This window comes from Lycium ferocissimum, chromosome 12, assembly GCF_029784015.1.
Source record: "Lycium ferocissimum isolate CSIRO_LF1 chromosome 12, AGI_CSIRO_Lferr_CH_V1, whole genome shotgun sequence".
Classification (NCBI taxonomy): Eukaryota; Viridiplantae; Streptophyta; class Magnoliopsida; order Solanales; family Solanaceae; genus Lycium; species Lycium ferocissimum.
This window is the reverse complement of record NC_081353.1, coordinates 15688637-15760725: the sequence shown is the minus strand read 5'-3', so window position 1 is coordinate 15760725 and position 72089 is coordinate 15688637.

Here is a 72089-nt window from a genome sequence, read left to right as displayed (position 1 = left end):
ACTTCTAAGCCAAGCACATTTAAATACTCGAACAAAACAGAACAATCCTTGAATTAACCTTTAAGCCAAGCATACTTCTAAATAGGACAGACAAGAATTTAAGCCAAGCATATTACTTAATGAACTTGTAACCTTTAGGCCAACCTTTAAGCCAAGCATACTATTAAGTAGAACCAACAAGAATTAAGCCAAACATCCTCCTTAGTAAACCTGTAACCTTTAGACCATCCTTTAAGCCAAGTATACTATTAAATGAAACAAACAGAATCAAACCAAGCATAATGCACAATGGACCCTTAATAATAATTCAAAGCACAAAAATTATTTTTCACACATCAAATAAACATACAAGTACTAAGCTATATTCTAAACTACACATAGAACACTTAATCACATCAAACTATCACTAATATGGACAGGATTTTAAATGAAAGCAATAATTTAATAAGTGGTTACCTTTTTTAAGTGCAACCGGGGGCAAGAAATGGACTTGGATGCCTTCTTGCTTCCAACACCAAACTCAGCCACCAAATACCAAGCGACAAAATAAAAAAAAATAGAAATTTTTAGAACTAGGGAAAACTTAAAATTTTCAGTTAAAAGCTTTAATAACAAGTGATGAAAACTTAAATCTCGAGTAAAACACTCAAAGTTCAAGGTTCTAAGGTGTTCTCTCTCTTTTTCTCAGTGAAGATAAATGGAACCCCAGAACTTATCTCAAAGCTAAAAGTAACGATGTGGGACTTGTGGATTTCCACAAGTCTTCACTTGAAACCATCATTACACGGCCCAGATTAAAAGAAAAAACAAAATCAATGGTTCATTTCACTCTTATACCACTGTAATCGACGGAAATCATAAAAAAATGCAAGTTTGTACCTTAAGGGGTCGTTTCACTGGATTTCATGGAGAAAAGGATGAAGCCTTTAATGCTTCGTCCTGTCCTCTGATTATCCCATGTTACACGCTTCAAATAGTGATGGAACACGATGAGAACAGGCGGGGATGAGGTGTAGCAGTGGAGGCGACCCTCGACTGAGGACATTTATCCTCGACCCTCCATACATATATATACACACCATGTATATACATTGTGTATATACATGGTGTGTATATATATGTGTATATGTCAAAGGCCCACACATTTTTTTTAAAAGAGGACCAGGCCTAGTCTATAATTGACTAGACCGGTCCAAAACATGCTTAAAAAGGGGGTGGGGGGGAATACATATATCCCCTCCCCCCCGTTATTTTCGGACCCTAAGGGGTCTCGTAAAAAAGAGGGAAAAGGGGAGACCTCTTTGTATACGGTCCCTTTTATATATATATATATATATATATATATATATATATATACATAATAAAAAAATGTATATATACACACCATATATATACACACCATGTATAAACACAATGTATATATATATATATATATATGTAGGAGGGTCGAGGATAAATGTCCTCAATTAAAAAAACCAATTATTAACCCATTAGGACTCAATTAATTTAAAACACGACTTTTTAAAATCATTTTGCAGATATGGCCCCCCTTATAATTTACCAAATTAATTACCAAGATAATTTATTAATCAAACAACTATGCAAACACACAGAATCAGAGTTTGAGGGGTAAAATGGTCATTTCTTTTAATTACTCAAGTTAACTTGGACAATAAATAGAATAAATTACTCATTAACCTGATTTTCCTTAATTTAATCAACTAAGTAAATAATTATTCAAAATTGTTTTGCTTTTGATTAATTTCTAATAAAATATTCCCTAAATGTCATTGAAACCCAATTAATTTCCACAAAATTCATAATATCCTGAAAATATCTTCATCAATTCAAAGGGGTGAAATATTGTCTTGAATAATATTTATAAAAAATAATTTAGACCCTTCAGGGTGCACAACTTATTTTATTTACTGTCCAAGGACTCCGGGTACTTAAAATAAATTATGGGAGGTCAAAAATTAGGTGTCAACAACTGCCCCTTCCGTGTTCGGGGATGGCGGGACCATCCCTGAGCAACGAAATTTGACTAACCCTAATTTTTGACGGACCCGACTCATTTTACCCTTCAATTTCAAGTAATTCACATATGTGGCCGGACCACGCTTTTGGGTTTCCTACATATCTCGAGCTGTACGAGAATTCAGGCCACTTGTATTTCTACTCGATTCAAGACTTTTAAGTGATTTAGAGGGAAAGTCCAGAGATTCCCGGTGTTGTAAGCAGGGTTTCCCTGGACGGTGGTTAGAGTGTGGCTGACTCTATGGTTTTGAACCTTCCTACATATCCCTGGTCTCTGGGAATCAGGCCACATGTAGTTTGACTCGCTGGAGAAGAGTATGCCTCTTTTGCGGGAATACCTTCGGATTTCCCCGGTGTGTATCCGGTCGGTCGCGATTTTTAGTAAAATAGATAGATTGTGGCTAAGTCTGAGATTGGATGGCTTCTGTTATAGCCCGTACTTTATACGTTTGAAAATTTCAAAGTCGTCGTGGAAAGTTAAGGGCGAGACCATTTTCAAAAATTATTTTAAATAGACGAGTTGTTATAGGTATTATTTATGACTATTATTAGTACGAAAAAAAGACTAAGGGTAAAAAGAGAAACTCGCAAAATGGGCCGTGGAAATAGTGTGGAAGGCAAGGGGCAACATGGTAATATTAAAGAAAGTCGAGGGGCAAAACGGTAATTTCACAAGGTGTTCAAGAAGGTTCTTGAAGGGCCAAAGTGCTAAAAAAAAAAAAAAATTCATGAAGGGGGAGGGCCATGTGGCCGTGCAATGTGTGTGTGTGTGTGGCTATGTGGGCCCTACTCTTTATGGCCATATGATAAAATATGAGGACCAAGCTTACAAAGGAAGAAACTTGGTCATCCTTATTAAATTTCAAGAAAATTCTAGAGAAATGAAGAGGGGGGATTATGTGTCCATATTCTTACCTTGAGGGACTTAATTATAAATAAGGAAAAGTTGTGGAAGACATGTATATATAGGTGGAGTCATCATTTTAATTGAGGGAAGCTAGAAAGAAAGAAGGAAAGAAAACAAAGAAGAGAGGGAGAAAGGTTAAGGGCCATTCGGCCAAGGGTTCCAAAAATTGAGCCCATGGAATTGGTCAAGAAAAATTATTTTCTTCATGTATTTCCACTAATTTGGAGGCCCTCTTCAACATGGTATAATTGTTAGAAGAAGAAAATCACTCTTTGTTGCAAGCTCACAACCTTAGCCAAGCGGGGAGTAAAGGAAAAAGGTAAGAATTCATCCTCTTTTATATGTTATGGATGTTTGTGTATGTCGAAGTATGGAGAAGTGAATGAAATTCATGTGTTGGAGAGGTGAAGATGTGTGGTCGTGTACATGCATGGTTGAGTCGTGTGTGTATGTGTCGTGTTGTGTGGAAGATTGAGTTCATTTCATGTAATGTGTTGCTTGTTGTGGTAATGTATAGAAAACATGGAAAAAATTCATGGAAAATATGGATGTTGTAGTATGGCCGAATGTAGTAGTATAGAAGTGAGGAATTAATTTCATTTAGTGGTTTGGTTGCTATTGTAATGTATAGAAATGAATGAAAATTCATGAAAATCTATGTGAGAAGTGTTGTGGCCGAATGGTAGAGGATGTGGTAAATTGATGTAAATTGATATTCTAGTTGTTGTCATTGTGAATTATGTGGTGTTGATTGAAGGGTGTTGTTGAAGTTAACGTATATGAATGATGATGACATGTATGGTTGTTGTGGAATTGAAAGGTTTCGGGTAAAGTAAAATGTTGATTGAGTTGTTGAAAAATTATGTGAATTAAATTGAATTGAATTGAATTGAATATGAATGGAATGTTGTTAGTAAGATTGTTGGCATTGTTGTTGGTTTGGCGGAGTTGAATTCTCGGATTGTTGTTAATGGATGGATTGGGCCGAGCCATATTCTCGGGACGGTGTAATTACAGGGGAGATCTTTGCCGAAATTTCGGCATTATAAGTAAATGTAGTTGAAGGGTTAAGAGAGGCATATGATAATGAACCTAACAATTGCGTTAATCGTCTTGAATGTAGACTAGCGGCAACAAGTTTGGACGAATAAGCGTAGCTAGTAAGGCGCGGCACAGGTATGTTAAGGCTCGTCCCTTTTCTTTCTATGGCATGATTCGCATGTAAGACTTTATAAATGCTTCCATAACGTTCTTATTTCCAAAAGTTAGAAGTAATGGTTCCAAGGTATAATTTCCTTCTTAAAAGTTTATAAATGTTTCCCAAAATATTCATTTTTCTCCACAATCCAAGTTTTACGATTTTTGAAATTTTTTATGATTAAAGCAACGACTATGATTTTATGATGACAATGATGATGCCAGATATGAGAAAACGTCTATGATGAATATGTCGAGGATATGTTCTTACCATAAATACGACGATATGAAATGTTAAACTATTTTTGGATAATGACTATTTTAAAGGTTTCGAAGTATGTGAAATGATAGGTTATGATCCTATTTTATGTTTTCCCGTGATATTATCCTTGATTGATGGTCTCGCCTTATAATCGTTCCTTCAAGGTGAGACAAAGTCATGATGACTATTCCATAATGTAATCGGAGGTTTCCGACCTTACGTCACTCCGATAAAGTTATAGCTTTTGATTGGGCTCCAATGCATGCTTATGATGGAGGTTACAACGGCCTAGAGGGCCGGGCATGACCACCACTACGGTAAGCGTAGTGGGCGGCACATGACTACACCGGTCCTAGAGACGGCCGGAGCACGACCACCACTACGGTAAGCGTAGTGGGCGGCATATGATTACACTTTGGCCTATTTGGCGGCACGATCCCCACTAGTGGCGCGCAAGAGATGATTACCCACGCGGGAGGCCGGACGCGGGCTAATGATGTTATGTGATTCGACATAAAGTATGGATGCGTACAAGAGTAACGGTAAGCATGCATGACTCCGCCTTAAGAGGCACTCGGATGTACGGCTACTTTTACCTGATATGTTCTACGACCGGTGATGACTCATGAGTACGGTTGTTACTATGTTGCTACTCATAACTATATCTCCTATTATGTTACTATTCATGCCTTACATACTCGGTACAATGCTCGTGCGGCCCCTCTTCTTCGGGGGGCTGTCAGTTCGTGCGCGCGGTACACCTAGATGATCATAAGCCATTATAGAAGATTTTCCGGCGGAGTTGGCATCTCCATTTGCCCGGAGTTCTTGGGTCAAGAGTCGGACGCTATGATGTCATGTTCGATTGAAGTTAGAGATTTGCGGTACGAGTCGTGGGTATAGTGTGTCGTATGAAAATGGTTCGGACGGCGATGTGTTTTTATTATACATTATGTTTCTGTTATGTTTTATGTTTCAAAAAAAAAATGACAAAGGATTATCTGAAAATTTTCTGGTTTTACTTGTTGATTTAAGAACCTTTTGAAGAGATTTGATATGTAATAAGAGATAGGCGGGTTCGCTCGGCTCCGAATGCGGGGTCGGGTGCCCATCACACCCTAGTAAAGTCGGGGTGTGACAAAGTGGTATCGAGCGGTCGGTCTAAGGGATGTACGCAAAGTCGTGTCCGGTAGAGTCACATTTATGGGTGTGAAGCCGGCCACATTTATAAACGGGGGAGGTTGCGGGGCATTTAGGAATTGTTGACCTTCTTTCGTCTTGTAGATCGTGCGATAGAGCCAAGTCATAGGAAATAAGATTCCTTATGCTAATCGTTGATTTTGGCAAGCGAGGTGCCCGTTATCGGCTCTGAAAAAAAATAAAAGGCGAGGGATGATATGGAAGTCAATAAGTAGGAATGATAAAGGAGGTTGGATATGTACGTTAAGTTACGTGGAAAGGAAATAGCCGGATAGGAGATGCGAGTCTCATTATGGATTTGGGCGGAAGGTGAACATCGGGAAACGAAAAGGGTAGTCATACACGAGGTGAACATTGGGAAAAGGAAGAACGTATTACAAAAGAAAGGACGTCTCGGAATGTTTGACTGTAAGACTTCAACTTGGCTCTAGATCAGGTAGTAAAAGGTATACGAGGAAGGAGACGTGAAAATATCAGCGTTAAGGCATCAAATTTCAGCAAAGTTTCGAGGTTAAGCGTGCTCAGGTGGGAGTAATTCTAGGATGGGTGACCCCCTGGGAAGTTTATAAGAAATTCTACATATTTGGACATAAGAGACAAATAAGAGGTTAGAATAACCTAAGGAAAACCGAGTGTATGGGATGGTTGAAAACCTTAAGAGACGCGTAAGACGAGGAGGAATTAGCTCGGTAAAGAGATACGAAAGCGTGTATAACACGACCACTATATATATAGGATAGGCTTGAATAGTGTATGGAAGTGCATTGTGGACTAGTGGATAGTATATATATATATATATATATATATATATATATATATATATATATATATATATATATATAGATGAGAATGCGTACGATATTCGGAAAGGAAAGTGAGTGAGTAAACGGAAAATGAAGAGATCAAGGTGACTGAAGAAAGAGAAAGGTAAGAAACCTCAGTAAGTGAAGCTCCCGAGAAAAACTACCGGCAAAACACGAGGCTATTGGGGAAAGGAGTCGAGATGAGTATGTGAAAAGGGGATAGAGTGTGGTAAAAGAAGGTAGGAGAGAAATATATGGAATTCGGGAACTAATTGCAATAAGCGAGGCTAAAGGAATAGTAACCGCGACAAGGAAATGTGAAGTAAGAGAAGAAGTAACTAAGTTTAGTGACGATGTTATAAGACTTCGGTATGAAAAAGTATATAAAGGTAATGGGTCGACATTGTCGGGTGGAAGTTAGAGGTGTGGAATGAGAATTCATGTGAAGTCGGGAAGGATTGCAATCTTAGGCTAAAGGGATAAATGGAGGGAACATGTATAAGAGAAAGCTCGGTTATTAGCGATGCAATAAGTATAGTTAAAGTAATGAATAAAGGATAAATAGAGTAAAGATTGTAAGGATTTTGTGCTAAAGGCAAGACAGCATGAATGCAACGTGAAGATGGAGTTGAGGAAAATTTCGAGTAAGTGAGTGAGGCAAGGGAGGGACGACAAGGACAGAAAGTAAAAGAAAAACTTGGGATAAGGAGGATTGTCGGCATATAAGGAGCCCCTAAAGGGGGAGAGATCATATTATATTAGACTATTAAGTATCAAAAAAAAAAAAAAAAAGGGGAAATCTATTAGTTTGGGATCAGAGTTTAAAATATGTCGGCGTGTCGCAAGAACACTTGGGAGAAGAGTAGAAGCGAGATAGCAATGAGCACACTAAGAGATAGATCTGAGGATAGGGGAATAGCCCACAGCCACATTGGAGTGCTAAGCAAAGATTGCGTATTAAGACATGGCTACCGTTAAGGTGCGGTGACGAGACAATAATAGAAAAGAAAGGACCCGGAAAGAACAAGGATAATGAGGTGACACAGCGAGTTAGAAAAACCTATGACATGGAGCAAGGACTCATGAAAAGGGTCGAGGAGTTCGACTATGAGGAAAATAGGGTAAAGAATAAGGAATGGGCATAAAGAGAAGAACGCCTAAGGAAGGGACCCTCCCAAAGCATTGCGATACCCCATAAGATTAGTCGAACATTCGAGGACGAATGTTCTAAAGGGGGGAGGATGTTATAGCCCGTACTTTATACGTTTGAAAATTTCAAAGTCGTCGTGGAAAGTTAAGGGCGAGACCATTTTCAAAAATTATTTTAAATGGACGAGTTGTTATAGGTATTATTTATGACTATTATTAGTACGAAAAAAAGACTAAGGGTAAAAAGAGAAACTCGCAAAATGGGCCGTGGAAATAGTGTGGAAGGCAAGGGGCAACATGGTAATATTAAAGAAAGTCGAGGGGCAAAACGGTAATTTCACAAGGTGTTCAAGAAAGGTTCTTGAAGGGCCAAAGTGCTCAAAAAAAAAAATTCATGAAGGGGAGGGCCATGTGGCCGTGCAATGTGTGTGTGTGTGTGGCTATGTGGGCCCTACTCTTTATGGCCATATGATAAAATATGAGGACCAAGCTTACAAAGGAAGAAACTTGGTCATCTTATTAAATTTCAAGAAAATTCTAGAGAAATGAAGAGGGGGATTATGTGTCCATATTCTTACCTTGAGGGACTTAATTATAAATAAGGAAAAGTTGTGGAAGACATGTATATATCGGTGGAGTCATCATTTTAATTGAGGGAAGCTAGAAAGAAAGAAGGAAAGAAAACAAAGAAGAGAGGGAGAAAGGTTAAGGGCCGTTCGGCCAAGGGTTCCAAAAATTGAGCCCATGGAATTGGTCAAGAAAAATTATTTTCTTCATGTATTTCCACTAATTTGGAGGCCTCTTCAACATGGTATGATTGTTGGAAGAAGAAAATCACTCTTTGTTGTAAGCTCACAACCTTGCCAGCGGGGAGTAAAGGAAAAAGGTAAGAATTCATCCTCTTTTATATGTTATGGATGTTTGTGTATGTCGAAGTATGGAGAAGTGAATGAAATTCATGTGTTGGAGAGGTGAAGATGTGTGGTCGTGTACATGCATGGTTGCGTCGTGTGTGTATGTGTCGTGTTGTGTGGAAGATTGAGTTCATTTCATGTAATGTGTTGCTTGTTGTGGTAATGTATAGAAAACATGGAAAAAATTCATGGAAAATATGGATGTTGTAGTATGGCCGAATGTAGTAGTATAGAAGTGAGGAATTAATTTCATTTAGTGGTTTGGTTGCTATTGTAATGTATAGAAATGAATGAAAATTCATGAAAATCTATGTGAGAAGTGTTGTGGCCGAATGGTAGAGGATGTGGTAAGTTGTGGTAAATTGATGTAAATTGATATTCTAGTTGTTGTCATTGTGAATTATGTGGTGTTGATTGAAGGGTGTTGTTGAAGTTAACGTATATGAATGATGATGACGTGTATGGTTGTTGTGGAATTGAAAGGTTTCGGATAAAGTAAAATGTTGATTGAGTTGTTGAAAAATTATGTGAATTAAATTGAATTGAATTGAATTGAATATGAATGGAATGTTGTTAGTAAGATTGTTGGCATTGTTGTTGGTTTGGCCGAGTTGAATTCTCGGATTGTTGTTAATGGATGGATTGGGCCGAGCCATATTCTCGGGACGGTGTAATTACAGGGGAGATGCTGCCGAAATTTCGGCAGATTATAAGTAAATGTATTTGAAGGGTTAAGAGAGGCATATGATAATGAACCTAACAATTGCGTTAATCGTCTTGAATGTAGACTAGCGGCAACAAGTTTGGACGAATAAGCGTAGCTAGTAAGGCGCGGCGCTGGTATGTTTAGGCTCGTCCCTTTTCTTTCTATGGCATGATTCGTATGTAAGATTTTATAAATGCTTCCATAACGTTCTCATTTCCAAAAGTTAGAAGTAATGGTTCCAAAAGTATAATTTCCTTTTTAAAAGTTTATAAATGTTTCCCAAAATATTCATTTTTTTCTCCACAATCAAGTTTTACGATTTTTGAAAGTTTTTATGATTAAAGCAACGACTATGATTTTATGATTTTATGATGATGCCAGATATGAGAAAACGTCTATGATGAATATGTCGAGGATATGTTCTTACCATAAATACGACGATATAAAATGTTAAACTATTTTTGGATAATGACTAATTTAAAGGTTTCGAAGTATGTGAAATGATAGGTTATGATCCTGTTTTATGTTTTCCCGTTATATTATCCTTGATTGATGGTCTCGCCTTATAATCGTTCCTTCAAGGTGAGACAAATTCATGATGACTATTCCATAATGTAATCGGAGGTTTCCGACCTTAAGTCACTCCGATAAAGTTATAGCTTTTGATTAGGCTCCAATGCATTCTTATGATGGAGGTTACACTGGCCTAGAGGGCCGGGCATGACCACCACTACGGTAGCGTAGTGGGCGACACGTGTTCTGGCAACGGCCTGAGAGGGCGGGCACGACCGCCTTACGGTAAGCGTAGTGGGCGGCATATGATTACCTTTGGCCTATTTGGCCGGGCACGATCCCCACGAGTGGCGGCCATTTTTGCCAGAGATGATTACCCCGGACGCGGGAGGCCCGGACGCGGGCTAATGATGTTGTGTGATTTCGACAGGCTATGGATGCATACAAGAGTAACAGTAAGCATGCATGACTCCGCCTTAAGAGGCACTCAGATGTACAGGCTACTTTTACAGCACATGATATGTTCTACAGTTCCAGTCTGTTATTACTCATGAGTACAGTTGTTATATGTTGCTACTCATAGCTATGTCTCCTATTATGTTACTATTCATGCCTTACATACTCAGTACAATGCTCGTACTGACCCCTCTTCTTCGGGGGCTGCGTTCATGCCGCGCAGGTACACCCAGATGGTCAGAAGCCAGGATAGAAGACGTTCCCGTGAGTTGCGAGACTTGTTCTTGGAGTCTTCTTGCAGTCGAGCTTATATGCTAGGATCTGCGGATTGAAGTTAGAACTGCGGACGGAGTCATGAGTGTAGTATATCGGTTCGGACGGCGGCCATCGACCAACGCGTCCTGTTGTTTTATGTTTCAAAAAAAAATCATGCGGAAGCTTATCTCGTTTTCTATTACTTGTTGACGTAAAATTTTTTTGGAAGATTTGATATGTAACGAGAGTCAGCGGGTTCGCTCGGCTCCAAACGTGGGGTCGGGTGCCCATCACACCCTAGTAAAGTCGGGGTGTGACAGCTTCCAAGTCCTGGCCAGAGAGCTTGACTCTCATGGGCACCCTATCTTGGCTGGTTGCGTAAGAAAAAGTTTCACGTTTGCTCTGCAATTCATCTAGATTTGGCTCAGCAAGCTGGCTTTTTTTTGGAGGTTGTGCACCTGCTTTCGAAATTCAACAATATTGCAGATATTTTTATGATATTTGTATGAATGGACCTCTCGACAGTTTGCATAAATGGCCCTCTCGGCAGCAGAAAATAAACGTGCAGTGGCCTTCTTGGCAGTTTGTATGAATGGCCCTCTCGGTAGTTTGTATGAATGGCCCTCTTAGCAGTTTGTATGAATGGCCCTCTTGGAAGTTTGTATGAATGGCCCTCTCGGAAGTTTGATATGAATGGCCCTTTTGGCAGTTTGATATGAATGGGCCTCTTAGAAGTTTGATATGAATGGCCCTCTCGGCAACAGAAAAATAAACGTGCAATGGCCCTCTTGGCAGTTTGTATGAATGGCCCTCTCGGCAGTTTGATATGAATGGCCCTCTCTGTAGTTTCATATGAATGGCCCTCTCGGCAGCAGGAAAATAAGTATACAATGGCCTTCTTGTAGTTTGATATGAATGGCCCTCTTGGCAGTTTGATATGAATGGCCCTCTCGGCAGTTTGATATGAATGGCCCTCTCGGCAGTTTGATACGAATGGCCCTCCCAGTAGCAGGAAAATAAACTTGCAATGGCCCTCTTGGTAACAGGAAAGTAAAAATATGATGGGGGTGATAGACATAGCCCTTTTGGCTAGATAATCTTTCTTTTATCCGTAGCGTGGGCTGTGACCCTCGTGGTCGAATATGCCCTTTTGTCTTTGTCATGACCCCTTTTGGTCATATATCTCTTTATGCTCATTCATTGCGACCCTCTTGGTCTGATATATCCTCGTTATTCACTCTTTGCGTGACCCTTTTGGTCGGATTTGTTTTTACGCTCATTTGCTTCATGACCCTTGTGGCCAGATGTGTCTTTATTACCCATTTTTGTTGTGACCCTTTTGGTCATTCTCTGCTGGGCTGAGTTTGGCCCCTTCGGCTTTGCTGTGAGTAAACTAGTTGGTGGCGCGCCTGCTATCCTGTTACAAACCTGCATCCACAGAAAAATCGTGAGTTTCCTAAAAGGCCAATTAGTGTCCTTGTACTCCAGTCTGGCAGCTCTTCTTGATGCTCTTTTGAACTCTCTTGGGTTTGGTATTTTGAAAGAAGGTTTAGAGCGTACTCATACTAATAGGTATATTTTGAAAATCTAAAGTAAAATTTATAAAGTGCGTGTCATTTAAAAGAAAAAAAAAACTTCTGTCATGACATACGTCTTTGAACGAGGTCTTCCAACTCCCCTGAGAGGTATGATTGCTGATTCTCTAAACATAGCCTGATTTTTGTGAGATCTTTTCGAAAATTCAACCCCAATGAGCAACCCTTGCTATGTCTTGTTATGTAGGAATTTTTTTGAGTTCCAAAAAATTCACCTTTGATGTATGGCTTGGTTTCGCCGTTTTCTTTATTGATTGTTTAAAATAGGAATTTTTTGGCTCTCTTAAAAAGTGTACGCCCAAAGGTAGGGTTAATATTTGGTCGACTCTTGTCTTAGGTCCTTATGGCTTGATTTCGTTTAGTCCTCCTACTTTATCATCTATGAGGTTTCCCTAAGGGTTTCTTGGGTTTTTCTGTTATGACGACCGAGCTTGAAAGCGCCTACGTATCCTGTCATAGCAGGAATTCAGGTAGAACGTAGTTCGGAAACAAAGTAACTGAGTTTTGGTTTTTACTAATAAGGTGACCGGGTTCGATATGGACTGCTGACGTATCCCATTGTGCGGAAGTTAGGTCATTGCGTAGTTCATTAGAGTGCGGATTTGTTTTTCCTGTTCTATTACAAGATACGATTACAAGCAAAGGATATGAATACATGGAAATAATGTTGCGATTACAAGCAAATGGAATCCTAAACGTAGTATCTGCGAGAGCGTCCGCGTTGATGGCTTTGGGCTATTCTTGTCTGTCCATTTCAGCTAGGACTACGCTCTTCCTGTTAGAACCTTTCTGACTATGTATGGTCCTTGCCAGTTTGGTGCAAATTTTTCGTTGTATTCTTTTTGGTGAGGGAATACTCGCTTAAGTACGAGTTGTCTAATCTGAAAGAGTCGGGCTCTGACCCGCTTGTTGACGGCTCGAGACATTCTTTGTCTGTACAGCTGACCATGGCATACTGCCACCATTCTCTTTTCGTCTATCATGGCCAATTGCTCATAGCGGTTTCTGACCTATTCCGCACTGTTTAACTCCGCCTCTTAGATGATTTTGAGCGAAGGGATCTCTACCTCTGCGTGTATGACTGCCTGTGTACCATAGACAAGGAGGTACGGGGTTGCCCCGGTGGAAGTTCGGGTTGTCGTTCTATACCCCAACAGAGCATAAAGCAGCTGCTCTTGCTAATTCCTGTAGTTGTCGATCATTTTCCTCATGATCCTCTTGATGTTTTTGTTGGCGGCCACTACAGCTCCATTCATCTGCGGCCGGTAGGCGGTAGAGTTTCTGTGGGTTACCTTGAATTGTTCGCAGATGTCCTTCAGCAAATGGCTGTTCAGATTGGCATCGTTATCTGTGATAATGGACTCCGGGACACCAAAGCGACATATCGTCTTGATACACTCAAATTACACCTTTTAATAGCGTAAAGCGGACGATGTCAAATATAGTAACCCAACAAGGTTGGGGTTGAATCCCAAAGAGAATATGGTGTGAAAAGTTTACTAAATAAGTATTATACTAATCTTACGGTCCTAGTGTATTCCAGAAAAAAGGGTTTTGTAGGAGTTTTGGTTTGTGGACTAATTTAAAGTGACTAGTAATTTAAAGTTGTAAATATATGGGTAAAAAGAACCAAGGTTGTGTCCCCATCAGATAAAGTGTATGATCATGGCTTTTGATCTTGATATACTTCTAATGGATCATTTGTATGGATGCACTTAACCTCTATGTGAATCTAGACTATTTCCCAATAAGAAAAGATTATTTCTTTCTATGCTTTTTCCAAAGATAAGAAAGTATGCATGAAGAACGGTTAATTATGCCAAGTAAATTCCTCTTATTCCTAAGTGAATTTATTAAACAAGGTTTAAAGCCTTGAGTTCTTGTTATTTGTTCTTACCAAACCCTAGTTATTTTCCCAAATAAACCAAAGTTTATGGCGTTAGCTAATGTTTGCAACCACTAACTATATGATGAAAACGAAGAACAAATAAACCCTAACAATCCATTATGCGTATATCAATCACAAAACACCCATCCTTGGGTTCACAACCTTAGTAAAGAAATTTAGCTACTCATAGAAGAAGAAGAACAATAATAAATAATTGAGATCATAATGCTTACGAATGATTGATTGGAATTGAAGAGAACTAATTGCAATTGTTTGTAATCCCAAAAGACTTCAAAAACTATGAGTATTCAATGCTAATGAAATAAAACTGAAATCTGGTGAATTGTAGCCTACAAGAAACCTACATCAGGTATTTATAAGAGTCTAAGTCGTGAAAAACACGTTTGACAAAATTGCCCCCGACGGATCAATGTACGGACCGTAAATATTATACGGTCCGTAGAATCTACAAATACTATCCGTAAAATCTTCTTCTGTCGCCCAGATATACGCTCCCTTTTTATGGACCGTAAATATTTTACGGTCCGTATAACTGGTCCGTACATTCTTCTTCCAGTTGAAATCTTGTTGTAACCGATCTACGGTGGGATTTATGGACCATAAATAATGTAGGGTCCGTACTTTCTGCCGTGAATTCCTTCTTCAGGTATGAACCTCTCTGTCACTGATCTACGGTTGAATTGACAGACCGTAAATATTATACGGTCCATCTTTTGCTTCGTAAAATCCCAACTTCAGTTATTTTTCTTTCTTGCACATCTCTTTAATCCATTTTCATGAATTGCTCCCAAAATACATTAAATACCTGCAACATAACACAAACACATCAAAAAGACCAAGACTTGCTCAAAAACAAGTAAAACTTATAGCCAAAAAGCATCGAATGTGCCATAATTTCACGGCACATCAACACCCCCAACTTAAAGTCTTTGCTTGTCCTCAAGCAAGTCGTACAACACAACGACTCAATCTAATACCTAGATATCACAGAGTAATAATGTCTACATTGGTTTTGACTCTGAACTATCATGCATATCCAAGGACCACCTCATTTTTCTATTTTCAAACAATATGCACAACTCAAGAATGCTACGACTAATTTTCAATGCATGACATTACATTATCGAACATATTATGATGCGCACAAACGCTACTTTAGGCGGTCACTTCATTTTGATCAATTCTCATCCTTATGCCCTTACATAGACCAAAGAATGTCCCAACACACATATATACAACAACCATGGGACGAAGACGAAAGAGAAGAAAAAAACACTCACACTCACAAAGAAGTTCATATCTACACATGCAAATACCATAAGCTTGCCCTTATTTTCTATGCTTTCATCCTAGGTTCGTTCAGTCGTGATCACATTAGGACTTGTTTCTGGCTTGTAATGTAGGCTTAGGGACGGGTAGGATGCTTTTTTGGATATTAGTGACTACCCTCCTTAACACTACAACATCTTTCACCTTAATTCATCTCTTATTTAACCCTTTTATTTTCCTTCAAGTTTTCAACCTCGATGTGGTTTTATTCCTAAACAACTTACAATTTTTTTGTGCCGCATTTTTTGATTTTTTTTTTTTATATATATATATATATATATATATATATATATATATATATCATATATATATATATATATATCGATTCTCAACTAGCAAACTTATACCACCACCCCCAACTTATGTTTAAACATCTACTTTCACATTTATTTCACCCCCAACTTAGGCTTTTGCCTCATCTATCTAGTAGCAAGGAACGGGTGCAAGATGGATTGATTTCAAAAGGGTAAGGTTTCATTATTGGCTAGCCAAGAAAAAGGTCAAAAGGCTCAAAAAGGGAAAACTAGGGATATTTACAAAAAAAAAATTATATGGTCTATTTAGGCAAAGTGACTATTTACACAAAGAAAGCCTAAGATCATCTCACAACCAAACTAACTTTCAGATTTAAACAAGACCAACCAGGCAAGTTCTAAATTATACATGCATAAATAGAACAAAACTAACAACTCACACACATATTGGCATAAGGACGATCATATACAATTGTGACCTCCTAAGTATTCATTCATTGCACACAATACCCCAATAATAATAATGTCATACAAAGATTCAAATCATGTCAATCAATAGTTGTTTCTAAGTATGCATTTTTCAAATTTTTTAGGGGTCCAAAATTTTCAACACACCACAAACAACATGCCAACAGTTACAGAACAATACCAAATAAGTCAAAACTACTCTACTCAACCTAAGCAACAACCTAAACATGGAAGTTTCAACAAAATAAAACCCCTCAGGAAAAGAACTCTGGCAAAGAAAAGCCGAGGGAGTTCCTAAACACATATTTACACTACAATAACATCAAGTAGTCCCACCCCTAACTAGAAAATCATGCACTACCCTCAGTGCATCAACATAAGCATAGAAAAGACAAGGGTTAGGACTACCTGAGGCGCACTAGGCGCGATGCTCATCCTGCTGTGCTCCCACCGCATCAGTATCGGCGGGTGCTGGATCAATAGTGCTGCTAGGAGGCTCGGACTGACTCTGTAGGAGTGGGTCCTCTCGTGGGACAAATGGTCCCGCCCTCCTCGTGTACCACAATGCTTGGGTACCGTCTGCTCAACAGGGGGATCTATGCTGCTCGATGCCCCCGTGAAGTGGTAGTCAACAAGAGACAGCGTGTGGCTCTCTTCATCTGGCGCTCCTCTAACTCAACTGGGTCTAGCCCCTCACTATCTTCCCCAGATCTCGGCCTTTTGCCTCTATCTTGGGCTGAGGGCTCCTCTCTCGACAGTCACACCACTGGCACCAAAGAAGCCAAATCAATCGGCATTGCTGGTTGAAGGGGATCTGCAAACACTCCCCCCTCCTTCACCTGAAGCACAAGGACATCGTCCTTCAACTGTGTAATATCCTTCTTCACTGTTTTCATCTCAGCTGCTGATGACACCTTTTCCAACTCAAGGACTCTCCTCTCAATACCATCAATTCTGGAGTGAATTTGACGGTGTGATTGGGTGAGGGACTCCTGTAGCGGCTCCATCTCCTTCTGGACTGCTCGCGCTATAACCCCTTCCAACTCCTCTAACAAGCTAGCAATCTGTCGATCAGCTCTGTCTGCCTTTACATAGGAGTCATGGAAGTTTTGCCTGTTAAATGGAATCATTACACCCCCAGGAAGTGAAATGGATGTGGGGGTGACTCTAGGAACAGGTGGGGCAGTCGTGGTGACCGGCTCAGTAGTAGTCTCAGGGGCTGCTGAAGAGGTGGGACCCGAAGATGACTCGGGGACCACTGTGGGAGCTGGTGCTGTCATGGTGGCGGTCTCAAGACCCTCTTGGGTCTCCTCTAATGTCGTGCCCTCTTCCTCATTTTGGTCAGAATCATATTGCACAAATTCTGGTGCCGCCACACCACCTCGGGTTGTCAACAACGCAGCCTTAACATCCTTATCTTTGCTCTTGATTAAGCTATAGACATGCTTCGCCTCAAATCTGTGGTCCCAATAGGGAAACTTATGGACCTCAGCCTTCAAACAAAGGGCCGTAATCAAGCACGGGAAAACCAAAGAAAGCCCAGGCTGGGTTGCCCATATACGAACCTCATCTGCTATCAATTTCTTTATGTCAACTGCATACTGGGACACGATGGAAGCCACTAGAATTTCCCGGTCAATAGTAAGTTGATTATCTGCTTGAGTTGTGTATATTCTGTGTAGCAGGACCTCCACTAGAATTTGGCTTCAACTAAGAGATATTTCTTTTCAATCTGCATACTAGAGTTGGTACGCCAGGCTGGGTTCTCTTTTGCAATCACCGAAGCTACCCACGGTAATTCTTTCAACATATCAGTTCTGTTCCGTACCATTCTGTAGTCTAACTCATCAGTGTTTGCTGGCGGCTCATAGTCGTCCCCGAAGTAAAATCGGTTGATGGCTTTGCTGGAGAAATCAATCCTCAATCCCCTAATAGTTACCTTCTAGATACGTATGACTGTCTTTGCTTGTTGGGCTAGCCTATACCAGTTGTTTATCTCCGCAACATAATTGGCATAAAACTCTCTCACAATAGAGGGTATATATATGTCGGGTGGTTGGCTAAGGAAACCCCATCCATGGTGATCAATGACAGCCTGTATGTTGGGGAAATGTTCCAACCCCTCGAAACTGATCCGCCTTTCCTCATAGATGCTCCGGCGGAAACCATGTCCTCCTTCCTTGGGCTCCACCCTTTTATCGTATATTTCTTTCGAACCTTGGACCGAGAACCGAATAGCATGTTCAGACCTTTCCTTCATTCTGTTCTCATTTCGGTATGCCACTTCCTCAGTATCAGACTCCTCTGGCATGTTACTCGCCTCCTCACAAATGGGCAGATTAGGAGAGCTTGATGAGTTCTCTCCATCACTGCCGGAGCCGGTGTTCTTTGATGAGGACCCCTCATCAGACGGGGGGTTTTCCGGAGTTTGGGCTGCTCTACACGGCCTCGTGAGTCATGCGATAGGAGCCTGGTCTTCTTCACTCAAGTGGTCCTGATCACGGAGCCTGGTTCTGATTTGATTCTGACCTCGTCCTCGGCCATGTCCTATGGCCTAAGCACGACCCCTTCTGACAGTGCTCTTCGGAGCCATACCTGTGGACTACATATTAGTATTTACAATAATGAAGGCGTAAACAAGGATAATAATGTATGATTTTTTAATTTATTTTTTGTACGGACTGTAAAAGATATACAATCCGTAAAAGTGACCGTAAGTTAGTAACAGAGATGCAATGGTGTACTTAGGATATTATACGGTGGAGTTCTATGGACCATAAAAATTCTACGGTCCGTAAAAGCTACCGTAGATTGGGGACAGTAAGTTTGGGAATTGAAGAAACTGTTTTACGATACAAGTTACGGTCCGTAAAATTTTTACGGTCCGTAAGTTGTATCGTAAAACAGGAACAGTGTTATAACTGTTATATAGTAGAGTATTTTACGACACAGATTTACGGTCCGTAAATCTACTCGTAAAATGCCCTCTATATAACAGTTATAACACATTCCCAACTGACCTCCCTTTAATACACAACATTCACCAATGAAATTTTGTACATGAAACCACATTATTATACTCATTATCATGACGGGGTTACTCAGACTTCACCCAAATTCACACTTTTCCTCATTCAAGCATTTTATCGAACAGTTGATGGGCATAACGAATTGTTATATCAATTAAGACATTGACACTCGAAATGCCCACCGACTCAGCGGGGGTTTTGAATACTCGTTCCCCATGAGTCCAATGTTCAAGCACAACACAACCAAATCCCCGCCCCAACTAATTTCATGATTCTATCCCCCATACAATAAAAATTCAAGAATTTACACATCAAGGTCATTGAAGGACGAACACATATTCGTCCATCTCGCTATTATGCACATTAGATCATAACTAGAGTATGAGAGCATCAACAAACCTTGTAGAGACGCGGATGATCAAATAAACACGACAAGTGTAATTTTTTTTTCAACTTTTGCTTCTTGCTTCAACTGAATCGGGTGAAGAGGGAATGTGGTTTTGTGGTGAGGAGTGGTGATGATGTATAGGATTGGAGTGTGTAACATATGATTGTGAGGAGTGAAAAGTGGAGGGATTTTAGGGATGTGATTAATGTAGTGGAGGGATTTTAGGGATGTGATTAATGTAGTGGAGGGATTTTAAGGATGTGTAGTGCTTAAGTTGGAAGAGGAGAGGGGCGGTTAGTCTTTGAATTTGAAGTTGAAGCAAAGAATCCGCTAAGTATTAATTTAATACCCTAGTCGCCTTTACATGATACGTACCTGGGCATTTTACACAGATGATTCACGCCCATAAAAATTCTACGGGACAGATTTACGGCACTTACCTGGCATTTTTAATGACGTGGCTCTATCTCGATCTACACTTCTATTTACGGTCCGTATAATTTATACGGATAGTAAATTATGGCGTAGATCTTGCAACGGTGATTTAATATGACGATCTTTGATTTACGCTTCCATTTACGAGCCATAACAAATGTACGATCCGTAAGTGTTGGCGTAAATCAAGAACAGAAAGATCTTTTACCTGGATCATAATTTACACTTCCGTCTACGGTCCACAAAAAATTTACGGGCCGTAGATTCTGGCGTAATCATAAACAGTGTAACCATCCTTTAGGTACTCATTCTACGCTTCCATCTATGGTCCGTAAATAATATATGGGTCGTAGATTCTGGCGTAAATTGACTCCAGTTCTTCACTTCAGCTTTTCTGCACTTTTCATCCTGCACCAAAACAAATGTTACCCTATACACGCTGTATCTAAGTTACAAAAATTAAACTTGGGTTGCCTCCCAAGAAGCGCTTGATTTAACGTTGCGGCACGACGGTGGTACCCATTTTTACTTTGGGTCAGGAGTGTAGCCATGTTTTAGCCTATGTCGATCCACAATTCTATCACCATCAATGAAACCATGGTAATGCTTCGCCCTCTGCCCATTCACCTTAAATGTCCGAGTTCCTTCTTTGGACTTTAACTCAATCGCACCATGGGGTGAAACACTAACCACTTCGAATAGAATGGACCACTTAGATTTCAACTTACCAGGCAACAACTTCAGTCTCGAATTATACAGCAGCACCAGATCCCCTTTTTGAAAGTCTCTCTTGAGGATCTTCTTATCATGGTAATGTTTCATCCTCTCTTTATACAGTGCTGCACTTTCGTAGGCCTAGTATCGGAACTCATCCATCTCATTGAGTTGAAACAACCTGAGTTTGGTCGCTTCTTCCCAATTCATGTTCAATTTCTTCAAGGCCCACATGGCCTTATGTTCAAGTTCAACTGGCAGGTGACATGCTTTACCAAAAACTAGCTTGAAAGGCGAAGTCCCAATCGGAGTCTTGAAAGCAGTCCGGTAAGCCCATAGAGCATCATCGAGCTTGCGGGCCCAATCAGTTCTATTTGCATTCACCGTTTTAGCTAAAATACTTTTGATCTTTCGATTGGAGACTTCAACTTGCCCACTTGTCTGAGGATGATAAGGTGTTTCCACCCTATGTTTGACGCCATACTTCTCCATCAATCCCGCGAAGGCTCTATTGCAGAAGTGAGAACCACCATCACTGATTATAGCCCTCGGGGTACCAAATCGAGTAAATATGTTCTTCTTTAGGAATCCCATGACACTCTTGGCTTCGTTATTAGGTAAAGCCACCGCTTCTACCCATTTAGACACATGGTCAACAGTCACCAAGATATATTTCATACCACAGGAGCTTACAAAGGGCCTCATAAAATCTATCCCCCAGATATCAAACACCTCGACTTCCATTACAAAGTTCATAGGCATCTCTTGCCTCCTACCAATACTCCCCTGCCGTTGGCACTAATCACAAGACCGCACCATTAAATTAGCATCATGAAAGAGAGTAGGCCAATAGTAACCACATTCGAGAACCTTTGCAGCAGTCCTCGTACCACTATGATGTCCCCCAACTGGAGAGTCGTGGCAAGCCTTTAAAATCTCCAACACCTCACTCTCTGGAACACAACGCCGAATAATGTTATCAGCGCAAGTTCTGAATAAGTATGGTTCATCCCAATAGTACTGACGAGAATCGCGCAAAAACTTCTTTTTCTGGTAAGATTTGATCTCGTCAGGAATGATACCAGTCACCAAGTAATTAGCCAAATCTGCATACCAAGGTGCCACTTGCATAGACACCGCCAAAACTTGCTCATCCAGAAATGCATCATCAATATCAAGTTCCTCTGCTGGCACCCCAGTTTCTTCAAGCCTAGAGAGATGGTCAGCAACCTGATTTTCGGACCCTTTTCGATCTTTCACTTCAAAATCGAACTCTTGCAACAAAAGGACCCAACGAATCAGTCGCGGCTTAGCTTCTTTCTTTGCCATAAGATACCTCAACGTAGCATGATCAGTGTACACCACAACCTTGGACCCCAACAAATAGGACCTAAACTTCTCAAAAGCATATACTATAGCAAGCAACTCTTGCTCAGTCACCGTGTAGTTCATCTGCGCCGCATTAAGAGTCCTACTAGCATAGTAGATCGGGTGCATAATTTTATTATGCCTCTGGCCAAGCACAACACCAATCGCGAAACCACTCGCATCACACATCAACTCAAAAGGCAGGGACCAATCAGGAGTAACAATAACAGGAGCAGAAGTGAGACGCTCCTTCAATTCATCAAATGCCTTTCGGCACTTGTCATCAAACACAAACTTAGCCTCTTTTTCAAGAAGCTTGCACATCGAGTTAGCAATCTTGGAGAAATCTTTGATGAAGCGCCTATGGAACCCAGTATGTCCCAAGAAAGTCCTGACTCCTTTGACTGAGATGGGTGGAGGAAGTTTTGCAATCACATCTATCTTCGCTTGATCGACCTCAATTCTCTTTTTAGAGATTTTATGACCGAGGACAATCCCTTCCTTCACCATAAAGTGGCACTTCTCCCAATTTAGCACAAGATTTGTCTCTTCACATCTTTTCAGCACTTGACCCAGATGGTCAAGACAATCATCAAACGAATCGCCCACAACAGAAAAATCATCCATAAATACCTCCAAGAAGTCTTCTACCATGTCAAAAAAGATCGACATCATGCACCTCTGAAAAGTTGCTGGTGCATTACACAACCCAAAGGGCATTCGGCTGAACGCAAACGTCCCATAAGGACAAGTGAAAGTCATCTTCTCTTGATCTTCTAAGGCAATGTTGATCTGATTATAGCCAAAGTATCCATCTAAGAAGCAATACTAAGACCTCCCAGCTAGCCTATCAAGCCTCTGATTAATGAACGGCATGGGAAAGTGGTCTTTACAAGTGGCTGAGTTTAACTTCTTATAGTCTATGCAAACACACCATCCAGTAAATGTACGAGTGGGAATCAGCTCATTCTTTGCATTAGGCACCACAGTGATACCTCCTTTCTTTGGAACACATTGAACAGGACTCACCCACTTGCTGTCTGCAATCGGATACACTACCCCAACATCTAACCACTTTATGATCTCCTTTTTCACGACCTCTTGCATGTTTTGGTTCAATCTCCGTTGATGTTCAACACTCGTCTTGCTGTCCTGCTCTAGATGAATTTTATGCTCATAAAGACTAGAAGGAATACCCCGAATGTCTGTTATGGTCCAACTAATAGCACGCTTATACTCGCACAAAATATCCAATAATCGCTCAATTGTTCCTCGCCCGCAATGCCGAAACAATCACTCGGCAATGTCTTGTTCGACCAAGGAACTCATACCTCAAGTGTGATGGGAGCTTAAGCTCAAGCTTTGTGGCTCAACAATAAAGGCTTTAGGGCGGTGGAGTGTTTTGTATTTACAAGGTCAAGATCAAGCTTTCTTCAGTGATAAGTTTAAGAACCTAGACCCTCAAGCGCATTTATAGTTTCCACGTAGCCCTCCATATCATCAGCATCAAAGTTCACCAGAATAGCAACAAGAGCTTCTCCCAAACTTTCTTCTTCCATTTTATGTTCGACAGCATCATCAATCCCATCAAACGAATCAATAACCGAGATATTCTCATAAGCACTTGGCAACTTCATCCCCTTACTTTTTTGGAAAGTCACCTCTTCATCATTCACTCAGAACTTGATTTCATTCTTTTCAGAGTCCATAAGCGCTCTGCCCGTAGCAAGGAAGGGTCTTCTCAAAATGATGGGAATATCTTTATCAACTGCACAATCCATAATAACGAAATCAGCAGGCAACATGAACTTACCCACTTGTACCAACACATCATCTACAACCCCAACTGGCTTCTTGATGGATCTGTCCGCCATTTGTAATCGCATAGAAGTCGGTCTAGGCTTCCCAATCCATATTTCTTGAAAATAGCAAGGGACATTAAATTGATACTCGCCCCATTATCACACAGAGCACGAGCGAATGCATGAAGCCCAATATTACACGGAATGGTAAACGCCCCTGGATCTCCCTTCTTCTGAACCGTGGTGGAAGCAATAATCGAACTCACGCGATGAGTTAAATTCACTGTCTCATGTTGAACAAACCTCTTCTTCGTAAGCAGGTCTTTCACAAACTTAGCAAATCCGGGCATCTCTTTCAGAACATCTAAGAATGAAAAATTCACCATTAACTACTTCAACTAATCATAGAATTTTTGACACTTAGCATCATCATTCTTCTTTGCCAACCTCTGGGGAAAGGAAGGTTTTTCTTTGTACATCTGATTCAAAGGGAGAAGAGCCCCTTTTATCGTCTGTTTCCTAGTATTGGCAGCAACATCTGGAATATCAGCAGCTTTCTCTTCAATATGGACCTCCTCATCTACTATAGGCACATCAGACTCCACCTCTTCTTCCTCAATAACCGGATCTAGATCAACCGCCTTCTTGTCAGCACTTTAAAGTATTTTACCGCTTCTCGTTCTAATAGCAAAAGTACGCTCCACACCACCACTTCCATTCTTAGGGTTTGGAATAGTATCACTAGGAAGTCTTCCCTTTCTAGCAGGATGCTACTCTCTAGAAAGATCACGCATCTGCTGTTCAAGGTTTTGAATAGCCGTCAAGTGAGAAACCACTGTCTCTGATAGCCCAGATAATGTCTTTTCAGTATTTTTCTGACTTGCCAACACTTTTTCAAGCATTGACTCCAACCTCGAACTACCTTGATCATTAGACTGCCCTTTTGGTGGAATGTAGGGGTTGGAACTTCTGTTTCCGAAAGTTACCATTGTTGTTGTTGTATCTACCTTGGTTCGTTCCACCATAGTTGTTATTGTAGTTCCCTTGGTTGTTGTTGTAGTTGTTGTATGCACCCTGCCCTTGTTGAGGTCTCCAGTATCTCTGAATTGGCCCAGGAATATCCCCTTTCGCTATGTAGTCTGCATATTGAACATTCTCAACTGGCGGAGGGGGACCCTCTTGATATGGACCCTCTTGGACTTGGTACATTCCAGGCGGCATGCCTGAGATATCTTCACAAACGTTCACCTTCTTCGCCTCTCTATCATCCAATCTCTTCGTCAGTAAAGAGATATTAGTGGCCAGTTGTGCCAATGTCTGCTGCGTCTCCTGGCTATCCTTCATAATATTTTGGATCAATGGTGTCCCAAGTGATAAACCATTAAAACTACTCGAATGCAATGCTTGACTATGCATAGTCAATCGATCAAGTATATCAGTAATATTAGCATAGGACTTATTCATGAAACACCTGCTAGCAGCATTATTGGCTATTGCTTAGGTCATAGGATCCAACCCTCTTTAGAACTTCTCTTTCAGAATATGATCTGGGAAACCATGGTTCGGACTCCTATCCAAATATTCTTTGTACCTCTCCCAAGCTTTAAAAAGTTGTTCCCCATGACGTTATTTGAACTCGTAAATCTGATCACGAATTTCAGCTCTTTTACTCAGGGGATACCACTTCCTGAGAAACACTTTGACCATCTCTTTTGTTGTAGCAATAGAGTTTCGGGGTAGCTTTGTGAACCATTTTCTCACATCTACGGCTAATGAATATTTGAAGATTTTCACCAACCGCTTTCGAGTCACACCCCCTTTGGATATGATAAGAGCATACCTCCAGAAAGTTTGTTATATGTAGGTGAGGGTCATCATCTACTGCATTCCGAAAGTATCCCTCTTGTTTGAGCTAGAGGGAATTATCAAACTTAATAGTAGTGGCAGTCACCCTCGGATGAATTATCGCAGATGCAAAGTCTTCCTCTGCTTCTGACTCATCAGCAAAAACATTATCGACTGGAAGTTCGTTGTTAGCCATGATCACCTGGTTTACAAGGTAGCAAACAAGGTGTGTTGGAATATGACAAAGACTTTAAGAAGAGTAAATACTATTTAGTAATTTCAAAACCGTATTCCCCGGGAACGGCGCCAAAATTTGATACGCTTAAATTACGCCTTTTAATAGCGTAAAACAGACAATGTCAAATATAGTAACCCGACAAGGTTGAGGTCGAATCCCACAAAAAATATGGTGTGAAAAGTTTACTAAATAAGTATTATCCTAATCTTGGGATCCTAGTGTATTCCAGAAAAAAGGGTTTTGTAGGAGTTTTGGTTTGTGGACTAATTTAAAGTGACTAGTAATTTAAAGTTGTAAATATATGAGTAAAAAGAACCAAGGTTGTGTCCCCGTCAGATAAAGTGTATGATCATGGGTTTTGATCTTGATATACTTCTAATGGATCGTTTGTATGGATGCACTTAACCTCTATGTGAATCTAGACTATTTCCCAATAAGAAAAGATTATTTCTTTCTATGCTTTTTCCAAAGATAAGAAAGTATGCATGAAGAACGGTTAATTATGCCAAGTAAATTCCTCTTATTTCTAAGTGAATTTATTAAACAAGGTTTAAAGCCTTGAGTTCTTGTTATTTGTTCTTACCAAACCCTAGTTATTTTCCCAAATAAACCAAAGTTTATGGCATTAGCTAATGTTTGCAACCACTAACTAATTGATTAAAACGAAGAACAAATAAACCCTAACAATCCATTATGCGTATATCAATCACAAAACACCCATCCTTGGGTTCACAACCTTAGTAAAGAAATTTAGCTACTCATAGAAGAAGAAGAACAATAATAAATAATTGAGATCATAATGCTTACGAATGATTGATTGGAATTGAAGAGAAAATAATTGCAATTGTTTGTAATCCCAAAAGACTTAAAAAACTATGAGTATTCAATGCTAATGAAATAAAACTGAAATCTGGTGAATTGTAGCGTACAAGAAACCTACATGAGGTATTTATAAGAGTCTAATTCATGAAAATCAAGTTGACAAAATTGCCCCTGATGGATCAACATATGGACCGTAAATGTTAGATGGTCCGTAAATCTAAGCAATCACTCGTCCGTAAAATCTCCTTCTGCTTCCCAGATCTACAGTTGAATTTTTACGGACCGTAAATATTTTACGGTCCGTATAACTGGTCCGTATATTCTTCTTCCAATTGAAATCTTGATGTAACTGATCTACGGTGGGATTTACGGACCGTAAATAATGTACGGCCCGTACTTTCTGCCGTAAGTTCCTTCTTCAGGTATGAACCTCTCTGTCACTAATCTACGGTTGAATTGACGGACCGTAAATATTATACGGTCCGTTCTTTGCTCCGTAAAATCCCAGCTTCAGTTATTTTTCTTTCTTGCACATCTCTTTAAGCCATTTTCACGAATTGCGCCCAAAATATGTTAAGTACCTGCAACATAACACAAACACATCAAAAAGGACTAAGACTTGCTCAAAAACAAGTAAAACTTATAGCAATATTTCTTTGTTCAGGAAGAAACCATTAGCCAACCTGCTGGTCTTCTTCTCATTTGCTGAACTCTCTGGGGAGTCTTCTCCCTTCTCCAGGTATGTCTTGATGTCGGCATACTATGGTCGGCCGTCTGGCTCGGCCTTGACGTGGGCGCAGTGAGTTGTTCTTCTCTTAACGTGATCTCTAGAGGGCCAATGTGGGCACTCTCGGGATGCTGGATCATGGAGGCTATCGTAGCCAACACGTCTGCAAACTCATTTTGAGCCCTCGGAGTATGTCTGAAATTGATATCCTTGAATCTCCCGCATAATATTTGCACTAGATTTACATATGGGAATATTTTATCGCTTTTGGTTGCCTAATTTCCTTTTACTTGATTTATGAGTAAATCGGAGTCCCCGATTACCAACAACTCTTGTATGTTCATGTCCAATGCCATCCTGAGGCCGAGGACACATGCTTCATACTCTGCCATGTTATTGGTACACCTGAAGATGAGCTTTGCGGCCATTAGATAGTGTTGTCCTGCTTACGATATTAACACTGCCCCGATGCTGGACCCTTTGTAATTGACTGCCCCATCAAAGTACAATCTCCAACCTGAGTATTGTTCTGTCACCTCTTCTTCCATGCCCATTACTTCCTCATCTGGGAAGAAAGTCTGTAAAGGTTCAAGTTCATCATCGACGGGGCTTTTTTCCAGTAAGTCAGCCAGGGCTTGTCCTTTGATTGCCTTTTGCACTACTTATATGATGTCGAATTCACTTAGTAGCATCTACCATTTAGCCAACTTTCCTATGAGCATTGGTTTTCTGAAAATGTATCTCAATAGATCCATTCGGGACATGAGGTGGGTCGTGAACACTGATAGGTAGTGCCTTAGCTTTTAAGCGGACTAAGTCAGAGCACAACAGGTCTTCTTTACGAGCGTATACCGCACCTTGTAGGATGTGAACTTTTTGCTCAAACAGTAAATGGCATGTTCCTTCTTGCCTTCTTCATCATGCTGGGAGAGCATACATCCGAAAGCATTTTCCGATACTGACAGGTACAATAAGAGAGGACTCTCTTGCTTAGGCGGCACCAAAACGGGAGGATTGGAAAGTTATCTTTTGATTTTGTCAAATGTCTCTTGTCATTCCTCTGTCCAATTTATGGGAGCGTCTTTCTTAAGAAATTTGAGGATTGGCTCCATGATCACAGTTGGATCAAGCTATGAACCACCCAATGTAATTCAACCTTCCCAAGAAACTCATGACTTCTTTCTTGGTCTTGGGCGGTGGCAATTCCTGAATTGCTTTAATTTTGGTAGGATCTAGTTTAATGCCCCTGCGGCTGACTATGAATCCTAACAACTTTCCGGTAGGCACTCCAAATGCGCACATAGTAGGGTTCAGCCTCAGATTGAACTTGCTCAGCCTGTCAAAGAACTTGCTCAAGTGCACGGTATGTTCTGAGCTTTCCTTTGATTTTATGATGACATCGTCCACATAGACTTCAATCTCTCGATGCATCATATCATGGTACAGGGCAGTCATAGCTCTCATGTTTGTAGCGCCGGCATTTTTTAGGTTGAACGGCATTACCCTGTAATGGTAGACTCTCCAAGGGGTGATAAAGGCCGTCTTCTCAGCGTCATCTTCGCTCATGAGGATTTGATAGTACCCGGCGAAACAATCCATGAACGACTGCAGCTCGTGCTTGGCACAGTTGTCTATTAGGGTGTGGATGTTTGGGAGAGGGAAGTTATCCTTCGTACTGGCTCAGTTGAGATCTTGGTAGTCCACACAGATTCGAATCTTTCCGTCCTTCTTGGGCACTGGTACTATGTTGGCTACCCAAGTAGGGTAGGATGTTACTTCCACTATTCTAGACTTGATCTGCTTCTCTACCTCATCTTTTATACTCATGTCTGGCTTAAATGTTCGTGTTTTTATTCGATCGGGACAAAACCCTCCTTGATGGGCAATATATGGGCCACTATTTCAGTGCTTAACCCAGGCATGTCTGTGTACCACCAGGCAAAGACGTCCACATATTCCTTTAACAAAGCTATGAGCTCTTCCCTTTGTGGAGCTCCCAAGTGAGCATTGATCCATGTTTATTTGACATCCTCTTCGCTTCGAGGTTGATCACCTCGATTTCGTCCATATTTGGCTTTTTCTTCTCTTCTAATTCTTCCAATTCCTCTACCAACCCTTCTGGCATCATCGTCGCTCCGTCGTACTCCTCGTACTCCAGCTGCCTATTTTCCTCATTCGTTTCGTGACACGTCATGACATTTTTGGTTGTTTTATTATGATTACTACTGAAAAGACGAGGCAAAGTAAATTTAGGCCTATTCATCGGTCGTTATTACGTGATTAGTAAGAAAATTTTTGTTTTATTATCCAGTAAGAATAGCAGTTTTGCATAGACCGAGGCTTTTTATTAATTCAAAAGAAAATGAGTTACAAACTGTGTTCTTGGCTTGGAACAAGACCGAACCATTTCTATATTAAAACATCACGAGGTAGTTTTAGAAAAGGCAATCGCTCGAGTCTCAGCCGATGCCGATGCTTTTTAGCAAAAGATTCTTTTTCAAGAAAAATCTATCTCTCTACCGAGGAGCCAAGAGGGGAGTAGATGTCCCATTGTTCACGCGATCTCCTGGTCTCAGACTGCGTACGGTGGGCACCTCCTGGCTTTTTTCAACGATCATGTAGCACCCTTCTTCTTTAAACAGCAAGTCGAGCCCCCCATCAACTTCTTTTCCGTTCGGCATTGGCGTGTTGTTGGGAAATGACTGGTACAACCCCGAAATTGGCTGTGATAGGTTCCCTGTTCTGAATTCTTTCTTGGTAGCCTTCACGCCCTCACTAAGAGCATATCCTAGACCGAAGCGATAATTTTCTTTCGGGATTGGTACGGGCTCAGTTATCCCTTTAAGGTCCCTTCCTAGGCCCTTTCCCGTTTCAAAACCATTTCTTAGCATTGTGGAGGCGATCATTCTGTAGACTGCCGGTATTGGTCTGTCGACCTTCCCTTTTGAATAGGTGGCCCCGACGTATTCCACCACGTGGAAATTTGTTCCGTTGGGACTCCCTTCGATTGCTGGTATAATGTTGTAAGGATGCTTCTGGACATCCTTCTCAGCTTTGACCACGATTTCCTGGCCCTGCCATTCGAATTTCATGGCCTGGTGTAGACTTGATGGCACCACTCCGGCGGAGTGGATCCAGGGTCTTCCTAAGAGCATGTTGTAATTGGCAGTGATTTCTATGACCTGGAACTCTGCCGTGAAGGAGGCAGGCCTGACCTGGATCTGCAGGTCGATCTCCCCCAAGAAATCGCTTAGGGATCCGTCAAATCCCCTGACATTCGTCCCACTCTGGCAAATTTTGCCTCTGTCACAGCCAAGCTGTGTTAAGGTTGTTACGGGGCAAATTTATGAGGCCTGATATGCTCAAATTACACCTTTTAATGGCATAACGTGGACGTTGTCAAATATAGTAACCCAACAATATTGGGGTCGAATCCCACAAAGAACAATATGTAGACGTTTAAGCAGATTAAGAATTATCACCAACAACATCTAGGCCGAACGCGTCAATGGTGGTTTTTAAATATGGTTTTGATAAAATACGAAAATATAAAATCTAATCTAGAAAACAAGTAAATTGATCAATGGCCACAAGAATGGAATAAAGGAAACTATTTCTCAAGTAACGATCCAATATATTTCATGAATTACAAATAATGGTACTATTATGTTAATTAGCCTCTGATAATGACTCTAAATTAACTTCTCCTGAAGATTAACTAGGCTACCTAATTGAATATCCCTAAAGCAATTAGGAGCATTAAGAACACCCGACGATGGCTATAAGTGGTATCGCCTATTCCGAGGTCAATTTCTATTAGATGAGAGTTAACGCCCCAAATTCATGTTACTTATTCTATCCCACCCCCGTTCTTCCTCTTCTGAGCTTCAAACAAAGTAAATGGGCGAGTCCTAGGGTTAGCTACTCCCTTGAGAAACGTTGAAGAACAAGAATAATTAAAATAACAATAACTTACTTGATTAAAAATAATGTCGATCAATAAATAAGCACAATAAGAGTTTCAATCTCAATTGTCACCAAGAAATTCCCATAAACAAGGTTTGAATAAAAGAAAGAAAATATACGTAGGAACCCTAGCCTCCAAACTTGTGTTTTATGCCAAATATGTCCAAAATATTGTGTCTTATGGAATATTTATAGGTGTAGGAAAAAGCTCAAATAAAATAACTGATTCCAAAAAGAATTGGGAAAGTTTTTAGTCCGAAACTAGTTCACCCGCGACCAACTGATGCCTTAATTCGCTGTTGTGTAATGTTTCATGTTTGAAGTCACTTCTTTTCAAATGTTTCTCCTTTTGCTGTCTTTAATTCTTTAACCAATGATTGGCTCATCATGATCCATGCAATGTTTCCTCCTTCCATTCTTCAACGTCAATTCTTTTCTTTCTTTTTTCAATTTCACACTTTTTGTCAATTTTTGTCCAAATTTCTTTATCTTCGCATCGCTTTATTCCTGCATAATAAAAATACAATACTAAACACAAATAACTATAATTAATACTCAAAAGACAATTAAAAGTACTAGAATATGAGGCAACAATGACTAAATATAAGCATTTTTGGCCGAACATCACCACCCACACTTAAACTCTTGCTCGTCCTCGAGTAAGCATTAAAACCACTCTCAATAAATCAAGCCTAGAAACATCACCACTTTGGTTGATACCCACAATTAGGCCTTATGGCAATTCAAACCATCAAATATATACTTCCTGATCATCATGTAAGATATACAAGTCAACAAATAAACAACAAACTTCTAACCTCCTAACCCCCGAGATGGACTCTAATTCATCAAATTTAAGCTCACTCGCCTACTCTGTCAAAGAAATCTAATAATATCACCTATCTATCATGAAACAAGTACCCTCACAAGAAGAAATAGTCCACACTCAAATTAAAGAATCGAATATAATTTAAGGAGTTAGCATCAGAGCACACCTCTCACACTCACAAAAGAATTCACATGTATGCACAAAGAACCATAGGCTTGCCCATTATGTACATCTCCACTAATTAAGCGTGCTCGAATAGAACCAAATAGGACTTTAGCGGGTTGTAATGTTGGCTAGGGAACGGGTAGGAGAACTATATAATAGTGACTTATACTTTCCTAAGCACTTTGCACTTTTAGATTCAACACCCATTACTTTCTCCTCTTTATTTTATTTTTCAGCCCTCTCTTCATCAATTACTTTCACTAGTAATTCTCATCATATCAAGAACGCTTCAATCATTTTTTTTTCAAGCAATTTTTTTTTTGTTCATTTTTTTTTTTCTTTTTTCATGTCACATTCTTTCTAAGAGGGCCTTTTCATCACTTTGCAGCTATCATTGGTCACGATTTTTTCATTTGACCATCCCTTTTTCCTTCGCATTTATCAATTAATATCACAAATGCCATGCTACAAGGTTTCGCTCAAGGAAGTAGGGTGCAAAAATCAGGGATTCAACAAAAAGGATCAAGGCAAAAATACGGCTAACAAATGAAAGGCTACAGGCTCAAAGGGCTAACTAGTAGTATAATTTCTGAAAAGGCTAAATTTTACAAGACATATCAAAGAAAGCCAATAATTATCTTCTAAACAGAGCAATACTTTTTATTTCACTTCAATAACATGCAGGGCAAGTTTTAAACTGAGATGCAAAACATGGAATATATGCAAGAAAATCCTCACCACACTTGGCACAAGTATCAATCAAGATGGATCAATTCTATTCTAAGACAGAAAGGATCATGACGAACTACAAAATAAGAATAAGCTATACACAGAGTCACAACCATGAGCTAGGTGTCAGAAAGTTTGCTACATTTTTCATTGCTCAAGCACTCACAGGAAAGTACTACTCAAGCTCAGGCCTAAATATGCTAATATCAAACAAGTCAAAAGGTCTTTCTTCTCTCTCCTTTACTACTCAAAAAAAAATCCTAAAAATAAAAAAAAAATTACCCGGTTCAAAGCCCCCCACCCCTCGGTAAAAAATCGAGGCCATAAGAAAACCCAAGGGGTGGATGATCTATGTCACTAAAAGAGAAAAAGAAGCTATAAAAGAAAAAAAAATAAAAGAACGAACAAAGAAAAAAATCTCCTTTTTTTTTTTTTTGTGTGTATATTAGTCTAAGAGAAAAAAAATCAAAAATCTTATGGCATAATCATCCTTGACTTCAAAAATCGGAAGTACCCCACCCCACACTTAAAAATGTGTTGTCCTCAATGCATGTAGAGGAGAGAAATAATTAAAACAAGGGTGAGAAATAATTAAAACAAGGGTGAGAAGTACTCCCTGAGACCCTCTAGGGCCTAGCTAGCAAAGATAATCCTCAACATTAAGGGTCGGGACGACCCCACACTTAAGCCCAAACATGCTCCTTAGCTTTCAACTTCGGGTACTCAGACTTCCCCTAATCTGCAAAACAAAAACAAAACAACACGTGACACTATAAAATAAAAATCTAAACTATTACACATTGGGTTGCCTCCTAACAAGCGCCTTAGTTAATGTCGCGGCACCATGTGAATCGACTTTACTGCTTTTCTTGCCATTTGGAGCTTACGAATTGGGCACCCAACTTGGATTCAAGTTTGTGACCACGAGCGTCGGGGGGTGGTAAGTAGATGAACAAGCCAAGCATAATATTTTTCATCTTACACTTCTTGGCCTTCAAGTGAGGAATGTCGTTTTGCCTTCTTGAAATTTCAAATTGCAGGATATATGGCGTTTGACCTTCTTGAATTTCGACATCCTCTTTTTCCCCCAGATTGGAGTCAACAACAACCATATTTTTCAGAACAATGGTTGACTCCAATTTATATTTTTCTTTGGCATTCCCAATAAACCCATCTTCATGATTGACCCCCAACAAAGGGATTACCTTTTCGTATTGAGCATCGGGGAGTTCATATTGATTCTGATCTGGATCGAATGCCCATGGCGGATTTTCTTCTTCTGTCATCAAACCAAGTTGGAGTCTAGTTTCCAAGTATTCTTCCAAGGCTTTTTGATTTTCGTTGCCCTCATTAAGCAGACATTCCATCATGAGTTCGAACTCACCAATTTGGCCATGCTCACAATATAAGTCAAAATCACTACCAAACAAGTTTTCATGGGAAGATACCATTTTTAAAAATAAAAAAAAAATAAAAAAAAAAAACACAGAAAACAACTATACAAATATTCACAGGTTCGGTTCAAAGCAAGTTAGCTTATTTCCTAAATTAGCCAAAATACGCCAATTGTTCCCAAGAACGCGCCAAAATTTGATACGCTCAAATTACACCTTTTAATGGCATAACGAGGACGTTGTCAAATATAATAACCCAACAAGGTTGGGGTTGAATACCACAGAGAACAATATGTAGACGTTTAAGCAGATAAGAATTATCACCAACAACAGTTAGGCCTCCCGCGTCAATGGTGGTTTTTAAATATGGTTTTGATAAAATACGACAATATAAAATCTAATCTAGAAAGCAAGTAAATTGATCAATGGCCACAAGAATGGAATAAAGGAAACTGCTTCTCAAGTAACGATCCAATATATTTCACGAATTACAGATAATGGCAATATTATGTTAATTAGCCTCGGATAATGACTCTAAATTAACTTCCCCCGAAGATTAACTAGACTACCTAATTGAATATCCCTAAAGCAATTAAGAGCATTAAGAACACCCGACTAGGGCTACAAGTGGTATCGCCTATTCCGAGGTCAATTTCCATTAGATGAGGGTTAATGCCCCAAATTCATGTTACTTATTCTATCCCACCCCCGTTATTCCGCTTCCGAGTTTCAAACAAAGTAAATGGGCGAGTCCTAGAGTTAGCTACTCCCTTGAGAAACGTTGAAGAACAAGAATAATTAAAATAACAATAACTTACTTGATTAAAAATAATGTCGATCAATAAATAAGCACAATAAGAGTTTCAATCTCAATTGTCACCAAGAAATTCCCATAAACAAGGTTTGAATAAAAGAAAGAAAATATACATAGGAACCCTAGCCTCCAAACTTGTGTTTTATGCCAAAGATGTCAAAACAATTGTGTCTTATGAAATATTTGTAGGTGTAGGAAAAAGCTCAAATAAAATAACTGAGTCCAAAAATAATTGGGAAAGTTTTTAGTCTGAAACTGGTTCACCCGCGACTAACTGATGCCTTAATTCGCAGCTGTGTAATGTTTCACGTTTGAAGTCACTTCTTTTCAAATGTTTCGTCCTTTGCTGTCTTTAATTCCTTAACCAATGATTGGCTCATCATGAGCCATGCAATGTTTCCACCTTCCATTCTTCAACGTCAATTCTTTTCTTTCTTTTTTCAATTTCACACTTTTTGTCAATTTTTGTCTAAATTTCTTTATCTTCGCATCGTTTTATTCCTACATAATAAACATATAATATTAAGCACAAATCACTATAATTAATACTCAAAATACAATTAAAAGTACTAGAATATGAGGCAACAATGACTAAATATAAGCATTTTTGGCCGAACATCAAGCCCCGACCCAATATCCACAAGTAACCTTCCTACGGCCTTGTCACGGCATTCCAGGGTGATGTGGAGGGCTCTCACAGAGAGGCCCCCTCGACAGGCAACTCTTCCTTGGAGAAACATATTTTATGTTCCCCAATGATATGAGCCACTAGCCCGGCTAAATCTTTACTACTTGGACCTACGGGTACATGTGCGTCGTCCAATACTTTCATAAGAGCATACCTGTGTGACGGTAAGCTAGCCAGCAATAATAGCACCGAAATTTGCACCGGCATCTTCTTCAAATGCTCGACGATGGAATAATCTTTTGGCTGCTTGCGCCGCTAGAAATCTTCGGCCTCTCCTTCGGTTATCGCCTTTTTATGAGCGTTTTCCTTCCTTGTAGCGTTCTGGGCTAATTCTTTAGGGGTGTAGCATTTGCCTGAGCAACTCATGGCTTGGGTCATAGCCGCATGCAGAGTGATTGGCTCTTTAGGGTCGGGTACAATCCGCTGTGCCACCTGGGCTATCATGGATGCTGGAACCAAAATCTTGAACATGGGTATAGCCTTGGGAACTTTCGAACTGGGGATCAAGACCTTGAATTTGGGTCGTTCCTGGAGTGTGAGGGAAGCAACTGTCTATTCAAGGGACTCGGTCATCTTGGGAGACAAAGTTTCGTAAGCTTCCCAGTCTTCGTCCCTCTCTATCATGTGGACCCTGCCATTTCCATGATTCCACAGCGGGTTCGTGTTTACGTTAGGAGCTGCGGTTTCTAGGATGATTTTCTTTTTATCGATCAGGTCTTGGATTTTGTGTTTTAGGTTTATGCAATCTTCCGTGTTGTGCCCATTCCCTCCTGAATGGTATGCACAAGTCTGATCGGCCCTGTAGAATCTACTTCCGGGTTGTGCTGGCTTAGGTGGGACTTTCTGAATTAATCTCCCAATCAGTAGTCTCTCAAGAAGTCGAGCCCTCGGTTCAAGAAGCGTCGTGAATTCTCTTAAGGGTCTTTTCTCGAAAGCTAGACGTGGAGCATTATATGCTGGGAATGGTGGTTGATTTTGGTAATTTTAGGGTTGATAGGCTTGTGGAGGGTTGTTTTGTGGTGGGCGGTAGTTTTGCTGGGGTGGTGGTTGATAAGCAGGAGCGGACACACACGACCGATGCGGGCGAGCGGGCGTCGCCGGTACGATGAGTGCGAAGGCGTCGGCGCGGCGTAATACGTGGGCGCCGGGCGGTATGGAGAGGCAGAGTAATTTAGAAGGGGCGGAGTTTGGTAAGAAGATGGTGGTGCTTTTGGGTTTTAGTTCGGAATGTGGGATATCCTCGCCACGACCTCTTTCTTTTTATGGAAGACTCCCGCGGCGGCCTGTCCAGATGCTTTGTTGAAGATACTGACGGTCTTGCCAGATTTGAGACCGTCTTCTATGGCCTCTCTCATTTTTACCAACTCGAAGAACGGCCTCCCGGCCATGGATAACATCCTATCATAGAAATCCGGCCCCGCGACTCCGATAAAACACGGAGATACTCCGCCTCCTCACACGGGGGGCACAAAGCCGCTTTCTCGCCCATCCGCCGGCAAATTCTCTATAGTTTTCTATTGACCTTTGCTTGACCTTCTCGAGGTAGTAGTGGTCCGTCATGGTCTCGATATTGAAACAAAATCTTTCCATGAAGGATTTCGCCAAGTCTTCCCAAAGGAGCCATTGGCGCATTTCTTGTGTGGCGAACTATTCGGCTGCCTCGCCGGTCAGGCTACGACTGAATAGTCGCATGATTAAGGGTTCGTTCTTCTTTACCCCGACCAATTGGTCACAGTATGACCGGAAGTGTGCTTTGGGGTTCCCTATCCCGTTGAACATCTTAAATTTTGGGATTTCGAACCCTTTCCGGGCAGTCCAAATCTCTGCGTATGCGCATGTCGTCGTACCTAAGGCCCGTAGCCTTTCGCACTGTTGATTTTTCAAAGAATTCCCCCATTTTTCTCTCCACGTCCTTCTCAATTCTGTCTTGGTCGGTTCTCCAAGTCCTTTCCATTTCCTCGTACTGATCCAACTCCTTGTGTCCTGGGGAGGATTCGTTTGGGATGTTGGGAGTGAAGAAAGACACTCGGTGGGCGGGATGGTTAAACGGGATAGTGGGGGTTTGCCTAGCCGGTGGAGCTGGTACGTGTGCTTGCCTTGCCGGATTGAAGAATACCGGCTGAGGGATTTGGTACGAGGGGACTGAGTGGATGGTTCCTGGAACTTGGGCGCTCTTAACTCGCCTGATGACCTCGGGAACCATGCCACCTATCCCCGTTGGTCAAAATGGTACTAATAGGACTCAGGAACGGGGGCAAAATAGTCAAAAGTGCAATAACGACTGGACGGGTCGTTACATCAGATACCAATTAAACAATCGTTCGTTCTCGAACGAAGAAAGAGAGTACGAAAGCGGACGGTAATCAAAGAATCATTATCATAACAACATGGAAGCCTCTACGGGACGAAGTATGCCACCATCACAACCCTCTCACCTTATCAGTCAAACATCCTCTAACTTAGCCGAAAGACCCAATTTCCATATTACCATACTTGAACTGCTCTCATAACTGATCCCCGAATAAAGAGCTGCTTTCACCGAAATTCTCTGATTCGACATAACCATACCTCTGAAAGCGATCAATAAGTCCCACAAACATTCCTCAAAACAAAGACAAACCTCTAGACAAATACAAACTTAGCCCACTTTGAACCTGTAAAATACTATGATTCCGCTAACCTTTCCTTCACCCTCCTCAAGTCGTTCTTCGCACCACGATCTCTTAGAACACATAACATAAGCCAGAAGCCATGACTTACTCTAACTAGAAAAGAATTCTTGCCTTATCAGAGCAACTCTAAGCCATTCCATTCAAATAGATCTTACTCAAAGCCAATTTCGCTAGCTCCAAGCCTTCTTAAACCTTCAAATCACACTAGAAGAATACCACTGAGTACCTCGTCGGGCCAAGCCCGTAGGAAACCATCTGATAACTCTAAAGACCTCTCGCAACCATAGTACTTTTTCGAATCATTACTAAGCCCGACGTAAACCATTATAACTGTCTGAATAACTGACTCTGGTAAAATATCATCAAGTCTAAGCGCAAACCCCGATAAAGCTCGGTGAACCTGTCATACCTCAAATCTGAACTGAAACTCATCGAATCCGTGAAGGTGATTTACAGAGAATCCATAAGTCCTCTTGTAGATATGAACACAGTCCATCAAGTTCTAATCAACCAATACTGACCCGGAATGAATGCACCACCCCTGAATACCATCAATAATCATTCGAACTGACTCCAACTTTTCGAAACCAATCACAGTCTTACCACAACTCCGTGGTGGCCAATTCTAATCTTGACTCCAAAATCGAACATGCCTGTCACTCTTGACTCCAAAAGCTAAGTCCTACCCAAGCTTTCAACTGAGTACTGATGTCATGACCCATTTTAGGATCGCGCGGACACCTACCATTCCCACCTTGGTAGGCGAATCCTTAACCCAAAACAAATTCATAAACAAGTAAAGAACGAAATTCATCATCTTCAAGATATATTATAATCAAAGCAGAAGTCAAACTAATGTATATAAACAAAATAGTGAAAGTGTTTACAATAATTTAATAAATACACTGACTCCTTTACCCAGGACCTAGTCTAGACTAGTACAACAGTGACTAAGATTGAACACTGAGTACAACAGTAAAACTAAAGACTCAACCTCCATCTCGGAAGGAGGATAATGGAGGCCTTCAAGATGGGCACCGTGCATCTTCCGTATTAACTTCAAACAATCAATATCCTGAAAAACTCTACACCCCAAAAAGGGTGTAGCAAGAGGAGTATCAGTACAACACTAGTACTGGTAAGCATCATAGGCCGACAATGGTTAGAAGAACATAACGGTAATCGAATCTACAAATAAGCATAGTAGGCACAACTAAGTCAACAAAGACACATCACTTACCACTCGCCTCAATAAATATACGGTTCTTATTTCCAATAACTCATCCTTAGGGATTTCTCGACTTAACTACATTGTACTCCCTTCTAACTCATATAACATACAATAGACAATTCGGCTCAAGTAACACAAGTCAACTACCATTGCACTATTCACTCTTAGAATCAGGAAGTTATCTCGTCATTCTGATATTCATTATTAGCTTGAATTTAGGAAGCCAAACATATACAACAGGACCAACTAGTACCAAATATAAGTAATTCAAGATCATGGCCTATGGTTATAAAGAATTAAACCCAACTGTGTCAAGCTCAATACAAAGAATCCGAATCAGTACATCACAATAGTATCACAACGATTAACAGAAACGAAGATACAATGCAATGCAGTAATGTATGTAGGATGAATGCAATGCATATGCATCTTTGTGCAACATGTACCAGACGGAATGACTCCACGTCTCGGCGATCATGACCCATGGGGGACTCGCGAAGTCCATGTACCACTCACTCCGGAATATGACCTCGGATCACGAGCACACTCTCACGATCCAAGCAAAGACCTCGAGCATCAGACACTCCATCATTCCCGATAAGAAACCTAGGGCAACGAACACTCTTCTCTCTTTTACGCTCTGCAGCAGAAAGCTCAGAGGCTACACTCTCTCACATATCACCATTAATACCAGAACCATGCATATGTCAATGTATCATGGAAATGCATATGAATATGATGAAATGTGATATCAGCAGCCAATGTAATCCGAAATAGTACCACACATGGCACACAAGTAACATCAATAGTGCACAATAAGCCACAATGAATCACCATTCTCATCTCAGTATCGAACGAGTAAGTACCGCAATACCAAATCCATGATATATCACTATCCACAATGACCACGGTATCAATATGCCAACAATGCCAACAAGTAAAATGCTACGATATCATAATCAAGGTATACCACTAGTCACCAATACCCAACAAGGACCATAGCACAACAACAACATCAAATCATTCCTTGTTCCATTAACTCGTTTATCATCTTCAATACCAAATTATGATTCAATATTAATAAACATATGACATAATTATGCATGTCATACGTGAAATCCTTATCAACAGAACGTAATAAGTCAAGGGACATACAACTAGTCTCATAGGTCACATGGGGACCACTAGCACATGAAGTAATGCCAACACATGAACCTAGAGAGTCTACGGGCCACAAGCCCGAACACATAAATCACATAACAGTACCAACCTAAGATTCCATCCCAAATCTCTGAAATCCTATACATGCATTCTCCGTTTCATCTAATACACATATATGTAAGCCTAACCGGAGTCTACCAATGAAAGGAAGTCGTAACCTACCTCAGGGCCGAATAGGTGCGCGAACATCCACTTGGATTCCATCTTCGTAGTGAACTTGTAGGTCCGGAGGGTCTAAGAACGATGGATGCATTCGAGTGACCAACAATTGAGGAATATCGGGGTCATAGGGGTAAAATCATCATTTCTAAAATAATCCTTCTAGATTCTTGATTCTTGCTATTTCACCTCTTTTATGGAAAACAAGGTTTTCCTAAGTCAAACTTACCTTACTATTTCACATAAGACATTATTAGCCTCTAACAAATTAACCCATTTAGGAAATAGAATCGTTTAGGCTTAGAACTTGCTATTTAGTCTAGGTTTGCAATAAAAGAGCTATCTTGAGGTTACTAATTGTTCTAGGTTAAGCATTACCACATTTACCCAAGGGTCTTATAAGATTTGGGAAATAACCCTCATTTAGTATTCTACCATAATCATAAATGGTGCAAGAAGAAAGAGGAAATTAAAGGAGGATGAAAGGAGGGGTTTTAGAGAGTTTACCTTCCCATCATTTAAGTCTCAAGGACTGGAATTCTCTCTTAGTGGCAGATTTTGGGGAATGAATACTAGGTCAAGTCAACAAATGGGCTTTTAAATGTAGGGATATAACTGCTCATCAACCGCTATGGGGTCAAGCTGTTGCTGTGGCGGCACCGGTCCAACGGTAGCTCCACCGCTGGGGCGGTCCTTTAATGATTCAAGCCTCCTCTTTAGCAGAGCTTCCTGCCGCTGGGGCGGCCGTACTGTCGCCATGACGGCCTAACTGGGCCTAGTAGCCCAAATTCAATATTTTACATGCGATTCGCACGACTGGTCCGATCAAGTTAGTAATTTTTAAGAGCGTAAAGATCTAAAGGTGTTTTTAAGGAGGTCAAGGTCGCGTATTTCCCGAAAGTCAAAGTAACGACGAAACGGGTCGTTACAACTGAAGAACTATACTTTATGAATACCCGATACGCAGATCAGATACAACCCCTAATCTTTCAGCGCGAAACCTGTAGCCTCATATAATACCCCTTCAACCATCTAATCTCCCATTGTAACACCTTGATATGCTCATAACATTTCCAAAAGCATCAAATCTCGCAACCTCTTGCGCCAACCTAGCACAACTAATTCGGAGTCCTTAATATCCAAAAGTATTCATCCAAGATATCCAATCAATATTACTTGCAGCATAACACATTACCACGAGTACGGTCTCATCTAAAAAATACAACTCTAGCCTTCCCATAAATAGGACCTTCGCAATTCCTTTCTCTTAAAAGCACACTAACTCATCCACTGTAGAGTGTTACGAAACTATCCAACTGTGAACCACACATGCCACTTCCTTATGCCTTAACATAATGGTTACCTGAAATTCTTTTCTCAGTAGTCGCTGATCACGAAACCTCACGGAGCTTCATCGTATCACTTAGTCCATTATTGTAGACTTCCTTCTTTAAGCGTACTGAACAATCACACCCCATCTGAAATATGCAAGAAAACAATGCCACAATCCATATTGACCCAAGTAATCCTGAAGATGTACCTTATTCTTATTGATTCTCAATCAACTATACCTCTTCTTGACTCTTCAATTTCTCAATTTCTATCGGTTCACATACGCCGCCTTCATCTGACCATTACTTGAACCCACTCAGTAGTATGCCGCATAATCTATACCCTAGATTTTTCGTAACTCGCTCAACTCTAAAACTGATTACTTTATAAATCCAGCGTATCATATACACAGTCCTACTAATCCCTTCACGTATCTCCACCAAGGTGCCTTTGCTCAAATTTCATTAAATCAAATTCCAAAATGTTCTCCAAAACTCGAATTAATTCAAACCTCATCATTGATTTACCACTCCGAACGTCCCAATTGTCGAACCAGAACACCTCTAACCATTCGCGTGATTATCCCTTTCATTCGATCAACTCAACCGAGTAGCAACACCAGTAATAGCAAGAACTAGTCGAAACGAACACAATAGGTATAAGGCTCTCAACGCTGATCCAACACTAGAGTCATTCATATTAACTAACCACTGACTCCCATTGGCCCACGGCATAACCAAATTTACCAACTCGACACGGAAACCTTAGGTATATTTTACCATACATGACCGTAACACAACTGTCAATCCAACTAGCCCTTGATTCCACAATATCCTTATCATTCCTTTAAACGCGAAGACCCAGCGAATATACCTTTTTGCGAAAAGACCCGAACCACAACTGCCCAAAGATCTCAAGTCTCCACTCGTCACAAGTAGTCCTGTTTCTCAATCTAGAACCGATAACCACTTTCCTGGAAGGACCCTCAAGCTACTAGCAATAATCACGTCAAAGCCCCACTTAACCTTTCATGGCAAAATATGAAATCCACTGTCGTACCAATTGCAACCTTATTCTCACAAGCACGTCAGATACTAATTTTTCCCCCTTCCTGATAGTGGAGATTATTCTATCCAAGTCCTCTTCCTTACACTTCTGTCCAATTAACACGAAAAGTACTCATACCAAAAATACCCTATGAAATCATACTTCGCTACACGCTTTCCATAGCAGTCGTCCTTTATGTCCTTTATTCTCAATTCCTCTTCTTTATTAAACGCTGTCACTATACTTTTGCCAAATCCGTTGATCCTTACCGAACTTACACTCGTCCCCTCATATCGACATCTAATACCCTGCCACTGATGAATACGGATACTACCGAGCCTTACTATGGCCGGGTACGGATACGATCGAGCCTTACTATGGCCAGGTACGGGTACTACCGAACCTTACTATGGTCGGGTACGGATCATACCAAGCCTATGGCCGGGTACGGTATTGTGTAGTATTGTATTATATTGTATTACATTGTATGGGTACGTATGTGGATATATGAAATGTTTCTTTTAGAAAAAGGTTAGGTTGGCATGAGGAATGTCTTAAAAGGTATCATGAGGTACAAACGGTTCTTTTATCTAATGTTATTCTTCCTGCTTTTATCATGTTACTATTCATGCCTTACATACTCAGTACATTGCTCGTACTGACGTCCCTTCTTGTGGACGCTGCGTTCATACCTGCAGGTAGACAAGTAGACGGATCTGACCCATAGGAGCTTCATCAGCGGAATCAGGAGCACTCCATTTGCTCCGGAGTTGCAGTCTATTGGTGTTGGTCCTTATGGTCACTTGTATTCTATGTAGAGGCTCGTAGACATGTGTGTACAGTTAGACATTTTATAGCCTTATCAGTTCATATTGTTGTGTAATATTGTGGTAGCCTTGTCGGCTTGTGACAATAGGCATAGTTGTTGTCAATTATGTAGAAATGTGTCGTTATGTTGTGATATATGTCCTTAAGATTATGATATCCATGAGCTATCATTGTAGTCCACACAGAAATGATTATGAGATGTATGTTTAGAAGTGCTCAGTGTGTTAGCTCCGGGTGCCGTCATGGCCCTCTGGTTGGGTCGTGATAAAGTCAGTGTTGCGGAACGTGCAACTCGATACCAGTCAGTGTTGCGGAATGTGCAACCCGATCCCAGTCAGTGTTGCAGAACGTGCAACCCGATCCAATATATGTAGATATATATATGTGCGTGTGTTGCGGCGCGCAACCCGATCGATTGAGTATGAATTCATGCATGATACCAATGTCAACAAGAGTATATCAATGAACAACCGCGCCTCACATGGACACATATCCTAATACCAAGATCAATATCAATTCCTTCCTCTTCACAAGTCAATAACCAATAACTGAGAGATATGGGTTCACAACCATGAATAAATCACTAATTATTCATATCAGAGTATCATGAAAGATGAGAATGAATGCAGTGTATAATATCAATGAATGATCACAACAAATCAAATCAATCGTGCCACACATGGACACATATGTCAATCACGATATCAATAACATAACTTTACTTTCCTTTCCTTTCCTACAACCTCAACAATGATAAATATGCTCTCCAAATCAGCATACAATCCCTAAGCATCAACTCTGGAATCAATCACGTGTCTACAAGCCAATAAATCACAATAAGGCAACAACTCAATAGAACAAAATAAGGCGACAAGCCATAATCAACAACAATACCAACCTAAGTAATCCATCCCAACTTCATACCCGAAGGTGTAACATGCTTTCTCCGACAATCACTAACTCTACCAACGCTTTGCTAACCGAAGTCTAACCATAAGGTAAGCCGTAACCTACCTGGAGTGCCAAATAGGAGCCACGAACAATCACACCGTTGCCTTGCCCTTTCGTAGCGTCTCCAAATACTCAAAGTCTAATCATATTCAAGTTCTACATTAGAAATCAAGAAGAACAATACCCATAATGTTATACTTCTAATTTAGGTCAATTCCAACTTATGAAAATTAGGGAAAATGGGCCCACAAGGGTAAAACGGGAAATTCTAAGGTGGAACATGAAATTCAAGTCTAGATGATCAAAACCCATTAATCAACTGCTAGATTAACTCAAGACTAAGTCAAATTCGGGTTTAAAGTAAAACCGCCAAATTTGGGTATGAACCCTAACTTTTCAATCCACAAATTGACCTCTAATAATGGAAGATAGAAGCTTAACAACAATGAATATATCAGGTTTTGGGGTTATACTAACCAATTTCATCAACAATTTCTACTTAGGAAGTCTAAAATCCATTTTAAGAATTTCCCATAAAACCCCACTTTTCCTCTTTGATTCTAGCGTGGATTAATGATTAAGAAAGGAAAGTAATGAATTCTAAGGCCAAAGATCTTACCTCTATGAAAAATCTGATCAAATGCTCTCAAAATCGCCCTAAAATGCTTAAGAAATGATTTAATGAAGTGATAAGGGTTTAGGGGTTTTAACTTAAGAAGGAAGATAAAAATCTGCCCGTCAACCGCTGCGGCGGTCATAAGACCCGCTACAGCGCACACGCTATGGTCCACAGATGGCCCGCTATGGTGGCCATCACCTAAAATTATAATGCCGCTATAGCGGCACGCATGACCGCTATCGCGAGCCAGCCATGGCCGTTGGCCCCCGAGCCGGCTAGCCGCGCTAGTCACCAAAACACCCCCGATCATACCGCCGGTCCCTTCATTATGGCGGGACCGCCACGGCGATTCTGGTACCGCTACGGCGGATACCCCAGATACCAGAAATTTCTGGTTTATGACCAATCTCAACCCGAAATTCGACTATCACTTGAGGCCCCACAGATACAAACCAAACATGCCAACGCACATAAAAAGGCACTACGAACTCACCCATGGCCTCGGATTTCCCAACGGAGGTTGATTTGACCGAGTCAACCCTCAATGGCCCAAAGCCAACTTTCCAACCCAAGTCCCAAAACGCTACCAAGTGCATTGGGAATCGAACCAAGCCTGCCACCAAGTTATAAATGACCATCCGAACCTTTCAAAATTGACGGAATTCCGAAAAGGTCTGTTTACCCAAAAGTCAACTTTGAGTCAAACGGGTTTCACTTAAAAGCTCAGTGTTCCAAAAGTCATACTAAAACTCACCCGATGACCTCGGGACCGTGCCACCTCAGAATGGTATAAATAGGGCTCGGGAACGGGTCAACGGGGGCAAAATAGTCAAAAGTGCAATAACAACCGAATGGGTCGTTACACTATGATTATCATTTTAGTTATAAAATATATGGTACCATTAAACTTCCTTCAAATAGTCTTCCACGAAGAATTTTGTCATCCTTCTCAAGCTTAGATTAATCTCTTTTTTTCCATTCTCTCTGTGTGTATATTCTTTTTTTTCAATTTTCGTCTTGAAAATTCTAACTTTTGATATCCGGCTATCATTTGTTTTGGCAGATTCAAAAAGGTTCTAACATGACCTAAATTTATTTTTCCTATAGCATTTTGCAGGTTTGTCCACTTACTATAATTTCTGATGTTAATGGTCTTTTTTTTTTTTGAAATAATTTCTACTTCTCATTCCCTTCATTTTCGGAAGAAACAGCATAGATCCTTCGAATTCTTTTTCGTAGTTAACTGAAGACTTTAAGCATATTTGTTGTTTAGGTACTATCATCAGGATAATGGAAGATTTGGTTATCAAAGATTACGTAAATCTCATGGATTATTTTCCAGAGCACCATAGGGAAACATTTTTCATTAATTTTTTTGGACAGTCTGAGAATTGGAACATAACGGGGAGGGAAAAAAGCTCTCTAACAAAACCCTACTTTTCATGCAAACCCTAGCCTAAAACTACCTAGCCACCGGCAACATGGCCACTGGCCAGCCACCCCTGGTGGGTGGCCAGTCATCCTCTAACCTTACTATAACCAATGCTCAACTTATAACACAAACGCAATCCCCCAAGACAAAATACACAGATTTATTCCAACCTCCTACGTTAAACCTCATGCAAAACCCTAATACTAAGGAACATAATGGACCACTGTCGGCTACTACTAGCATTTCAATGAAGAAAGTGGTGATTAAGAATGGAATTCTAGTGGTAAGATGGACTCAAAATGAAGTTAAACAAATGGAGAAACTTCAAAGATTTCAATATGCTATGATAGGAAAATTTTCATATGGATAGCCAAGAATGGATGAACTGCATAAGATTATTCGTGATCAATGTGGTATCAAAGGAAACTATGAGATTTGATTATTTAGACATAGACATGTATTGATTCGGCTGTCTCTTATGGAGGATCTTGTTAATCTATGTTCTGAAACCTCATACTATTTAAACTCCAAAGATGGATATTCATACTTGATGAGGCCTCTTAGTTATGATACAAAGTTTAAAATAGATGAGGAAACTTCTAAAGTAATATCATGGATATCATTGCCTGATTTAATGCCCACTTTCTTTGTGAAGGAGGCTGTTTTTTCAATTGCATCAGTTGTTGGTATTCCTTTGCATGTTGATAAGGCTACCGAGAATCATACTAGACATAGTTGTGCTAGGGTAAAGGTGATGATTGACTTATTGGATGAACTTCCTAATTTTGTTAACATGGAGATAGAGGATGAGGTGACTCATGACATCAGAATTGAAAAATTGAAAATCAGGTACAACAATCTTCCAAAATATTGTCGTGAGTGTAAACTACAAGGGCACAATGAAGATGGATGTTGGAATTTGCATCCTGAACTATATCAGGAGAAGAAAGGCAATGCAGCTGTCAATATAGAGAAACGGAAAGAGATGGTTGCTCATATGGAGAAGCAAGTTGATCCAGCGGAGAAGGGAAAGGAAATAATTAAGAAACCTGATTCTCATAGGATGCATCAATCACACAGATGGAATTTTCAAAAATTTAGAAAAGGAAGAGCAAGAATCCTAGCCAGTGGAAAGGTTCTTGGTGATCTACGGAACTGGAATATAGTTAAGGATGGAAGAGAATTTATTAACTAGAATCAGGTCAAGGAGAGTGTCAATATTGTTGTTAGTCAAAACAAGTTTGATGTTCTTCAAGATGAGCAGTAGGAGACTGATAATGATGGATCACCTTCAGGAGTTGTACAAGTCCTTGACAAATAAAAAGATACTGCTACAGTTGTGGCAGACAAGATAAATGTAGAAGAATGTTACATCTCAGAAGTTTTGAGTTGTTGCGTTGTGAATAGACTAACGCGAGCTTAAGGTGAATATGAAGTCCTTACAGGATTAAGGAGAGTATTAGATAGCTTAAAGTGAGTACCATAAGATTTTAAAGTTATATGAATCGGTAAAACTAAGTTCGTCGAAGGAAGTAAAGTATGAGTCGTGTTTGGGGAGGCTTTTGCAATTATCAAGGTAATGATTATTTAGTAGTGTCGTGGGAAGGAGTTATGGGGCTCCTTAGACGATTAATGAAGTGTTAAAAAAGTGCTAAGAAGACTCCATAAGGATTTGAGATCAAGTGAATTAACGAAAACAATTTTGGAAAAGGTGAGTTATACGACCACTTATACGATCCGTATAACTTTATATGGTCCATATAAGGGTCCGTATAACAGTTACAGTGAAGGGTCATCACTGGTGGTATTATACGGTCAATATACGGACCGTATAAAATTATACGATCCGTATAATCACGTCGGGTAGCTTTATTTTCTTATTATAAATAGATGACCCAAGTTCCTATTTTTCATTTCCCATCTTCTCCACAACTCTTAAGAGCTCTAGAATATTGGCTTAAGTAACTAAAATGCCCCTGAACTTGGCACGTTTTGCAACCTCAGTACCCAAACTATTGATGAACTTCAAGACACCCCTAAACTCGGCTAAATGGGTTTTATTAAACCCAGAGCTCATGACCGGAGTGAGTGTAGTCACTCGCGGGTCCAAATTGTAATAAAAGGCTTATGTGGCCCTCCACGTGTAAAATATTAATGCCATATGGCATTTTCATCCTATGTGTCCTCCACATAGATAAATTATTTTGAAAAAAATTGTAAAACTAGTTTTATTTTATTTTTTATAAAAAAATCAGGAACAATGAAATGTTTATTTTAAATCTGAAAATTTTAATTTAAAAAAAAAAAACTACAGTTTTAATTAAAATATCAATTAAAATGGATTTTAAAAAAAATGAAAACTTGATCTTTTTAAAAGTGTCCTAAAAAATCCAAATTTTCATGATTCTTTTAAGACACTTCTTTAAAAAAGAACTGGAAAACTGATTTTTTTTAAATGTGGAAAACCCATTTTAAAAAAAAAAAAAATAATCCCGAAAAATTAGATTAGTTTTTAAATCTAGAAAAAAATTATCATTTTCCACTTTATTCTTAAAAAAATCGATCCCGCATTTTAAAAAAGTCCGGAGTTTTTAATCAAAAATTCAATTTTTTCGATTTTTTTTTTTAGAAAAATGGGTTTATTTAGTTTTCCGGATCTTTAAAAGGTCCAGGTTTTTTAATTAATCAATTTTCCAGATTTTTTTTTTAAAAAAAGGGTTTCTGAGTTTTCAAGATTTAAAAAGTTCTAGATTTTTTAAGAAAAAATCCAATCCAGTTTTTTTTAATAAAAAATGGGTTGTCCAGATTTTAAAAAAAAAATTATTTTTTCTAATTTTAAAATATACTTTTTAATGAATTTTCCGAAATTGATTTATAAAAAAAAAAAAAAAAAAAAACTGGCATGGCACCTCTCACGCGCCTGTTGGCGTATGACTACACTTGTTGTGCCATGTGGCAGCTCGGGGATGAATTAAAACCCATTTTGCCAAGTTTAGGGGTATCTTGAAGTGCAACAATAGTTCGGGGACTAAAGTTGCAATTCGTGCCAAGTTTGGGGGCGTTTTAGTCACTTAAGCCCTAGAATATTCCATACACCATATCAACACAAATCCAAGAGAAATCAAAGATTAGAAGGCAAGAATCAAGATATCCATGTGTTGGAAGACTTGCTAGGGTTGGTAGACTTCAAGAATTCCTTGGGTATTGAAGCTAGGGTTTTCATACAAGTTGATAACTTGCTACAAAGCTCATTTTTATGAGGTAAAAGGTTAGTCTTCATGCTTATTTCATGTTATTAAGAATGCTCAGTTGTTGAATAACTTGGGTGAAAGGAGAAAGTAGAAAATAAGGTCTAAATGTAGATTTCATGATGTTTGTGAGTAGTAAACTGTAGTAAACTAACTTGAGTCATAATTCTTAGTATGCTACGGATATAATCTTGCTATGAAGGGTATTAATGATGACAAGGAAGTGTTGTATAAAATTGTACAAAGGGTGGATGTGAAGTTGTTGATGTAAGTTGAATATGAGAATGAACTTTGAGACTTAATTGAATATGACTACTTGAGTATGATATTATGGATGTTATTATGGTTGTTTGGGGGTTGTTTTGCGATATGGTGGAAGTCGATGAAATAGGGGAAATGTTGCCCAATTTTTGTTATCTCATGAGTTGTTCTACTTTGAATACAATAGTGTCTTTAAGACTTAACCATAGTATGAATCCTTTTAAATATAGATTTCTCAAGCCTTGGCGGTGAACATTAGATAGTTGAGAAGACAAAGAGGTATGTAAGGCTAACCCTTCTTCTTAAGGCATGTTCCCATTTGTTGTATACCTTCACATGAATTCCATAACGTCTTCCATAATGACTTCATTTCCTAGAATCATTAAAGCTCACAGTTCTTAATATTCTCATGAAACTATTAGTCCCATCCTATGATAGTTGATCTTCTAAGGAAAGGTATAATGAAAATAACGATGACGATGATGATGTTGATGATACTTATGTACTCCTATGTATATACATGTATATATCTAAGTATGACTATTAAGAACACCGAGCTTATATGGCTGGGTATGATATCTATCGCGCGCGCACCACTGCAGTTGGGTACAGATAACACTGAGCCTTGGTAGGGCAAGTATATATAACAACAAACCTTGTTATGGTCGGGTACGTAAGACACCGAACCTCTATGATCCGGTATGATACTACTATATGTATAAATGTATGAAATGGAAGGTTCCCATTAGAAAAAATGGTAAGTAAATATGATAAACGTCGCTAGAGGTATTAATGGCTCTATCATCCGATGACTCTTCTTCCTTATGATATCGTTCATGCTTCTATTATGTTATTAATTATGCCTTACATACTCAGTACATTATCCGTACTGACGTTCTTTTGTTTGTGGACGCTGCGTCATGCCCGCAGGTGGACAGGGAGATAGACTTGATCCTTAGGCTGCATATCCAGTGATTGCTTAGAGGAGCTCCATTTGATCCGGAGCTACAACTGTTAGTACGATTCTTTTGTGTATATACATATGGGCATGGCGGGGCCCTGTCCCGTCCTTGTGATGATGTTTCATACTCTTCTCAGAGGCTCGTAGACAGTCATGTATAGTAGATGTCTTTTGCCTTGTCGGCTCATATTTTTGGTATATTATTTTGTTAGCCTCGTCGGCTTGTGTATATGTATATGGGCATAGTTGTTGACGTTGATATAAAGGTGTTTTAGCCATTGAAAATGGCCTTATTGAGGCATAGAATTGTTAATAGGCCATGTGGCTCACCTAGATATGAATGTCAATGTACGATGAGAGGTGCCCGGTGGGTTAGCTCCGGGTGCCCGTTATGGCCCTCCGGTTGGGTCGTGACAAAAGTGGTATCAGAGCAGTTTCGTTCTAGGGTGTGTCTACGAGCCGTGTCCAGTAGAGTCTTGTTTATGGGTGTGTTGCGCGCCATATTTATAAACAGGAGGCTGCCGGCATTTTAGGAATGAATGACCTTCTTTCTTCATAGATCGTGCGATAGAGCCATGATATGAGGATTTCTCTTTCCTTAATCGTGTATTATGTATTTCAGAAATGCCTGTGAAGAGGAAAGCTATGGCAGCCCAAAAGGGCAAGACAGTGACAGAAAAGTGGGCTGAAAGAGTACCACCAACGGTTATAGAGGAAAGTGAGTCCCAGAATGAGGTTCAATCTCAGTCCTCTCACTCGTTGCCTATTTCTGAGGAGCATGAGGGAGCCTCAGCCCCAGCTCCAGCACCCCCAGCTCCTCCACCAGAGGTTTCGGGCTAAGAGATGAAAGAGGCCATTCAATTGTTGACTCAATTGGTTGCCGCTCAGGCCCAGCCGCAAGGTATGGGTCATGGTGATAAGGCGGTTAGTATAAGAGCCCGTGATTTTATTAGGTTGAACCCTCTGGAGTTCTTCGAGTCAAAGCCAGATGAGGACCCTCAAAACTTTATTGATGGAATGTTGAGGACACTTCGGTTAATACATGCTTCCGACGTTGAATCGGTGGAGTTAGCATCATATAGATTGCGGGATATAGCGGTTCATTGGTATACGGTTTGGTTGTCTTCTAGGGGAGTCAATGCACCTCCCCCGGTATGGCAAGAATTTGTTGATGCTTTCCTATGACATTACTTGCCCCCAGAAGTTCGGTGGGCTAGAGCCGACAAGTTCTTGAATCTTAGGCAAGGAAGTATGAGTGCCTTAGAGTATAGTCTCCGCTTCAATTCTTTGGCTAGGTATGCTCTGACCATGGTAGCGGATATGGATGATCGAGTGCACCGATTTATGAGAGGCTTAGGGCCACATTTGATGGATAAGTGCTTGACTGCGTCCCTTCAGGACAATATGGATATTTCTAGCCCAGAATTTGGAGGAAAGCCAACAACTGCAAAGAGGCGAGCGTGAGCTTGATTTCGAGGTTGTAACAAGAGGGCTAGATCTTTGGGTCCAACTAGTGAGTTTAGAAGAGGGAAAAGATAGCAGTTTTCTAGGCATTCAGGCCATTCTATGATTAGTGCGCCTCCGCGGTTTACGGGCCAGAGATTTGATAGATCTACTCACTCCGGGCCGAGTTAGAGTTTTAGAGCTTCAGGTTCTTATCATAGAGGCAACTGGGGTCAGGCAAGGCTACCCATGCCATGATGTTCTCAGTGTGGGAAGCTACATTGGGGCCAGTGTCGACTAGGTTCAAATGTTTGCTATACATGTTGTCGGCCAGGCCATATCATGTGTGACTGCCCATCGATTGGTGGTAGGGGTAGGGTCTAGCCTTCAGGGTCGGCAGCCGGGTCTTCATCATCTATACGCCCTGTGGGGCAAGGTTCACAGGTGTCGGTCAGCCATGGTAGAGGTAGAGGAGCTCCCATTTCTAGTTGTCCTCAGCACCGTATTTATGCTTTGGCTAGACGGTAGGATGTTGAGTCCTCCCCTGATGTCGTCACAGGTATATTATCAGCATCTTCTCTTAAGGTATATGCATTGATAGATCCCGGTTCCACATTGTCATATGTTATGTTATATCTCGTATTTTGTACGTCAGAATGTTTTAAGTTAGTTGCGACAAGTTAAAGACAAGACTATTTTTCCGACCTTGTTTTAAGACATAAGTTGCTTATGAATTTTGTTGGATGGAAATATTAAGGAATTTGAGGTTAAAAGTGGAATTATGGGAACTAATATTTCATGAAAGATGGGACCAAAAATGAATTACGGAAAGATGAACAATTCATGAAAACTTGGGGCCAAAAGTGAAAATTTGGAAATTAATTTTTCATGAAAAATTGGCCAAGTGGTCGTGTGTATGTGTGTGTGTGTGTGTGTGGTGTGGTGTGGGCCATGGCCACATGTTGTAATTACTTAAGGGGCTAAGATGATGATAAAAATCATCTTCATCATTTTGCCTCCTAGAAACTTCAAGAAAAAGAAAGAGATGGAGAAAAAAAGAATGGAGAGGAACGGCCACAAGGGGCTGGCCGAACCAGCCCCATGGTGTTGATCATGGAGAAAAATTGTTTCTTTTAGCTTTCATATCAATTGAGAGGTCCTCTACACCATGGAATAATTGTTGGAGCATGCAAAACACTTTTCTTGCAAGATAGAGGTCTAGCCGAAGTGAAGAACAAGTGAGGAAGGTATGATTCAATCTTGTTTTATATGTTATGGATGGTTGTGCATGTTATAGTAGGTAAAAATAAATGAAATTCATGAAAATATAGAAGTGAAGGGCAGCCGTGTATGTGCATGTGTGTGGCCGTGTAGGGTGTGTTGTGTAGGGGTGGAGAGTTGTTTGAATTTTGCATGTTTATGTGTTGTTGTAATGTGTAGAAAATGAATGGAACTTATGAGATTATATATGTTGAAGCTTGGCCGAAAATGGGCTGATTTGGTGTAGGCTTGTGGGACTAATGTGATGTAGTATTTTGGTTGGCGTCGTTATGAATTATATGATGTAAAATGAAGTTTTAATGATTCAAGTTAAGATTTTAATTGTGTGGGCTGAATGGGAAGGTAATGGGGTTCTAGTATGCTTCCTTGAATTTATGAAAATAATGTTGTGAATGTATGAAATTTGGGAGAAAAGAATGCATTGTGTTGCTCTTGCCAAGTTTAGATAGTTTCGGGTGGAGTAGCACATTGTTGGAGCTATTTTGAATGTTGTATGGATTACTTGGAATGTTCTTGAATCGTGTTCGAATGGTTTTGGATTGTTATTTGAATATGCGATCGTTAATATTAGTTTGAATATATGTAGTTGAATTGAATATGAATGAATATTGTCGAATTGTGTAGAAAGGAATTATTGACGTTAGAATGCGTTTCGAATCACTTGTGAATATTGCTAGTATGGTTGTTGGTTTGGTTGTTGTTTATTTGGCCGAGTTGAATTCTCGGGGATGTCCCATTTATAGGGGAAATGCTGTCGAAATTTCTGTAGAAAAAGTAATGGGTTGGAATTGGATTCTTAGATGTTTATGGCTAATGTTCGACGCCTATTGATGTTATTGTAGATCGTGAGAAGTCGAGACGTACGTCCGGAGTAGCTTAGGAAGCGGCTAAGGTATGTGAAGCTCACCTTTCTTTTGTTGGCATGTCTTAGTTAAAAATAAGCTATGACACGATTTTCGAGGTAATTCTACTCCGGTGATCCGAGCATATTTATGATCCATATTTGTTTCTTGATATTCATATCCGTAATATAGCCAAATTATGGTCTTTATGTTTTTCACATGAATGGATTTCAAAGATTGCATAAAAGTTGGTTTTCAAAGAGAGTTTGTTTCCTAAGCGATCCCGAAACTACGAACTTCCGTAACTTTCGCATAAAGGCTCGGATCGCTTCGATTTGTTCGTAGAAAGACCTAAGGTGAATAGTGTTTGTAACTTTCGAGGCGGACTCGGGTTGGTTTGGCGTAATACTATGATCCCTATGGTTTAAATATGACTATGATTCCGATGGTTTTGCCAATACGTTTTTGATGTATGTTATGTTTCCGGAAAATATTTGATATGACTATTGTCCGACTTTTAAATGACACTCCGTTTGGATTACTTCATTGAGTCTTGGAAATGTTTTATTTGCACTTGGTTTCTCACTACTCCGTTCGTGCGAGCTGTAGCCACTCTTTCACTGCGTCCCGGGCCAGGGCATGTATTCGTGCACATTTCTCTACATTATTCACCGCGTCCCTCCATGGAGGGCCGGGGCACGTATATTTACCGCGTCCCTTGCTAGCGGGGCCGGGGCACGTTACATGATATAATGATATGGGGAGGTGGCCAAGATGGCATATGATGATTCCCTTTTACCGCGTCCCTCCATGGGGGGCCGGGGCACGTTACATGTTCATGCATATGATATGATTTTACTACCGCGTCCCTCACTAGAGGGTCGGGGCACGTTATGTGTATATGTTTATGTATACGATGATTTCATTTACCGCGTCCCTCACGAGAGGGCCGGGGCACGTTATATGCATACATGATGATTTTATGGAAATGACACGCATGATATATTTTTTTTTAAAAGGCAAGTTTTTTATGGTTTTTCTGTACTCTTTATCTCGGTATAATCCCGCTTATTATATTTCATGCTTTACATACTCAGTACCTATTCCGTACTGACCCCCTTTCTTCGGGGGCTGCGTCTCATGCCGCGCAGGTACGCCCAGGTGAGCTGAAGATATTAGTAGGAGAGGTTCCAGCGGGATTGGCGAGCTCCAGTTGCTCCGGAGTGCTGCCAAGTCAAAGTATTATGATATGGATTCATGTTCCGTGTTAGAGACTTTGCAGACAGTGTTGTGGGTAGTAGATGTCGGTTATGTAAATGGCTATGTAAGCCGGTATATTATTATGCGTTGTGTTATAAGTTTCATATGTTGCAAGATTTTATTTGATTCGAGAAAAGCAAAAAGCATATTATTCTTCGATAAATTTTTGTTATGTATATTTGTGTCATGATTTGAGGGCCAGCGTGAGTATAAATATTATGTGAGTCCGCGGGTTCGCTCGACCCTAAATAAGGGTCGGGTGCCCATCACGCCCTAACGGAAATTAGGGTGTGACATGTTACTCCATAAATTGTGGGTCGATTTGGGCTGAAACCGGAGTCAATCAAACCTTTTGAGGTATCGACACCCGTTGGTGAACCGGTAATAGCTAGTCGAGTATATAGAAATTGTGTAGTTGTGATTTGTGATCATCATACTATGGCTGATTTACATGAGTTGAAAATGGTGGACTTTGATGTTATTATCGGCATAGATTGGTTACCTTCTTGCTATGCTAATATCGATTGCAGAATAAAAATGGTTCGCTTCCAGTTTCCGGGAGAACCAATTTTGGAATGGAAAGGAAATACAGCGTCCCCGAGAAGTAGGTTTATTTCCTATCTCAAGGAGAGGAAAATGATTCCTAAAGGTTGTATTTATCACTTAGTCCGGGTTCAAGATATAGAAGCCGAATCGCCAATTCTTCAGTCTATCCCCGTGGTGAATGAGTTTCCGAATGTATTCCCGGATGAGCTTCCAGGCCTCCCTCCAGAGCGGGAGATTGATTTTTCTATCGATGTGCTACCGGATACTAAACCTATATCTATTCCTCCTTATAGAATGGCTCCCGCAGAGTTGAAAGAGTTGAAGGAGCAATTGAAGGACTTGCTTGAGAAAGGCTTCATAAGACCTAGTTCATCCCCGTGGGGAGCATCCATGTTGTTTGTGAGGAAGAAAGATGGCTCCTTGCGAATGTGCATTGAGTATCGGCAACTGAATAAAGTGACGATCAAGAATAAATATCCGCTCCCAAGGATTGATGATTTATTTGATCAATTGCAGGGTGCCAAATGGTTTTCAAAAATAGATTTGAGATCCGGGTATCATCAAGTGAGAGTTAGGGAGGAAGATATTCTCAAGACGGCCTTCAGAACAAGATATGGTCATTTTGAGTTCCGGGTAATATCATTTGGGCTAACTAATGCACCGGCAGTATTCATGGATTTGATGAACAATGTGTTCAGGCCTTTCCTAGATTTATTAGTGATTGTGTTCATTGACGATGTCCTGGTATATTCTCGGTCCGAGGCAGAACATGCGGATCATTTACGTACCGTTCTTAGAGTTCTTCAAACTCAATAGTTATTTGCCAAATTTTCAAAGTGTGAATTTTGGTTGAATTCGGTGACCTTTTTGGGGCATATTATTTTAACTGATGGTATTCGGGTAGATACCCAAAAGATTGAGGCGGTGAAGACTTAGCCAAGGCCCATAACACCTACAGAGGTTCGTAGTTTTTTGGGTTTAGCAGGTTATTACAGGAGGTTTATAGAAGGTTTTTCTTCTATCTCTACACCACTCATGAAGTTAACCCAGAAATTAGCTAAATTTCAATGGACGAATGCTTATGAACGTAGCTGTCAAGAGCTAAAGAATAGATTAACTTCTGGCCCAGTCCTGACACTTCCAGAGGGATCGAAAGGTTATGTTGTCTATTGTGATGCTTCAGGCGTTGGATTAGGGTGTGTGTTGGTGCAACATGGTAAGGTGATTGCGTATACTTCAAGGCAGTTGCGAAAACATTTGAAAAATTATCCAACCCATAATCTTGAGTTAGCTGCGGTGATTCATGCATTGAAGATGTGGAGACACTATTTGTATGGTGTCCATGTGGATATCTATACAGTTCACAAGAGCCTTTAGTATATTTTCAAGCAGAAAAAATTAAATTTACGACAATGGCGATGGTTGGAGTTGTTGAAAGATTATGATGTTAACATCCTATATCATCCCGGGAAGGCGAACGTTGTGGCTGACGCTCTTAGCCGTAGATCTATGGGAAGTTTATATGATGTTCAGCCAGAGAAAAGAGAGTTAGCTCGTGAGCTCCAGCAGTTAGCTAGCCTAGGAGTCCGGGTAATGGACTCGGCTGATATGGGATCTACCATTCAGAATTCGGTACATCTCGTCACTAGTAGTTGAGGTGAAAGAGCGTCAGTATGAGGACCCTATACTAGTTCGTTACAGAAATACACTTCCTCTAAAGAAGAAGTCATGCTTTGAGATTTACGAGATGAAGTTCTCCGATGTCGAGGCAGGTTATGTGTTCCTGATGTTACAGGATTACGCCACCAAATATTGAGAGAAGCCTATTGTTCCCATTATTCTGTTCACCCCGGAGCAACGAAAATCTATTATGATCTTCAATCTATATATTGGCAGAGTGGAATGAAGAAAGACATAGCGAAATTCGTGGCCCAATATCCTAACTGTCAACAAGTAAAAATTAAGCATCAAAAGCCCGGTGGATTGTTGTAAGCTATGAAAATTCCAACTTGGAAATGAGAAGTGATTAATATGGACTTCATTACAGACTTACCCCGTTCTTGACGTAAGTATGATTCTATATGGGTAATTGTGGATAGACTTACGAAGTTAGCTCATTTCCTACCGGTCAGAACTACATATGTAGCAGAAGATTGTGCAAAGCTTTATGTCAGAGAAATAGTACGACTCCATGGTGTTCCAGTATCTATTATTATCGATAGAGGGACACAGTTTACGGCTAATTTCTGGAAATCTTTTCAAGAAGGTTTGGGGACTTAAGTGAGTCTTAGCACAGCATTCCATCCACAGACTGATAGACAAGCCGAACGTACCATCCAGACTCTTAAAGATATGCTACGAGCATGTGTATTGGATTTTGGAGGTAGTTGGGATGATCACTTATCGCTTATTGAATTTGCTTATAATAACAGTTATCATGCTAGCATCCAAATAGCCTCATATGAGGCTTTATATGGGCGAAAGTGTAGATCGCCAATTGGGTGGTTCGAAGTAGGGGAGACTAAACTGATAGGATCAGACTTGGTCCAGCAAGCTATAGAAAAGGTTAAGCTTATACAGGATCGACTATTAACAGCTCAGAGTCGCCAGAAATCTTATGCAGATAATCGTCGACGAGACTTAGAGTTCCAAGTGAAAGATTGGGTATTCTTGAAGGTGTCGCCAATGAAGGGCGTCATGAGTTGGCAAAAAGGGCAAGCTTAGTCCCTGGTACATTAGACCTTATGAGATTGTACGCAAGGTAGGCCAAGTGGCTTATGAATTAGACCTACCTTCGGATTTGGAGTCAGTCCATCCGGTTTTTCATGCATCGATGCTTCGTAAGTGCATTGGAGGTCCTTTCAAAATTGTACCGGTCGATGATGTTCAAGTCATTGAGCAATTATCCTACGAAGAAGTTCCCATTGCCATTCTAGATAGGCAAGTACGGAGACTCAGAATCAAAGATGTAGCTTCAGTTAGTGGTCGTTTGGTGCATGGCCAAAATTATTCCGGGATTATAATCCCGGGACTATTTTATACCATCTAGGAGATGGTATAAAATAGTCCCGGAATAAGTGGTATAAGAAGGTATATCCCGGTGGGATGCTTTTTATACTTTGTTTGGTACAAGGTATAAATTTATCCCAGGATAAATTTATACTTTCTACCAAACATGGTACAAAAATTAGTGCTGGGATATCCCAGCTTATACCTTCTACCAAACGACCCCTTAAAGTCTTATGGAGAAATAATAATAGAGAGGAAATGACCTGGGAAGCAGAAGAAGACATGAAGTCCAGGTACCCACATTTATTTCCACCCCCAGAGGAAACTCAGGTAGAGACGCCATCGTCCCCAGATATGTAATGCTTTCTTGGTCGTGTGTGGCCATGGTTATCGTTGTTGTTGTTGTTGTAGCCCTGTGAGGCGATATATTTGGGGTTACTCTGACAGGATGGTAGTGCCATATTACAGGGAAAACTCTGGCGAAATTTTTGTAGAATCCCCGAGAGCCTAACATTCGAGGACGAATGTTCTTAAAGGGGGGAGAATGTTACATCTCAAAAGTTTTAAGCTGTTGCATTGTGAATAGACTAATGCGAGCTTAAGGCGAATATGAAGTCCTTACGGGATTAAAGAGAGTATTAGATAGCTTAAAGTGAGTACCATAAGATTTTGAAGTTATATGAATCGGTGAAACTAAGTTCGTCGAAGGAAGTAAAGTATAAGTCGTGTTTGGCGAGCCTTTTGCAATTATCTAGGTAACGATTGTTTAGTAGTGTCTTGGGAAGGAGTTATGGGGCTCCTTAGATGATTAACAAAGTGTTAAACAAGTGCCAAGAAGACTCCATAAGGATTTGAGATCAAGTGAATCAACGAAAACAATTTTGGAAAAGGTGAGTTATATGATCACTTATACGGTCCGTATAACTTTATACGGTCCGTAAAAGGGTCCGTATAACAGTTATAGTGAAGGTTCATCACTAGTGGAATTATACGGTCAGTTATACGGACCGTATAAAATTTACGGACCGTATAAGTGTCCATATAATCACGTCGGGCAGCTTTATTTTCTTGTTATAAATAGATGACCCAAGTTCTATTTTTCATTTCCCATCTTCTCACAACTCTTGAGAGCTATAGAATATTCCACACACCATATCAACACAAATCCAAGAGAAATCAAAGATCGGGAGGCAAGAACCAAGATATCCGTGTGTTGGAAGACTTGCTAGGGTTGGTAGACTTCAAGAATTCCTTGGGTATTGAAGCTAGGGTTTTCATACAAGTTGATAACTTGCTCCAAAGCTCATTTTTATGAGGTAAAAAGTTAGTCTTCATGCTTATTTCATGTTATTATAAATGCTTAGTTGTTGAATAACTTGGGTGAAAGGAGAAAGTAGAAGATGAGGTCTAAATGTAGATTTCATGATGTTTGTGAGTAGTAAACTAACTTGAGTCATGATTCTTAGTATGCTATGGATATAATCTTGCTATGAAGGGTATTAATGATTTCAAGGAAGTGTTGTATAAAATTGTGCAAAGGGTGGATGTGAAGTTGTTGATGTAAGTTGAATATGAGAATGAACTTTGAGACTTAATTGAATATGACTACTTGAGTATGATATTATGGATTTTATTATGGTTTTTTGGGGGTTGTTTTGCGATATGGTGGAAGTCGATGAAATAGGGGAAATGTTGCCCAATTTTTGTTAGCTCATGAGTTGTTCTACTTTGAATTCAATAGTGTCTTTAAGACTTAACTATGGTATGAATCCTTTTAAATGTAGATTTCTCAAGCCTTGGCAATGAATGTTAGATAGTTTAGAAGACAAAGAGGTATGTAAGGCTAACCCTTCTTCTTAAGGCATGTTCCCATTTGTCGTATACCTTCACATGAATTCCATAACGTTTTCCATGATGACTTCATTTCCTAGAATCATTGAAGCTCACAGTTCTTGATATTCTCATGACACTATTGGTCCCATCCTATGATAGTTGATCTTCTAAGGAAAGGTATAATGAAAATGACGATGACGATGATGATGTTGATGATACTTATGTACTCCTATGTATATACATGTATATATCTAAGTATGACTATTAAGAACAGGACGAGCTTATATGGCCGGGTATGATATCTATCGCGCGCGCACCACTGCAGTTGGGTACGGATAACACTGAGCCTTGGTAGGGCCAGGTATGTATAACACCGAACCTTGTTATGGTCGGGTACGTAAGACACCGAACCTCTATGGTCGGGTATGATACTACTATATGTATAAATGTATGAAATGGAAGGTTCCCATTAGAAAAAAGGTAAGTAAATATGATGAACGTCGCTAGAGGTATAAATGGCTCTATCATCCCATGACTCTTCTTTCTTATGATATCGTTCATGCTTCTATTATGTTATTGATTATGCCTTACATACTCAGTTGATTATCCGTACTGACGTCCTTTTGTTTGTGGACGTTGCGTCATGCCAGAGTGGACGGGGAGATAGACTTGATCATTGTATATCCGGTGATTGCTTAGATAAGCTGTTTGATCGGAGATGCGGTTTTGTTGGTACTATTCTTTTGTGTATATACCTATGGGCATGGCGGGGCCACAATCCCATCCTTATGATGATGTTTCATACTCTTCTTGGGAGGCTCGTAGCACGATCATGTATAGTAGATGTCTTTTGCCTTGTTGGCTCATATTTTTAGTATATTATTTTGTTAGCCTCGTCGGCTTGTGTATATGTATATGGGCATAGTTGTTGACATTGATATAAAGGTGTTTTGGCCGTTGAAAATGGCCTTATTGAGGCATAGAATTGTTAATTGGCCATGTGGCTCACCTAGCTATGAATGTGAATGTACGATGAGAGGTGCCCGGTGGGTTAGCTCCGAGTGCCCGTCATGACCCTCCGATTGGTTCGTGACAAAGAAGTGAATGATCAAGTTCATAGAGATGAGGAGTGCAGTCCCATGACAATTGATAATGCAGTGGTGAATGAGAAGACTAGTGTTGATAAACCAAATGTTATCATGCCAGGTGAGAAGGCTGAGGTAACCAGGAACAACACAAACAAATTGAATAATGTGCCTACAGAAAGTGTTGGAGAGACTACAAAGGAGTGGGTCAATCAATCCTTTACTAGAGAAAAGACAATTGATGAAGAGGAATCAAATCATACTATAATACAGGATGAAATAGAGGACAATATTTCACCAACAGCAGATGAGGATAGTGAGAAAAGACTATATACTTAGCAGTCTTGTGAGTTGATGGAAGAAATGGGGATCAATGAATTAGAGGATGATAAACAGAATCACACAAATTCTATAGAGGAAGTGAATGATAGTACTTCACAAGCTATTGTTCAGGTTTCTTTACTTGTGGCAGCTGTTAAGATCAAGTCTCCTATGAAGGACCTACATGATGTTGTCTCTCATAATATCATAGAGTCTGAGGTTATTCATGAAAAAGGTGAAAAGGCTGCAAGCACATATCTTTGTTGAGGAATGCGAAATTTGTGGTTGAAGTCTTAGATAAGGTAGGAGTGGCAGCAGGATTATCTTCAAAATCTCACTCTAAGGTATCAAAGAAGAAACATGGTAACTTTAAAGGGCAACCACTTAGAGTTATTCCATACAGAGCAGCAAAAGGTAATCATAAGTTATGATGAAAACATTATTCTAGAATATCAGATCAGTAAAGACTCAAAGCTTTCCATAGAGTGCAGATGTTGCATAGCCATCATAAATTTTGCCTTATAGCACTGATGGAACCTTTTCAACATACTAGACATATTCAACAATAGAAGAGGAAGTTAGAGATGGATCATGCTTATTATAATGCCTCTGGGAAGATCTAATTTTTTGTTAATACAGCTATAGATGTGGATATTGTGTAGGATGATTCTCAACAAATTTCCTGGTCTATGCAAAGTGTGATGCAATGGAAAGATTAGCTTTGTGGAATAGTCTTTATGTTCGAGTTGATGGTATGGTAGCTCCTTGGCTGATAGGGGGTGATTTTAATGTGATCTTGAATGAGGAAGAGAAGATTGGTGGAATGTCAGTATTGCCAACTGAATATGAAGACTTTGCATTTTGTATTAATTCATGTGAGCTGATTGAAGCAGGTTTTAAAGGAAGCCCTTTCACTTGGTGGAATCGGAGATCTAATGGGAAGTGTATCTTCAAAAGGCTTGATAGAATGATATATAATAATTTGATGCAGCAATAGTATGGTTTCATTGAAGTGGATCATCTTTCTAGGAGTAGTTCTGACCATGCTCCTTTGTTGTTATCCTGTAATGAACAACAACAACAATTTATTAGACCTTTCAAATTTTTAAAGTTTTGGGTAGATCATGAATCTTTCCAATCAGTTGTAACTCGAAGCGGCTACGAGAAAGAGAAAGGAATGTATTCTTATCTTTTAAGAAAAGTGAAGAAAATTAAAGTTGTTTTATCGGATGGAGCGGGGTTTTTAGGACATTTTCAGCGATTGAATATTAGAGAAAACATTGTGAGAATTAAAGAACAATTGTTTGAAGAGGCTCCTACTGAAGTTAATAGAATGGTGTTACAAAGAGCTCAAGCTGAACTTAAGAGGTACTTGCACTATGAAGAGGAGTATTGGAGACAAAAGTATGGCTATGATTGTTTCTTGAGGGGATAGAAACAGCAGATTTTTTTCACAATATTGTCAATGGTAGAAGGAAAAGAACTCAGATTAGGAGAATTCAAAATTCTGATGGGAATTGGATTGATAGTGCTAATGAGATAGTTGATGAGGGCATCTCTTTTTATCAGAAGCAATTCACTCAGGATTCAATGAAGAACTTTCAATTTGAGATGGCTATATTGGATAATATTCCTAGTATGCTTTCACAGGAGGAAATGCAGATATTGTTGCTATCCCAACTATGGAAGAGGTCAAACAGGCTGTGTTTGAATTATCAGGGGATAGTGCTAGTAGTCCAGATGGACTCACAAGTATCTTTTATCAATGCTGCTGGGAAACTGTTAGTGTAGATGTGTTTCATGTGGTGAAGGTGTTCTTTGAGAGTCAGACTTTGCCTAAGTCTATTACTCATACCAACCTGGTTTTGTTGCCAAAGAAGAATGAGATGGAAAGCTTTTTTTGACATGAGGCCTATTAGCCTTAGTAACTTTATTAACAAAGTTATCTCTAGAGTGGTGCATAACAAATTGGAGAAGGCCCTACCTGGATTGATATTTGCCAATCAATCGGGTTTTGTAAAAAGGTGAATAATCGTACAGAATGTTTTGTTGTTCAAGAGATTGTTTATGGTATAAGGTTAAGGGCAATGACATTAATGTAGTCCTGAATCGTGGACATGACTAAGGCCTATGATAGAGTTTCTTGGTTCTTTTTTATGAAGGTTCTGAGGAGAATGGGATTTTACGAGCAGTGTATTGATATAATGTGGAGAATACTAGCTAACAAGAACTGTATTACTGTGTTGGTAAATGGACGGGGCTCCATGGTTTTTTCATTCATCTAGAGAAGTTAAGGGGGGATCCATGATCTTGCACATTTTATTCATGTTATCTCTTTGAAGTACTAACAAGGCTCTTAATGCATTATTTGATGATCAAGCTTTCAAGGGTATGGAATGCCAAAATGGAGTGCAATCTTAATCATTTGACTTATGCATGACACCATAGTTTTTGCCTCGAGTTTGAAGCAAAATCATTAGAGTTAATTATGTCTACTTTGAAGGCTTATGAAGACGGCTGCGAGTCGGTTGATTAATAAGAGAAAGAGTTCTTTCTACATGCGTTAAGGTCTCTAATGTATTAGTGCGAGCAGGTTGAAGCGGATCAATTGGTTTTTTTACCAAAAGGCAACTTTCCTTTCATATGTTAGACCGCGATAACTCATACAAAGAAAAGGAAAGTTGATTATGCGAACCTTAGTAAGAGGATAAGAGATAAATTGCAAGCACGGAAAGGTAAGGCTTTCGGGGAGCGAGGCAAGTATTGATCAAGAGTGTGCTTGAGTGTTCCTATCCATATTATTAGCTATAAGGCCTCCAGTGTGTGATCGAGGAGATTCATCAGATTTTTGCAAAGTTTTTCTGGTCTAGTAAAGAGGATGTAAAGGCTAGACATTGGGCTGCTTGGTTAAAGATGTGTTTCCCAGTTAAAGAAGGTGGATTGGGATTCAAGTCTCTTTTTGATGTATCCAAGGCTTTGAATGCTAAACTATGGTGGAGATTCAAAACTCCCAATTCTCTATGAGCAAATTTCCCTTGGAATAAATACTGTAAAAAGCAATATCCACAATATGTTACATGGAAAGAAGGATCTCAAGTGTGGAAAATGGTGCTAGAAGCTAGAGATAGCATTGAACAAGAGATCTGGTGGGAAACACATAGTGGTACTGCTAACATCTGGTATGATAACTGGACTAAATTAGGAGCATTACACTATGTTGTTCCTAATGACTTCATCACTGATGATAGTATAGAGGATGTGAGTCACTTTATTACTGAAGATGGATGGAATGAGGATTTTCTGCATCATTATTTACGTGAGGAGATTGCTAATCATGTTGTAAAAGAACTGAAAGTCCATATTGAAGAAGGTAAATCGGACAAGCCCTGGTGGATGATGACAAGTCTTGCAATTCTGAGTTTCTGAGTGCGATGAGAATTATTAAGACAAAGAACAAACTACTCACGAGCTTTATAAGCGGTGTGGATAAAAAGGGTGCCTTTCAAGATCATTTTACTCTATGGAGGATGTGGAAGTTCAAATACCGGTTCATAAGGTTTTGCAAAGTATTGGTATTCACATTCTTGTGGTTTCTAGGTGCTATTGTTGTGTGCGTGAAACAATTGATCATTTGTTTCTTAATGGAGAATTATCAAGCAAGTGTGGAAATTCTTCTGCGACGAGGCATATCCCAATGTCAAGCATGCTATTCAAATGCAGGTGGGAGGTGATTGTCAACTTATAAGGCGAAAAGGTGGTTTTTAGGTTATTCACTTGCTATGATTTTGTGGCGAGATATGGAAGTGGAGAAATACTACAATGCGTGGGGGACTTTGTCATTAAATAGAGTATTGCATGAAATCCGGGAAAATATTCATAGGTTATTTTGTGAGTCAAATTCCATGGCGGGACATACCACCACAAATGGCACGATATAGTTGAATATGTGGAAAGCTTCCAACCTTGCACACATGTTGTTGTAAGATGGGACTTTCCACGCATCGGGATAGTTCAAATTGAACACTGATGGTGCAGCAAAAGGTAATCCTGGTCCCAGTTCAGCTGCCTTTTGTGTGAGAAATGACAGTGGTGACCTTATATATGCTGAAGGAAAGAAACTTACTGATGTGGATCAAGTTTGATTGCAGAAGCTGTGGCTCTAAGGGATGGTGTTGCATATTGTGAAAGTCACAATCTATGGCCATTAATAATTGAAAATGACTCCTTATCTATGAAGAAGTTTATATCTAGTGAATGGGAAGTGCCTTGGAGCATTATTCTAATAGTTAAGGAGATCAATAGAATGAGGAGGAATCAGACCACATAGATTCAGCACATATTCACAGAAGGGAATGCATTGGCAGGTTTTTTGACTAACTTAGCTTTTGGTTTTGTAGGTACAGTTCAGTTTCATAATTTTTAGGAGTTACCTAGTGCAGCAAGGAAGTTAATCAACATGGATAAAGCTCAAGTTCCAAACTTGAGAATCAGATACACAAGGGACAGAAGGACTTGATACAACAATTGCAACAACCTACCAGCAGTGCAGTAGATCAACAATAGCTTGAACAACTTTGCAGGCTGTGCAGCAGATCAACAACAGTTTGAGCAGCTTTGCAGCTTCTAAGACTTGGAGGAATTCCACAATGCCCGAGTTCTTCTTAATTGACAGATCACAAGTAGGGTGGCATTGCACTTGCAGCTGATCATATAACAACTTAAGCACTTTGCAGCCTTCAAGAACTGCAGAAATTTTCCAGAATGCCTAAGATGTTCCCTATCATATCTTGTACATTAGTTGACAGATTTCATGTAGGGTGGTATTAGTGTGTTTCATGCTCATTCCCTATGTGAAGGATGTTAACTAATATATGAGTGTGTTCTTGTTTCTTTTGCTTGGCATTCCCACTTTAGAGTGAAACTTGACAACCTTAGAAGACTGATGAACTACATACCTGGATTCTAGAAGAAAATTCACAGACTGAAGTCCATACACCTGGTGAGAGCTTTGAGGTGTGAATATTGGATGAAAGTCAAGCATCCAGGATTTTCTAGTTGATTAGCTTGGTTAGGTTGTTATTTCTGCATATTTTGATTTTCTTTACTTTCCTTTCTTTTTGATTTCTTTTTATACAGACTCTTTTGTTTTGAATAAAATGCCAACTTTGGTGGTTTTCATTAAAAAAAACATTTTTCATTAATTTATAATGATAAATTCGATGTTATATGTTGACAAAAGTAATCAATTTTCTCTGTGAGTATATATTTGTGCATGTTGACAAATGGGGAGATTATACACAAATTTAAGGTTGTTTTATCTGTTTCTCGCTGATTTTCTTAATATGGATTTCTAATCAAAGAAGATTTTCCATCAAATCCTGTTTTTCTTACTTAGGTTAGTTCAACACACAACATCATCAAAAAAGGGGAGAGAATTCAAAAAAGCTTAAAAAAATATTTCAATCTTCATTTATTGTCAATCCTTTTGATTGAACAGATGAAAAATTTATTATCTAATTCATTTTCAGAATATGTAAAATTATTTGGTAAAACTTATTTGAAAATAGCACATGCGCTTACTACTACTAATTATGTAAAGGTGATGTGGCACCACTTTTTGGCCAAGGATCCTATTTATTTTTTCCCCCTCTTTTTTGGCTTTTTCTCTCATTTTTCCATTTATTTTATATTAAGAAATTATTTCATAACTCATCTTCATAATTTCTACTTTTAATTAGCATTAGTAATATCCACAACTCGCAACCTTTCATGTTTATAACCTCCAATTAATTAATGTGCAAATTAATATTTGTTACACCTCTCTAATTATTTAATAGTATGACAATTGGGGAGATTATACAAGGATATATGACCCCAATTAAACTTCCTGCAATAGTCTTCCATCAAGGATTTTTTCATCCTTCTCAAGCTAGGTTAATTTTTTTTCCCCGCTATCTCTCTCTGTTTATTCTTTTTTTCAATTTACGGCTTGCACATTCTATAAATATTGATATCCGGCTATCATTTATTTTAACAGATCAAGAAAAGTTCTAACAGGGCCTAAATCTCTTTTTCCTATAGCATTTTGCAGGTTTGTCCACATATTATAGTTTCTAATGTTAATGGTCTGTTTTTTTTTCCCCAAACAATTTCTACTTCTAATTTCCTTCATTTTCAGAGTAAACAGCCTAGCTCCTAAGGACTTTAAGCATATTTGTTGTTTAGGTACTATAATTGAGAACTACATTAGTAGTAGTAAGCGCATGTGTTATTTTAAAATAAGATTTACGGTATAATTTACGTATTCTGAAAATGAATTAAATAATAAGTTTTTCATATGTTCATTAAAAGATTGTCAATAAAATTAAGATTGGAATATTTTTTTAAGCTTTTGTGGATTCTCTCCCATTTTTTATGATGCTGTGTGTTGAACTAACCTCTTGATTCATTAAAATCAGATTTATGCAACAAATAGAAGGTTTGGTTTTGACATCAAATTGAAGAAACTGTGAGAGGAAAATTGGGCTCAAGAGCAATAATAATTTGTTTCCCTCCCAATTTTTGACCCTCCGAAAATAATAATGATTTGATACATTTATTGACATGAATAGGTGTATACATGAGAAAATATACAAGTATTCACTATATCTTTTCTCTCACATATTATACTTTTCAATGTTTCTCAGTTGTTTTTGTTTCTTAGTTATTTTTGTTTCTTTATTTCATTTACACTCCTATACTAATTAAGCGACAAGAGAATTTGTTTTTCATCATTCTATCATGAGATTCTATACTTCTTGTATTGATGTTGAAAAGGCGACCGTTAATCTTCATGAGAAAAGATAAAATTGATCGATGAGTAAAGATTGCTTTTTTTAATTAGAAAAATTTAATAATAATTACTATTTAGTCATATTTTAATTTCTTTTAATGATCGCGCGAAGCGCGGGCGAATTCACTAGTTAATATAAATACAAGTAATCGTAAAAGGAGGAGGAGAACAAAGGTAAAAATGGTGAGAGGATAACATTTTTTTTGGTTTTCCACCCGGTGTCCGGTATCCTTATTGGAGCCCGACTAAATTCGGATTCACGCCGCATAAGACCCACTCCGGGAAAGAGCTCCCTACCAAGAATTTTTTCATATCAATGCTCGAATTTGAGAGTTCTAATTAAGGGAGGAGCAACCCCATCCACTGCACCACATCCTTCAGCGGAAGAGGATAGCAGAATTGTATTTATAGTTAGGACAAAAAAAGTATTTATAGTTGAAAATTAATTAGAAATAATTTTCTATATATAAATATTTGATAAATATATTTTTGTTTTGAAAAAGTTACTTTTACTTCTACCAAAAGTAATTCTCTTACTATCAACTACCTCAAATATCCAAAAAATATTTTTTTTTCTGAAAAAAAGTATTTTTCGTTTCCTAATCCTAAAACATATAGACACAAATTAATTTTACATACTAAATAGTAAACTATAAACTAATAACAATAGCAGGAATAATAACACGGAAGGGCGTATCGGGTAAGCTAAGATAACCCACAAAAAAATCCCCAAAACCATTGGAATACCCAAACAGATTTTTTGTTTTTCCACACACACCACACCAACACCAACACCAACCCATATCATCCATAGGCGGTGAATACACACCTTGCACATGCTTTCATCTCAATAAACCAAACCAAACCAAACAATCCTCTCCCTCCGTGTGTGGATCGTTCTGTTTTCCTAATCTTTTTTCTTAAAACACACACACTCAATTTCCCCCACCACTCATTTTATTTCCTAAAAAACCCTAAACACAAATAATTCCCAATCAAAATTGGTGTATTTCCAGAAAAGGAGCATTTACGTTCAAATTCCAAGTATGGGGTGAAGAAGAAGAAGATATAGAGGTGGCGAATTTGGTGATGGAGTGGGACAGCAACTCAGAAGAAGAAGATGACGTGGCGTTGATTGATGAAGAAGAAGTTGAGGAGGAATTAGAAGATGATGATGTGGATGTTGATGGTGATGGGGATGAGAAGTTAGGATTTATGTTAAGTGGTGGTGGTGCTGCTTTACCTTTCCCAATTGACTCACTATTACAACCAGCGCCTTGTGGTTTTGTTGTAACGGATGCATTAGAACCAGACCATCCTATTATTTATGTTAATTCTGTCTTTGAAATGGTTACTGGTTACCGTGCTGAAGAAGTCCTTGGTCGCAACTGGTAACTTCTCTTCAATTGTCTATTGTTTCACAATTTGTTGTATGTTTTTGTCTTTTCCCGAACTGCTTTAAAATGCTTCTCCTTGAGCCGAGGGTGTATAGGAAACAATCTCTCTACCTCCCAAGGTAGGGGTAAGGTCTGAGTAATACACCCGAATTATTAGTTTTTCGCGGAGTTTCACACCTCGACTATCAACTGTTCTCTTTTCCTACTTGAACTATCGCCATTTATGTATTTTCCTACCTGAACTATCACCATCTATATATTAAAACACACCTAGTTGGGTAGATAGGAAAAAGGAACCACGGATAGTTGGCCTAATAGCTTCGAGTTGTGTTTTAATACATAGATAGTTGTAGTTCAGGTAGGAAAAAGAA